This window comes from Cervus canadensis, chromosome 12, assembly GCF_019320065.1.
Source record: "Cervus canadensis isolate Bull #8, Minnesota chromosome 12, ASM1932006v1, whole genome shotgun sequence".
NCBI lineage: Eukaryota > Metazoa > Chordata > Mammalia > Artiodactyla > Cervidae > Cervus > Cervus canadensis.
In genome coordinates, this window is record NC_057397.1 from 9,303,366 (window position 1) to 9,366,485 (window position 63,120).

Below are 63,120 nucleotides of genomic sequence, written 5' to 3' on the forward strand. Positions count from 1 at the left end.
ATATCCTTGGATTATGTGAGAGCATTTTGAATGCTTCACCACGAAGTATAGTGTTTGTTTTAGGTTTCTGCTGGGTAACTTATATCAAACTATTGACTTTTTCTGTTCCTAGGGGTCACAGCATTTTTAAAAAATCAATTAGTGAATGTTAATAATCCTGTGATTATCATCCTTTACCCCTTGTTGGCCATCTTTTTCTAAGACTGAATCATTCTTACATTTCTGGAGCAAATTGTACTTGGTCATAACCTGTTATTATTTTAATACAGCCAATTAGTCAGTTTTTGGTTTTTGTTCACAAGTATGTTGGCCTCTAATGTTCCTTTCTTGTACTGTTTTTGTTTTGCTGTAGTATCAGTTATGTGCTTGGCCTATAAAAGGAGTGAGTTGGAAAGAGTGTTCCACGTGCTTGAGACAGACAACAGGTGGTGTGCTTGTTCAGAGACACTGAGGCTTTGGAGTGGAACTTGTGAGTCGCTCCGTGTGTCTCAGGAGACGGGTCCTTGGCTGTGTTTGAGGGGCAAGGTTTGAAGGCTGTCCTCCCTAGCTCCTCCACATGTCTGCTTGGGGCCCATCAAGTCCAGCAGTCCAAAGGGCTGGCAGCTCACAAAGCTTCTGAAAGGCTAGAAAGCCGCCTTCTAGAAAGCTGTTTTCTATCAAAGTGGACCCTCAGATTCTTCATTTTCTTTGTTTTTAAAGCCTACATATAGGTGACAGTTTGGGCATGCATGCGTATCTTGTCACTTTGAAAAAAAATGCTTTTACAGCCCCCCCAGTTTTGCCTCCCTAAAGCACGTGCTCTGAGCTGCAGCAGCACTCACACACCCCTGTCTTCAGCTTCACAGAGAAAATGTGACTGTTTGGGAATGAATTCTTTCATTTTCCTGGCTCCTTCCAACATATAAGCTTTCTGTGCATTCCTGCTCATCCCTCTACTTGCTCACAGAAGTGTTTGCTCTCCTGCCGGGGTTGCAGCCTCTGCTTTGGATCCTGTTCCATTCTGCCTGCACCAGCTGGGCCCCCGTCACCTGTCCTTCACTCAACTGGCTCCCTGCTCTTCACAGATAAAGAGTCCCAAGTCTTTACATTCTTGGTGTGGCATCAGTGTTGACCCGTGATCTGTTTTTTCTAAACAATATCCTCTTAAAACTTCTTCCTTACATAATGACTTCTAGAAAGTGTATCTATCACACTGGTGACAGCATTTTCCCCAATTCACTTGAACTCCTCATCCTGCAATAATGTGATATCTCTCATCATCTAAGCACTGAAAGTGCTCTTCATCAGATCACCAAAGACCCACCAGATCCAAACCTAGGGATTCTCCATGTTCATGGGTCTTGACGTCTCAGTTGTCTTACACTGTGTGTAACCATCCTCCTGGTGAAGAGATGCCAGTGTCCGGTTGCCATGGCAACTTTTGAATAGTTGACCTCTTGCATCTCTTGCCTACCCTAACAAAAGGGATCCTACTTAAAATCCTGTCCTAGGCTGAGAGTGGGGAGTCCTGGGAATGCAGTTCCTGGACGGGGCATGAGCAGGAAAGTGTGAGTGCAACGCCTGTGCTTGGGAAGGGACATGCACACAGCAGGAGCCTAACAGAAACTGGAGGCTGTCAGCTGTGGAGTTGCTGGCCAACACTCGGGGGCCCTTCTGCTTCAGAGGGTCTAGATGTGAGAGACAGCCCTGCTCCCTGCCTGCCCCACAGTACCCCCTCCTGGGGCCATTGAGACTCTTTCTGGAAGGTTCCCAGGATGCCCCAAGCAGCAGTCTCTCTGAGTCAGACCAGGTGGGATGGGCCAGAGTGTGGGAGGGAAGGGGAGGCAGGAGAGCTGCAGATGGGGCTGCACCCACCCTAGCACCCAGTCAAGGCCACAGGAGAGAGAGCATTTGTTTTGTGCAGAACTGCAACTCTGAACTCTTTGGCTGTCTTTACATGGCTGCATCTTAAATGGAAACTGGAAAAAGGCTGCAGTGTCAGCAGCAGTGCTGTTGTCTACCTGCCCAAGTTTCAGATGCTGGACAAATGCACGTGAAAGAATTTGTGAGTCCACACACCTATGACGGTTGGTGGGTGAAATCCATGCTTACTCAACAGAATTTCTTGTCTTCTGTCTCTTGGAGTCTGGAAGCAAGAAGTGAAGGAGAGCAGCCAACGGGGCCTCCCCTGTCAGAAGAGGGCTGTAATCGGGAGGGGGTCCTACTACCCCACACTGAGCAGTATTTCTTTCACTCCAGAGATACCTTATGCCCAATCCTTCTGTCTCCCCTACTGACCCTGGGCCCCCCCAAAGGTCAGAAGTGTCTAAGGACTACTCTTCATGGGTGAGCCTCAGGCCCTGCCCTCCATCAATACCAAGGCCCCCCAAGGTGAAGAGGAGTCAAGAGTGATTGTCAGCAATAAACAGTTACAAGGTTTGATTTCAAAGAGAAACAACATGTAGACAAAATTGCTATGGGGAAGGTTTGGCTTTGCTCTAATTCAACCTGTGAGGTAGGGCCAAATGGACTCATTCTCCCCACCCCATGTCAAGGTCCCTGGGAAATCAGACCACCATTGAGCTAATCGATGGAAAACAAATTTAATGCAACAAGTTCTAACCACCTGCAGCCAGTTGGCTTTGTCACGGCAGCCTGAGGCCCAGGAGCGCAGAGGCCAGTGTCAGGAAAGGCATCAGCCCGGCGCTTCTGCCCCTGCCCCTGCCCCTGCCCTGCCCCGTGCCGGGATTCAAGTAAGCATCTTCTGTGTTTTCTTTGATGACTGGTTTCTGGACGTTGCACAGGTTGGATGTACAGCACGCCAGGAACAGAAAGGGTGTGGGCTTTATGAGCACAAACGACCTGGCCATCCGTGAAAGTGTCTCATACAACCCACAGGTCACTGCACACTGCTTAGAATTAAGGAAGTACCGTGGAAATATTCCTAGGGGGAAATGGGACAGAGAGATGGGGTTCTCATGAATTGAAAGCAGCAACGCCAACACCACTTCTGTCTGAAGTCTGCCCAACCCTGACCCTTCCATCGCCCCTTTCCAGAACCCCACTCAAAGAGGGCACCTGACAGGGAGTTGGGAGCCATCACTGCAAAGGAAGAGGGTCAGGCCTTTGTGTTCAGAGCTGCTTTTGGGGGTGCTTTTGCATGGCATCAGATGCCACCAGCCCTGACCTGTCTGCACATACTGGGCACTTGAGCCTGGCAGTCTCCATTTGGGAATGCATAGGTTCCCTGGGCCTCAACTTCTCAAACACGGTTGCTCAGGCCTTTGTGACCACAGACGAGACATATGGGAGCAAGGGGCACCTGGCCATCCTGGCCACTGCCCAGGACTTGGAGCTGGCCTCTCAAGGAGCCACTCTTGGGGCCTGGGTGTAACCGCTCTGACTATGACCCTGCTGCCGGCACAGCTCAGCACTGGGGGCAGGGCCCGTCTTCTGACTTCACCTCCCATATTTCACTGTGCAATCATCTTTCCACACTAAGTTATCAAGTCCACGTGAGGCTGCAGTGGCCCACATGCTTCCTGGAACATGGAAGCCCCAGAAGTGGCTGATGAATGGAAAGTGAATTCTCCAGGCCAGACAAGGCCACTGTTGGGTCATGCCAGGGCCTTCAAAGTCACCCTCGGGAGAGAGTTCTCATGAGGCCAGAAGTGCTTGGGGAAGTTACAGATGGCAGAGCAGTGGTCTCTAAATGTTTTAAAGCATGCATCCTCTTTTCAGGACATATTTTAAGCCATGATTATGTATATCTTTTGTAAAAGCTATTCTTGGTCAGACATTGAAGTCATTAAGGCTCAACTGCTCACTTAGAAGTGAATGAAAAGAACTCTCCCTTACTTTCTCCCTACACCTCAGTATTTCAGTCTCACTGGCGGTTGATGCGTGCTGCCCTACGTCGGCTCTGCTGTTACTTATGTAAGCTGGGTCTCCTCAGTGGTCTGCTGGCACTCCTGGCTTCACAGGACTTCACTCTTCAAATTTTAAAAAAGGATCATCTTTATGTTAGTTATTCTTTATTGAGGAAAACTCAACAGGCCCTAAGTCCTGAAAGCATTCTACTGGCCTGTGTGTGGTGCCCCGCTGGGACCCAAGACACTTACTCACGGCAGCAGAAATACAGTAGGTAGAGCCCGTGTCACAGTTCTCTGGAGCTTGGCATTCGAGATTGTTCTCCCGCTCACAAACGTGACACCTCAGGGTAGACCCTGAAAGGAGGAATGAAAAGAAGGCAGAATGTGGCAGCTCTCAGATCCCATCACAGCAACACCTGCCATCCTCTCCTTCTGAGTGAGGACAGAGCCCTGGGTCCCTCCCATCTTTCTGGCACCTCACAGCCTGCCCCATCCTGCAAGTTCCTCCTCTCCTTTCTGGGTTTCCCTTGTGTGCCCACTGGATGTGTCTCACAGACCCACACCACACCCACAGCATGAACACAGACGAGCACAGACCCTCACCCCGGAGATATACATACTCACACTGTCATATGGAAACACCCGAGACCCCCCTCCCCGCAACCCCCACTCAGGGACATGCCCACATCACCACACCTCACTGGCATCTCACATTCGACTGCTCTAGAAAAAGAAATTCCATGGCTTTGGAGTCTGTGCCCGTGCACCCTTTCCATTTACCTTCCTGGCCAACCCCACTGCCTCCAGTGCCTGGCTCCACGCTCCTTGGCCTGAGACCCTGTGTCCTGCCTGACCCAGGAGCCGAGGCAGCCCACTATTGGGTCTGTGTCAGGGCAGGACTTGTTCTTGGGGAAGAAGCTGGTCACACTCCAGCAGCTTTCCATTTTCAGAGGTAGTCCCCAGAAGGCTTGAAGATGGCTGGTTCAGGCTTGGCCTCCAGACCAACCATCCCCAGGAAGGCAGGGCCATGGCAGGGAGAGCTGGGTGCTGGGCAATAAAACCAATCATCCCTGCCTGCCCTTGGGGACCCCACATCAAGAGGCTCCCCCACTACATATCCATATCAGCTGACCATCCTCCTAATGCTGTCTTGCCCACTGAATCCTCTGGGCTACAACTGCCTGGACCCACCTGGTGCCAGGGCAGCATCCAGACATGGATGGCCACCCTGTGTCTGTACAGGCATTCCAGACCTCCTCCTCCTCCTCCCAGCCCAGGGGGCTCAGGGCCAGAACTGACCTTGACTTGCCGGCGTGGTGACATTGCTCTCCAGCCGTGGCAGGCCCAAGACCAGAAGAAAAGCAAGGAGGGTTATCATTTCCAGTGATGCCTGGACATGAGGAACAAGCAAGACCACTTGGTCAGACCTGTGGCTCCAGAGTTAGATTTGACCCCTGTTGGTCTAGCACCATTCAGAGCCCTCCCCTCTGGTCACTGGGGCAGACCCTCTCCTCCTCATCCATGGGCCAGGGGCTGGGTATGGTCTCTTGATGCTGGGGGTGGGGCTGTCACCACCACCACCAAGTCCCCTCTGTGCCCAGGGACCCCACCACTCCCTGGAACTCTGCATTCATTCACCCATGCCCCAGCAAACTTGCTCAGCAAGTGTTCCTGCTGCAGCTCCCCCAAGGCAGTACCGGGTTTCCCCCACCCCTGATTTGAACTCCTGTTCTCTTAGGAGACACCATGGGGTACTCTCCCACCCAGTGTCACCGCCCTTCCTCCTCCCTCTTCATCTTCCTCCCCATCCATGGCCAGGTCTTCACTGGTGCAGCCTGACTCCAGGGTACAGGAAGGGTTGGCTACCCCTGCACTGCCCAGCCCAGCCTTACTGCCCAGATGGGTGCTGAGGCTAGCCCTCTCCCTCACAAGGCCTGCCAGCCTTATGCCCTTACGCAGTCATACGCCGTTGCCTTCTGGGCTCCCCATCCCTGCTCCTGCCCCAGGTTCCACACCCCGCCTTCGCCCTGCTATCTGGCAGGTGGGGGGCAACAAGCCTCTGTTGGCGCAGTCAACACCTTTGAGGGAATTCTGGTTTTTTACATGCCATTGCCTGGATGTAGGACAGTGCATTTTCAGAGCCTCTTTCGATGAGCCTTTGTGTTGTTTACAGTGTGTTGTACTAGAAATAAAGCTGCAATTGTCCGTAGTGTTATTTCTTATAAGTGCAGGTCCACTGGAGAGTTTCCCAGAAATAAGACTGACAGTCAAAAGTTTGATGTATTTGCAATGTAGATGCACTTGCCCAAAGTTCATCAGTTTTCTCCACGAGTGCCTGTTCCCATAGTATCATCAAAAAAGGGTACATTCCTATTCATCCTTTGGGTTTTCACCAATCTGGTAGGTAAAAATAGTATCCTGATAATTAACAATCAGAATTAATTATGAGTGACATTCAGTTTTTGCATTCAGATAGATGTCTGCATTCCTTTTTCTATGCTTTCTATTCAAGTCTGTTATCCAAATACACTGTGACCCTAGTCCATTGTCTGCCATAAAAAGTAAAACTGTTTTCCTATTTGATATAGGTCTTGGTATTAATGCCAAGCAGAAGTGGTTATGCCAAGCTTTTCATGGTTAAATAGAGCCAGACCCTAAAGTGATAAGGATGGATTTTTAAATCAGGAGCATTCTATTTCAGTGGGAAAAAGAGTCTTCATGAAGGGAACTCCACTTGAATTTGCACAGGGGTGACTGGGCATTTTAAAGGAAGAGTGAGGGAGTAGGGAGGTGGTGAGCAGGGCTCAGTGGAGTCAGGGAAGTGAAAGTTACAAAAGCAGGAAGGCAGGGTTGGTCCCTGTGAAACCTATCTGGGTTTGCTAACTGGCATGTACCAAAGTTAAGCGCCCACCCTCCATAGAGGCTGAGAAAGGGGCCCATCTTCACAGAACACAGTTCTTCAGGAAGGGGTTTAAGGCCAGGGTTTGGGGCAGGGGGGAGACTTGGATCATCTAGGGATGTGACCTTCAGTTGTTAGAAGGCACTTAGTGTCTGCTCTAGTCTTTACAGACCAAGTTTGAGGCCTAGTGGATAAAGGGCCCAGAGGAGCCTGGCTGGAGTTAGTCAGGAGAGGAACTTTACCACCACCTTTTATTTTATGGTTCTGGATTTTGAAACCAGAACAGTTTCAAAATTCAGAGCCATAGTTCTGCTAGTTAGAGAAATCTTCCCCCACACATCTGATCTCAGAAACTAAGCAGGGTCAGGCCTGGTCAGCACTTGGGTGGGAGAAACCTTCCCTCAAACAAGGTTATAAATTAATTCTCTCATATTTTCTTCTGATAGCTTTACCAGACTTTTTTTTTCTTTGCCTTTTAACATTTGAATCTTTGATCCATTTGGGACTTACCCTTCAGTGTTATGTTTTTTCAGATGATGACTTAAATTATCTCAACATCATTAATCATAATGTCCACCCCGTCTACTGTCAATGTGGCAGCCCTTTCATCATGTATTGGATTCCAGATGCACCTGGTTCTCTTTGTGGGCTGTCTTCTTTCAGTTCCTTTGTCTGTCCGTTCACACACCAGAACTACAGTTTTGGTGACTGGGTCCACAGCGCACCCTTGAAGGTGGTGGAGGCCCTCACCATACCTTTCAGAATTTATTGTTGCTTGATTCTTTTTTGGTTTGTCTCGTTAGGAAGTAGAAAGCCAAATGAGAACCTGTGTTAACTCTAACAACCACAAACACAATGACAGCAAAAAGAGAAAACCAGAAAGCTGAGCTTGCAATGTCACCAGGTAAACACAAATCTGAAGAGTAGCAAGCCCTAAAAAAGTGGAATGATATGCTGTGTTCCCAGATCAGAAGACTTACTATTGCTAAGATGTCAGTTCTCCCTAAATTGATCTGTAGATTTAGCACAATCTCAGGCAAATTTCCCGGAGATATATTTTCAATGTAGAAATAATCAACTGGGATTCTAAAATTTAGGTAGAAGAGTGAAAGACCTAGAGTAGCCAAAATAATTTGGAAATAGAAGAGCCAAGAACTTATACTACTTGATTTTGAGACTTACTAGAAAGCTATGGTAACCAAAGACAGTGTGATGCTGCAGCAAGCTTAGACATACACTCAATAGAATGGAATAAAGAGTCGAGAAGTAGACCTACCCAAGTGTGACTGACTGATTTTAGACAAAGGTGACAAGCAAAAAAATGCAATGAAGAAATGGCCTCTTCTGTGACAAATAATGCTGAGACCTTTGAACAAACATATGCAAAAATGATGCCCCCAAATGCAAAAAAGAAGAACAAAAACATAAACATGACTTTCCCTTTGAAAAGTGAAAAATGAAAGTGTTAGTCACTCAGTTGTGTCCGACTCTTTCTGATCCCCATGGACTGTAGCCTTCCAGGCTTCTCCATGAAATTCTCCAGGCAAGAATACTATAGTGGGTAGTCATTTCCTTCTCCAGGGGTCTTCCTGACTCAGGGATTGAACCCGGGTCTCCTGCATTCCAGGGAGATTCTTTACCATCTGAGCCACAAGGGAAGCCCTGACTTTCCCTTTACCTCATCATACACAAAAATCCATTTCAACAGATTATAGATATAAGTTATAAAACTTATCTAAATACAAAGCTAGATGACTGTTAGAGAAAAGCAGGAACACTGTTTTCAACCTTAGGTTAGTCTAAGAATTTTTCAGTTCAGTTCAATTCCTCGGTTGTGTCCAACTCTTTGCAACTCCATGGACTGCAGCACCTCAGGCCTCCCTGTCCATCACCACCTCCCGGAGTTTACTCAAATTCATGTCCATTGAGTCGGTGATGCCATCCAACCATCTCATCCTTTGTTGTCCCCTTCTCCTCCCATCTTCAATATTTCCCAGCATCAGGGTCTTTTCAAATGAGTCAGTTCTTCGCATCAGGTGGCCAGAGTATTGGAGCTTCAGCATCAGTCCTTCCAGTGAACACTCAGGACTGATTTCCTTTAGGATGGACTGGCTGGATCACCTTGCAGTCCAAGGGACTCTCAAGAGTCTTCTCCAACACCACAGTTCAAAAGCATCGATTCTTCAGCATCCAGTTTTCTTTATAGTCCAACTCTCACATCCCTACATGACTACTGGAAAAACCGTAGCTTTGACTAGATAGACTTTTGTTGGTAAATTAATGTCTCTGCTTTTTAATATGCTGTCCAGGTTGGTCATAACTTTTCTTCCAAGGAGCAAGTGTCTTTTAATTTCATGGCTGCAGTCACCATCTGCAGTGATTTTGGAGGCCCCCCCCCGCCCCCCCGCCAAAAAAAAAAGTCTGTCACTGTTTCTACTGTTTTCCCATCTATTTACCATGAAGTGATGGGACCAGATGCCATGATCATAGTTTTCTGACTGTTGAGTTTTAAGCTAACTTTTTCACTCTCCTCTTTCACTTTCATCAAGAGGCTCTTTAGTTCTTCCTCACTTTCTGCCATAAGGCTGGTGTCATCTGGGTATCTGAGGTTATTGATATTTCTCCCGGAAATCTTGATTCCATCTTATGCTTCATCCAGCCCGGCATTTCATATGATGTACTGTGCATATAAGTTAAATAAGCAGGATGACAATATACAGCCTTGATGTAATCCTTTCCCAATTTGGAGCCAGTATGTTGTTCCATGTCTGGTTCTAACTGTTGCTTCTTGACCTGCATACAGATTTCTCAAGAGGCAGGTCAGGTGGTCCGGTATTCCTACATCTTTAAGAATTTTCCAGAGTTTGTCATGGTCCACACAGTCAAAGGTTTTGGCATAGTCAGTTAAGCAGAAGTAGATATTTTTTCTGGAACTCTCTTGCTTTTTTGATGATCCAACAGATGTTGGATGTTGAATTTTTAGATAAGATGTATAAAGCATGAATCACACGACAAAAACTGCTACAGTTTGTAGGGGAAAGAATGCTGATGTCTGTAGTTAACTTTGAAAGGAATCCAAAAGATAAAGTGAATTAAAGCACTGTTAGACAGATGGATAGATATGTGGGAAAACTAGTAAAATGTTAAGGTGGACAAGGTGGTGGGCTTCCCGGCTGACACAGTGGTAAAAACTGCCTGCCAATGCAGGAGACACAAGAGACGCAGGTTCCACCCTGGCTTGGGAAGATCCCCTGGAGGAGGAAATGACAACATACTCCAGTATTCTTGCCTGAAAAATTCCATGGACAGAGGAGCCTGGCAGGCTGCAGTCCATGGAGTCACAAAGAGCAATGACTGAACAATTAACACTTTCACTTGCTTATACTGAACAGAGTTGCACACAACTGCACGCGCGCGCACACACACACACACACACACACACATCCTTGCACTCACTGTAAACTATTTCAACATTACTGCCTCAGATAATTTATATAAAATGCAAGGGGTTAAAAATGTGCTCTACAGGGAATTCCCTGTTGGTACAGTCGTTAGGACTCCATGCTTTCACTGCCACGGGCCCACATTCAATTCTTCATCAGGTAACTAACATGCAGCCAGCCAGGTGGCATGGCCAAAATTTTTTAATTTTAAATGTGTTCTACATTTTTTTTAGCCCAGATTTAACCCATTATGAGAATGACGGCTTAGTGCAGCAACTATTTGAACAAGAGTCTTAATTCACCTCCTCAGTTAAAAACTGAAGGTCCAGAATTTAACTGCCTAACCCTGGGTGTAGAAATCTAAGGCTTCTGCAGCATATAGGTTAAATGGGCTGGGAGTGATATTTAGAATATTTTAACATTCACAGTCTTACAAGCTACAGTAACTTCTATGGGGGTAGAAAAAGGAATAAGAACATCATTAAATGAATGGGAATTAAAACAGGTGGCCTTTTGCATTGCTTCACTTGTCCCTGATATGGCAAAGACTGTCCAAGAAGAAAAACAGCTCATGGGAGACTTGGTCTATGAGGCCAACTTGGCTAACACCTACTCCAAATTCAGGCAAAAGTTGTATTCTTTGGAAATGGGACTCATCACACATTGAGTTCTCCCACAGAGGTGTTTGAATTTTCCAGCATATGTGAAAAATCGAGTGTGGTGGATCTCAAGAATAATGATATGATTTAGTGAGTAGCTACACTGATAATACCATGTGGATGAGTTCCCTCCAAGGAAAGTGTAATAAGGAACCTTATTTGGTGCCAACTGGAAAGAAATCATCTGAAAGAGTCTCTGGAGATTCCTTAAAAAACTGGAAATAGAACTGCCATATGACCCAGCAATCCCACTCCTGGGTATACACACTGAGGAAACCAGAACTGAAAGAGACACATGTACCCCAATGTTCATCACAGCACTGTTGATAATAGCCAGGACGTGGAAGCAACCTAGATGCCCATCAGCAGACAAATGGATAAGCAAGCTGTGGTACATATACACAATGGAATATTACTCAGCCATTAAAAAGAATACATTTGAATCAGTTGTAATGAGATGGATGAAACTGGAGCCCATTATACAGAGTGAAGTAAGCCAGAAAGATAAACACCAATACAGTATACTAACGCATATATATGGAATTTAGAAAGATGGTAATGATAAGCCTATATGCAAGACAGAGAAAGAGACACAGATGTATAGAACAGACTTTTGGACTCTATGGGAGAAGGCAAGAGTGTAATGATCTGAGAAAACAGCATCAAAACATGTATATTATCAAGTGTGAAACAGATCGCCAGTCCAGGTTGGCTGCATGAGACAAGTGCTCACGGCTGGTGCACTGGGATGACCCAGAGGGATGGGAAGTGGAGGGAGGCAGGAGGGGGGTTCAGGATGGGGAACACATGTAAATCCATGGCTGATTCATGTCAATGTATGGCAACACCACTACAATACTGTAAAGTAATTAGCCTCCAACTAATAAAAATAAAAAATAAAATTAAAAAAACTTAAAAAAAAAAAAAAAAAAAGACTCTCCGGATAAAAGATCTGGGGATTACTCTGGATCCTGGATTATTGTGACACCACTCCTTCCCCCACTTTAGCTCCAGACATTACAAAAGGCTGTAAAAGGCAAAGCTCAGCGGCATTCCATAACGTCATTTTCCTTCTCTTTTGGTACAACTAGCTTGGTGAAGAAAGTGATGACCTGGTTAAATCTCTGTGCTGGTCGTCCACTGATGGTGTTGACTAACAGAAAGATAACAGAATTGTCAGACCTGTGAATTGCTTTTAGCAGAAATACCTGATCCTCCTAGAAGTGTGATTTAAATCAACGTGGAATCTGCAGGTGACAGGTATATGAGTTGGGGAGCCTCGGGACTCAAGGTTGGAGATGCGGGGTGGGGTCCTGGTGGGATGTGGCTTTCAGTGGTGAAGATGCTGTGTGGGTTCCCGAGTCACCCATCCCCAGAAGATGATGATGGATGGCCCAGGTGGTGGTGGAAAGGACACCCACAGGAAGGGCTGCCAGGTAGGTAGGGGAAGCAATGGGACCCCAGTGGAGGGATGCCTGTGGTCAGAACTGACGGATGGTCGCAGTTGAATCTGCCATCCCGGCTTTACGAGGGAGGGGCCAAACCACAGAACGTGCAGACACTGACCTGAGACTTATTCCAAGCCTGAAGCGCTGGGTCCACCACCCTACATCCTCCCTAGAACTTTTGGAATCTTCCAGCCACCTCCCATCTGTTCCCCTATCCAGCTGTACCCTGCCCGCCATCTCCTGCCCAGGTTTTCTAAAACGCCCCCATGTTGTGCCCAGGCTTTTGGAACCTTCCCCAGCCCTGTGTTCTGTGAAGACCTTCGGGAAACTTCCACGTCTGTCTCCCCTCCAACCCTTCAGGGTCGTGCCCAGACCTTCTAGAAACGTCTCCATGCGCCATGTCCGTCCCAGGCCTCCCTAACCTTACCCGAGACCCCATGTCCTGGAGGACCTTTTGGAGCCTTCTTCAGCCCCCCTATTCTGCGAAGACCTTCTGGAATCTTCTGGATACTCGCGTCCTGCCAAGAACTGTGGAAACTTCCCCGCACCCGTGTCCCAGCCAGACTTTGGATTTCCTCTTCCTCTGCCCCGCCACCACATCGCCCCCAACCTTGTCTTGTCTAAACCTTCTGGAAACTTCCAGGACACGAACTCCAGAGGGGCTCCCACAAGAAGCTGCAGGTGAGTGAGGACAAGCCGCTCAGGCTCGGCGCCCACACTCCACCCGGAAGCACTCAGCGGAGCCTCTCCCATCAGGCTTTGCGCGGCTTCCAGAAGGTTTCGCCGCGCTCGCGGGTGGGAGCGCCCCCAGGGGCAGTCTCGTCAGACTGCCCAGCGGAGGGCGACGCCCGAAAGTGTTAGGGAACACGCAGCGGGGAGATGGTTCCAGAAGGTCTGGGCAGGAGCAGGGGTGGCGGGGCAGGTTCATGCCGTGACATACCCCAGCATCACAAGTCTGCCATGACTGACAGTACTAGCGTTCTTTCTCTGTTACAGTGAAACAGAGGGAGAATCACTACTCGAGAGAGAACCAGCAAATCTCCACATTCTTAGTAACTAGTCCTAAACCAGTTACACAGAAGAGAGGCCCCAGCAGAAACTGGGTAACAGTAAGGTCTAAGGAATGTGAGGTTACCACAAGTTAGAAGTGCAGGGAAAGGAGCGGAAAAGGTGCTTAGTGAAAATATATCATGTTACAGGCCATCTAACAGAAGAGGGTGAAAACTTTTTCAGCCTCCATTCAGGAAGTTAGATGAGAATAGCTTACCTACCCAAAGAAATGATGAAGGAAATACAAAGAGGAGAGGAGAAGTGAACAGGAGGTAAACCCAGAAAGCCAAAGTTGGTTATCTGGAGGCATTCAAAGTATCGGCAAAATAGAAGATGAGATCACAAAGAAGAAAAGTAAATTCTCATTTGCAATATCAGAAACGGAAAGGGAAGCATAAATCAGCCGTCACCGACCTTATAAAGAAAATGAGTGGCTGCGATGAGTAGGCTTCCTGTGATAAATGTCACATTCCTGATGAAACGGACTAAAACCTGAAGAACACTGGGAACCAAGGCTGACTCACAATGAGAGTGTAGGCTGAAATAATCAGACTCCTTTTTGAAAGATTAACAATAGAAAGATAACCCAGTCCCAGAAGAGTAAAGATAAATCTACAAATTCAATGAAATTTCGGTCAGAGTCTCAACAGGTGCTGTGTGTATGTGTGTGTGTGTGTGTCTGTTTGTGCATGTGCATGAAATTGATTCCAAATATTCAAATGTTTCAGAAATGGAAAGGGCTAGGAGTAGCCACTCCAGTGTTCTTGCCTGGAGAATCCCAGAGACGGGGGAGCCTGGTGGGCTGACGTCTATGGGGTCACACAGAGTCAGACACGACTGAAGTGACTTAGCAGCAGGAGTAGCCAAGGCAATATACTGGGAGAAGAAAAATGCTGGAGGACTTGAACTCCCAACTGCCAAAATCATTTCTATCTTCTCACTTATTGAGAGAGTATGGTGTGGGCTCAGGGTTGAAAAAGAGACCAGTAGAGGAGAAAGCAAAGGCAGAAAGCACAAGTATCCAGTTACAGGCTTTCTGACGAGGCTACCCCTGCATGGGGAAACGTTCTTGTGTGCTTTGACGAGTGGTGGATAGACGAGATATTATACACAGGTACCACACAAAAGAAGCAGTTCAGGACATTTGTGGATCTCAATGAATCCTCAGAAAGGGAAAAGGAAAATGTACAAAGCTATCCTGGTGTCCGCTGGAAAATTAAGAATATACAAAATTGAAAAAAATATTGCTGGTCACATAAGAAAAAGTGACACATGACATTATGTAAAAACTCACAACATCTGCTGTTCTAATGACAAGACAGTGCAAACCCAGGAGAAAGCGTGTAAACACTTATCTTGTTAACACTGGTATTCAGAATATAGAATGAACTTCTTCCTACCAACTGGTAACCAAAATAGCAGATCGTCCAATAGAAATTTGAGAGAAAGGCATAAAGGCAGTTTACCAGATAAGAAATTTATGAGGGTACTAAATATAAGAGAAGTGGCTGAACACAATTTCTCTAGGTGCAAATGCAACTTGAAACTGCAATATAAACACCCCAACAGGGATGATTAAATATTCAAAGACGACCACACCATGTGTTGGTGAGATTTTGAAGTGTGTGGGCTCCTGAGGAGTACAGATAGGTACAGTCAGTGGAAATGTCTTCCATAGCCTTTGCCAAAGCGGTACTTAAGCATGTCAGAGGCCCAAAATTACCACTCCTAGGCACTCAGCCCCTGAAATGCTCGCATGGCCCCACCTCAAGACAAGGAAAAGCATATTCACTGTAGCACTACTTGGGGGTAGATTACAACCAGAACCAGCCTTAATGTCCACCAATAATGGCCAACAATAAACTGTCTTCATCAGAGCATACAACTGTGAGAGTAAAGAACAGACATGCAACCATACACAAAGATGGGGACTCATTGCACAAACGCCAGTAGAGAAGAGAAGGCAGCAACGAGAGCTCACAAAGCAGGGTTTCGTTGTTAGTGGTTCAAAAGCAGACAGCTCATATACAGGCTCAGGAACCCAGCCCCTTTCTTCTTACAGTTGCCCCGGTCTGCTTCTACTGCCTGAATAGAGGGATGTGGGGAGGAATTTGGGGCTCTCCACCCAGTTCTGTTTCCTGAGATGGATTCTGATAGAGGCTTATGTGCATTTGGTGAAAATCCGTTAAGCTGCCCACATAGTGTTCTGCACTTTGCGAAGAAAGGTGAATTTGAAAGGCCCCTCTGATGAACAGGGGGAAGGGGGAAGCTCTGGGAGGTGACCAAAGCCCAGGGCATTCATCTGCTCCTTGAAAATGGGAATGGTGACACCAACATGCACCTTCTGGGAAAGCTGGCAGGGGACGGTGAGATGACTCGTGACCCCCAAACTATGGATCCCCCAGGCCCAGGGAGGGCTCTAGCTGGGTGCCTGCTGGGTCCCTGGGAGAGTGGGGAGCCCACGACCACGCCCCTGTCTTAGACTTTGCCACCCTTGGACTCATGTTCCTGGAGGAAAGAAGGATGTGGGCCTTGAGAACACACTCCATGAGGGGTGGGGGCTGTGCTTGGGATCTCTCACTTTTCTGACTGAGAAGGGGCTTGCAGGCCACCCTCCCACTCCCTGCCAGTGACCCTGTCTTCTGGGTTCTCTGCTCCTCAGCTGGATCAGCCAGACCAGACAGACAGGGCCTCGGCCACATTACTGCCCTGGCTGCCAGTGTGTCAGTAGAGTCTCTGAAGTGCCCCCCGTGGGACTGCAAGCCCCCATTGGAAGAGATCCTTGTTGGCTCCTCAGAGGGCAGGTGGCAACCAAGCGGAGTAGGTACAGTGGTCCCCAGGGCGCGGAGTGTAGCCAAAGCTTGCTCTAGATCTAGACTGTAGATCGAGCCTCTGTCTGCCACTGGTCTAGTGGCTCAGCTTCCGTGTGCTCACTGCACAGTCCGTCTTCAGTCTCTGGCTGGTAACTGAAGCCCTGCTTCAAGCTGCTGCAGGTCAAGGCCACCTGAGAGCACCACTAGAAGACACACTGACTCCTCACCCCATTTAGAAATGAAACACATGACAACTACAGCCCGAAGTAGAAGTAATAGAATTGAGATGTGCAAAGGGCTCCGTTCGTATCAGCTAGTGTGAACTTCAAGGTGAAAACATGCGCGCGAGAGAAAGGAGGATGGAGATTTTGCATCCAGAAGGGATTTTGAAACTCAGAGTACCTTTCCTAACTGTATTAAGCAAGAAAAGAGTCATTTCTGCTGTTTGCAAATTAAGAACACAATTCCAGATATCAATGCCCTCCCTACTTCGCACCCTCATCATTCCCAGCAGAAAATAGAAACTATTTGGGAAACGTGATAAGAAAAGTATTATAGAACAAAACCAGACCTGGCAGGATAAGAACAAGAAGGTAGAGAAGCATGCAGAAACGCTACAGACCAGGGATCTCATTTTTCAACTCAAAAAACCCGGAAAGTGACAGCAAATTCAACCCAAAACAAAGGGTCTAAAACAGAAACAGCAGAGAATGGAATGGGGATGGATTGCTATGTGTCGGGTGGAGGTTCCTGTAGCCAGGGGTGGGGCTGCTAGATGGACTGGGGAAGCCCAGGGACCCCATAGTGGGGGTGCTTTGGCGTTCAGCTGGCAGAGTTGTGTCAGCAGGATTCTACAACCATGTTCTGGAGAGCACGGTCAAATGCCAGGATCTGTCGACACTGATCTGAGGCCAAGTCTGGGGCTCTAGCCCCCCACCACCCTTGACCTGCCCAACTTTCTAGAACATTCGACACTCCCCGTGTTCTGCCCAGAACTTCGGGGACCGACCCCCCTCCTCAAGCCCCTGACCCACTCCCCCCTACCCCTTCCATCTTCTTGTCCAGAGCATCTATAATATTTCGTCTCCTTTTTCTGCCCAGATCTTCTGGAAGTTTCCCCATGGCAGCCAGATCTTGCCCCATATTCTAGAACCTTCCCAGTTGTGTTTGCTCAGGTTACTGACCTTCCCTGTGGCCTTGGCTTCGGCTTAGACCGTCTGGGACATTTTTCCACCACATCCTTCCACCCCTGCTCCCCCATGTCCTGCCTGGCTTTCTGGAACCTTCTCCAGGGTCTGTGTTCTTTGAAGACCTTCTGGAGCCTTCCTTGAGATGCCTCCTGCCAAGAACTCTGGATCCTTCCTGTAGTCCCATATCCTTCCAGACTTTGGAACTTCTTACCCACACCTCCAACCCCATGTCTTGCCCAGACCTCTTGGAAATTTGCCTGCCCCTGTGTCCTGCCCAGACCTTCTGGACATGCAGGCCTTCACCGAGCCCTAAAACCTAGGCATTAACCTCCACGTCCTCAGCAGACCTGCTTTCCAGTTTTCCTTCACAGTAATCATCGCAGGATCTTTCCACTTTTCAGCTTCTCATCCTATTTGAAACAGTTTTCTTTGGTGCATATGATTGTCTAGTTCAGTCCGGATACAAAGTGTATTACGATGTTGCAAACTTCTGATATGTGTTCTCATTCATTCAGTATTGTCTTGCTAGCTAGTCCTCCTATTTTTGGTCATCCTTCTTACTGTGTGTCCTGCAGTAATTCTGTCCATCATCGTTAGAAATTCAGTTGTGTGATTGTAAGCAAAGGGCCATGTTCTCTCTGTTCATACTTATTGAGCTAAGTATGTGAATGAAAGGTAAACCTTTGTTTATGTCACTCATAAAATTCAATAGGGTGAATGTCCCACTTTCTGAAAATTGGAGTTGATGTATGATACCACTTCAGTTACAGGTGTACGTTATAGTGACTGAAAATTTTTAAATGCATAGTCCGTTCGTGGTTACTGTAAAATATTGGCTCCATCTCCCGTCCTGTACAATATATGTCCCTGTAGCTTACTGTAGACAGAAGAGTCCCCACCTCTATACTGCCCCTCTCCTTCCCTCTCCCCACTGGAAACCACTAGTTTGTTCTCTATATCTGTGAGTTGGTTTCTTTTTTGTTGTAATCACAAGTTTGTTTTATTTTTCAGATTCTGCATATGAGTGACAACAGTATTTGTCTTATTCTGTATGACTTCCTTCTCTAGCACAATGGCCTCCAAGTGCATTCATATTATTGCACATGGAAACATTTCATTCTTCTCTATGGCTGAGTAGTATTTCCCACATAGTTCTGGTGGCTCAGATGGTAAATGCACTCTCCTGCAATGCAAGAGACGTAGATTTGATCCCTAGGTTCGGAAGATGTCCTGGAGAAGGGCATGGTAACTCCAGTATTCTTGCCTGGAGAATTCGCCTGGTGGGCCTCAATCCATGGGGTGGATAAGAGTCGGACGTGACTGAGTGACTAACACTTTCACTTTCTATATATTCATATATAGATTATATATAGCGTATATGTTATACATGTATATATACATATATATTTCTATATGTTCATACATATCCACAAGTGTGCATATATATATATATATATATGTATATATATGGAATTAGACCACATCTTCCTCATCCAATCCTCTGTTGATGGACACTCATGCTGCTGCTATATCTTGGCAGCTGTAAATTATGGTTCTAGCATCTTCCCAAATTAGTGTGTTTACTTTTCTCAGATATGTACCCAGGAGTGGCAATCCTGGCACACTCCTCGTCTTTTTCTGTTGCACACAGACTGTTTCGAACAGCATGGACCTTGCAGATGCTGAGGTCTGTGAGGTCGAGTGCATCAAGAAGGGGGCCCCCGCCTCCTCGAGGAGGTGTTCCGGTCGATCCTGGCTGGGCTCACATTGGAGTTGGCAGTCCACCCCCCTCAGGGGACACCAAAGAGTTCTGATATCTGGGCCAGAGGATCCCGGGGCTCTACCTGCGTGGGCAGGTTGAGGCAGGGGCTGGGCCACTGCTGGGGTTCCCCTTGACTCCCCCAGCCCAGGGAAAGAGGGGAAGGAGCCTGAGAACTTACTGGGGCACAGGCTCTGAGACTGGAGTCGGGATAGTAAGGACCAGGGATGAAGTATGGAGAATTCAGACCCCAGCATGCGGGGGAGGAGAAGGGTTCTGCTTGGAAACAGCAGAACCAGGGCTGTTCAACAACAGCCCAGAACAGTATCAGGGCTCCTGGGCACTGGTCTGGCCCTGGGACGCCCACTGAGCGGTGCTCTTCTCTGCAAGACCCTGGCCTGGCTCCACCGGGGGAGACCATCAGGGCAGAGGCTCCCCTGTCAGGGGCTCTCAGCCCCTTCTGGGGCTGGGCTGGGTCCTCCCCCACAGCTGTGCCTCGGGGCAGACAGCCCGGCTGGCTGGCCCTCAGCACAAGAGGAGGCCTGCGGGGAGGGGCTGCCAGGCCCATGCGGGAGGCAGAGCCCCACCTTCGGCGACGTGGGGATCAGGGGCCCTGAGAGCGCTCTCGGGTCTTCCTCTGTGAGGAGTCATTGCGTGAAGATTCCCCTGGGACCTGCACCCTGCTCCCAAGCTTGGGAGGTCTAGGAGGTACCGAGAGCTCGGCACAAGTTCAGGAGCCTTTGGTGCTAGTGCAGGCGGAGGGCACACAGGCAGGAACAGGTTCAGGAGGCTGGCCAGGGTGTCCTGGGCCGAGGCAGCGGCACCCCAAGGGCAGGCTGGGGCTCCAGGCTGCGTCTCAGCCCGAGGACAGCTCTTACGCCACCTGGGGCTGAGGCCCACCGTGCATCTCGGCTTGATGAGGGACCTTGGCAGTTCTGACTCATGGCCACAGCTGACTATCCCCCAGGAAGTGTCAAGAGAGGGAATGAGTGAAAGTAGAAGGACAAGTAACACTCAGATCTTCAGCCACCCTGAACTAGAAGCCCCACGCGCTCCCTGTCCTACCTCCAGAGGCTGCATGGCGGTGTCTTCAGGGCACCATCCCCAAATCAGGCCTGGGGTTCCTGGGCACCTCTGCAGAGGCCCAAGCATGAGGGCCCAGGGGCCCCGCTGACACAAGGGGGACCTGGGGAGGGGAACCGAAGACCTGCTGTCCATCTCCTGCTTGAAAGCAGGGCCAGAGACAGCAACACTGACCTCCTGGGAGAGCTGCCAGGGCTGGGTGGACGACACGGGGTCTGAAACTATGGACCCCCAAGCAGAGGGAGGGCTCCAGCTGTGTGCCTCCTGGGTCCCTGGGAGGGTGGGGGCCCACGACTAGGCCCCTGTCATAGACTGTCTCCCCCCTGGGGCAGCTCATGTTCCAGGAAGAAAGAAGGATGGGCCCCTGAGCACATGCCCCGTGGGGGCAGGGTCCTCTCACCTTCTGACTGAGGAGGGGCTTGCAGACCACCTTCACCCTCCCTGCCGGTGACCCCGTCTCCTGGGTTCTCTGCTCCTCAGCTGGAGCAGCCTGGCCAGACAGACAGGGCCTCGGCCACAAGTTGCCCTGGCTGCCAGTGAGCCAATGGGGTCTTTGCATCCCCCTAAGGGCCCCCCGTGGGACTGCAAGCCCCCATTGGGAGGGACCCTGGCTGGCTCCTGCCTCCACCCCTGGACCCAGCATCCGGCCCGGGCAAGAGCAGGCAAAACCCAGGGTTGCGGGAAATGAGAGCCCAGCCCTTTCCACTGCTCCCCGTTCTGGTCCTTGTAGAAGAGAGACGAACATGCCCAAGGTCCCCTTTCATCCCTTGTGAAGATAAGGCACCCATCCATCTTTCGCCTGTCCTGCACTGGAGGGGGAGGGGGCCTCTTGCCCCCACCGCTGCCCCTTTGGGTCCCTGTTCCAACCGTGCCCTGCTCCCAAGAGCCACCCGCCAGCAGGCCTGCATCACTGCTGCACCCGGCACCATCCATCTGCGTCCTCCCACTGGAGGCCTTCAGCCTGAGTGCCGCCCTGGGCTTCCAGGTTTGACCCAGAGCCAGTCTGGCCTGTGACGTGATCACATCACCCAGGGCCAGCAGGCCCGGTGAGATAAAAGGAAGGGGCTGAGGGGGCGGGGGGCAGCAGGATGGCGCTGTGGACAAAGGCCAGAGCGTGGATGGTAGGGCCCTGGCTGTCCCTGCGTGGGGCACGCCTACTGGGCACCAGAGCCGCTGCAGCCGCCAAGGCGGTGCTGCCCTTCGAAGCCATGCCCCGGTGTCCTGGCAACAAGTGGATGCGGATGCTGCAGATCTGGAAGGAGCAGGGCTCTGAGAACAGGCACCTGGACATGCATCAGACCTTCCAGGAGCTGGGGCCCATTTTCAGGTAAAGCTGTGCCCACTCACCTCAGTGAGAACACCCTCACGTTCTGTCCCCCCTGGTGGCTGAGTCCCACTGGGCCAGGGCTGTGCCACATCCCACCGCCCGCATCCCGGCGGGGGCACCCGGGACGTGGGGGAGGGGCAGGGGAGGGCTCCTTGGGGCAGGTGTGCGCCTTGGTCTCCGCGGACAGGGACCCCTGGTGAGCAGGAGCCCTGGGCAGTTTGCTGCTGGGAGCACAGAACGCAGACCCAGAGGAGGAGGCTTCAGTGAGACCGCGGGAGGGCCCGCCGGCTCTGAGCCAGCGCCTGGCTCTGTGCAGCGGGGCCCAGGGCAGGACACGGTCCCCCAGCAGGTCGCGGAGCTCTGCCCCACAGGTACGACGTGGGAGGGAGACACATGGTGTTCGTGATGCTGCCCGAGGACGTGGAGAGGCTGCAGCAGGCGGACAGCCGTCACCCCCAGCGGATGCTCCTGGAGCCCTGGCTGGCCTACCGACAGGCTCGCGGGCACAAGTGTGGCGTGTTCTTGCTGTGAGGGCCGGTGGGGGTGCGGAGGGAGGGGCTGGGCGGCCTGCGTGCAGAGAGCACGTGGGACGGGGAAGACCTCAAAGCGAGCCTGCCCGGGGCCCACCTGGGTGGGTGGGGAGAGGGTGCCCACCGGCTCCGGATCGGGCCCGTGCCTGGGCAACCTGTGTGCCCTGGGGCTGGGTAAGGGGACCCTTACCTGGGGGGGACCCTTACCTGGGGACCCTCCCTGCACGGCCAGAAGAGGGAGGGTGGCACCTGCAGAGGCTCAGAGGGGCCTGCCGGCGGGGTGCACGTCTCCCCTCCCGCAGCCCCCCACGGGCACTGGGCCCTGTGTGGGTAATATCAGGAGAGGCACGATTGGATTCTGCCACGAGGGGCAGGGGTTGTGCAGGGAGGGGAGCGGGCGGGCAGCATAGCAGAGGCCTTGCCCACTCTGGAGCGGTGAGAGCAAGCTGGGCCCGCTCCCAGGGGCTCGGCCTCCTTCCTCACAGAAGAAGCCTCCAGGCCCGGAGGGGGCCCGGAGGGGGCCCAGAGGGGAGGTGTGTGTGGCAGCCAGGGCGCCTGCCAGTCTGCAGACACCCCGGCAGCAGGCTCAGCCACAGGCCCCCGTCTCAGGAGGCAGGGAAGCCAGACCAGGGAGCGGGCCGGGTCCAGGGTGTGCAGTGCAGCCGAAGCGTCGTGCCTCTAGACTGAGCCTCCCTCTGCCAGCGTCTCTGTGGGCGTTTTTGAGGGCCAGGCACCCAGGCCCTGAGCAGAGGCGCAGGTTCGTGGTAGAGACACTCCCTGAGCTGGGGATGTGACACAGCCATAAGGTGAGAGAGGGCGAGCCAGGCATGTGCCTGCTCTAGGAAGGCTTCCTGTAGAAGGAGGGCTTTCGCTGAGATTGCAGAAGAGGAGGCCTGGAGGGCAGCAGGCCAGGCCCTGCAAGTGCAGAGCATGACAAAAGGCTGCTTTCCTGATCCTCTCCTGGGTTTCCCTGTTTCTCCAGATTTCTTCTTTCAAGTCTATGGAGGGGTCCCTTTTCCATTATCCGCTTTGAATTTCCCGTGTCTTCCAGTGTGAGGCTCCGTCCGGCTCTTTCTGACAACCTGCCTGGTTATTACTGCCTCAGCAGCCTACTGTGTGATCCTCATGATTCCCACGCCTCTGCGTGTCTTTCACTGTAGCAGTGGTAGTGCCTTTAAGAAGCCCGATGCCAAGAACCGGAACGCCCTCTATGTTCCCTGTGCCGCCGAGGTCTGGTTTGAGGCTGTGTCATCTCTTGCACAGGGGCTGTCGCTTTCCTAGAGCCACTCTGTGTTCATTGCTCAGCCCCGGGTCTCCTCTGGGGCGTGAGTAGTGTAAATCCTAGACCACGCTGAGGGCCTTGTCTCAGTTCTCGGGAGGGAACGGGGATTCGGGGGTTCGTCCTCATTCCACCTGGGAAAGCTCAGCTCACTGCTCACCGCCTGACAGTGCTGAGGGCAGTTTGCAGTGTTAGTGTAGTGTTTTCAAGGTCTCGCCTCCACATGGGGCTCTGTGACAGCCTAGAGAGGAGGGAAAGGGGGGTGGGGTGGGAGGAGGGTCAAGAGGGAGGGAACCATGTGTATCTGTGGCTGATTCATGCTGAGGTCTGGCAGAAGCCAGCACAACAATGGAAAGCAATTATCCTCCAATTAAAAATAAATACATTAAAAACTGGGCTTCCCTGGTGACTCAGAGGTTAAAGCGTCTGCCTCCAATGCGGGAGACCCAGGTTCGATCCCTGGGTTAGGAAGATCCCCTGGAGAAGGAAATGGTAACCCACTCCAGTATTCTTGCCTGGAGAATCCCATGGACAGAGGACCTGGTAGGCTACAGTCCACGGGGTTGCAAAGAGTCGGACACGACTGAGCGACTTCTCTTTTTCTTTTCACATTAAAAACTACATGCAGCTGACAGGCATTTCAAGTTCAGCCTTCTTTTAAAAGCCTGCCTCTCCGCGGGGTTCCAGTTGCAATGTCTAATCTTACTTTTGTCCTGTGCTTCAAGCCTTTCCCCAACTGGGGCCAGCAGACCATCAGGCTCGGTGGCTTGGATCCAAGCCTCCCCTGGAGGCGCTGTATTGGCTTCTGTGCTCCCTCCTCCCTGCTCCTGGTCCTGGGTTGTGTTGCTTCTGGGTCCTGAAGACATCCTGCCCTTTTACAAGCACAGAAATGCACTTTCTACGTGTTCTGGATTGTGTAGAGTTGCTGGAGTCGGGGGATTTTCAGAGTATTAGCTCAGGAACCTTGCTCGAACCCGAGGACCCTCAGTGACTCATTTAAGCAGACAGTTGATGTCTGGAAGCTTTCTGTCTGTGGCTGTCCTGGGGGATGACCGAACATCCCACAACTGTCAAGTCTCCACAAAATGTTCCTCAGCTTTCTTGTGGGAGGAGTTGCCTACCTTGCAAGAGGGGTCTTATGTGCTTGTAGAACCCCGGACACCAGTCGGATTGCAGGCCAGTTTCAAATGACTAAGTATCCCCTTCATTGATCACTTAACACGTGCTTATCAATATCCAAAGGTCCGCTCATCATAAGAGGACAATGACCCCATTCGTAGCGTAGAAAAGAAAATCCACATCCTCCCCACCTCTGTAGACACAGAGGAGCATTTAACCAAATTCAATACCATTGTTGTGCTAAGAGATAAGGCACAAACCAGGAGTGGAACAAGGGCATCTATGGAGAACTCAGGGCTAGCCCCATACTTCATTGTGAAAAACAGGCTATTTTCCTCCTCAGACCAGGAACAGGATGTCTGCTCTCACCACTGCCAGTCAGCCCAGTCCTGGAGGTTCTACCAGAGCACTTTGGCAACTAGAAGTCATCCAGGCTGAAGAGGAAGGACAACTGTCTCTAGGGATGGATCAGATGATCTTGTTTACAGACTATCCTAAGGAAATCACTTCAAAGGATTATTTCTAATAAAGCTGTGCAGCAATATTTCAAGATCCAAGTGCAGGGTATAAAAATCTACTGCATTTCTCTTCACTTGTGATGATGAAGGAAACCCATTCTATTTACAAGAGTGTCAAAAAGAGGGACACACCTAGGAATGAGTTCAGCAACAGATGTTCAAATTTTTCCTGAGAAAACCACAAAGCACCACTGAAGAAATGAAAGATGGCTACCGTTGTAAAGCCTCCTGCATCCATGGATCAGAAGATAGCATATTGCTACCAGGACAATTCTCCTCACATCACTCTCCAGATTTGATGTAATCCCAGTGAAATTTCCGGGCTTCCCTAGCAGCTCAGGGGTAAAGAATCTACCTGCAATGCAGGAGATGCAAGTTAATTCCCTGGTCTGGGAAGATCCCCTAGAGGAGGGCATGGCAACCCACCCCAGCATTCTTGCCTGGAGAATCCCATGGACAGAGGAGCCTGATGGGCTACAGTTCATACGGTCGCAAAGAGTCGGACACGACTGAAACGACTGGGCACGCACGCATGCTCTGAAAATTCCATGTTCTCCTGTGTAGAAAGTGCCAAGTTGATTCTGAGATTCACATGGAATGCAAAGAACCTAGATAGCCAGTGTAATCCTAAAAAAGTACGACAAGGCAGGAGGATTCCCGTGTGCAGATTTCTAAGCTTACTGCAGAGCAAACCTGTTCAAGTCAGGATGGTACTGGCACAAGCACAGACAGACCAATGGACCAGAACTGAGAGTCCAGAAATGAAATGATACATCTGTGGTCACTTGAGTTTCTACAGAGGGGCTAAGGCCATTCAACAGGGAGCATCTGTTTTCGAGGAATGTTGCTGGGACAACTTTCTAGCCACGTGGGGAAAAAAAAAGTTGGACCTTTATCTCACTCAGACAAGAACCAACTCAAATGCCCAGAGACTTAATCATAACAGCTAACAGTGTAAAAGCTTCAGAAGAACACATGAAGCTACTTCTTCATGATCCTGGATTTGGCGAAAGATTCTTAAACATGGCAGCGAGTGCTGTTAAAATGTGAATTTGATGCACTGTTTTATCTCAGTCATTTCAATTCAGGTTGACTTAAAGGAGTAGAAGGAGGAAGAGAGCAAAGATGGTCTGAGTTTCTGTTGCATCAACACCTTTTTCTGATACTGAACTTGGGAGCACAGAGCGTGACAGTAGTCGCCTGGACTTCTGTACCTGCCACTTGAAGGCAGTCAGAAGCTGGCCTTAGGGCCCTCACCCTCCTAAGTAGGCAGCATCTGGAGAAACGTTCTGTCACTCTTAGGAAGCCAGGCGCCACCGTGGGAGACGGCTCGAGTCCTGCAGAAGGTGTCTGACGGCACCACGCAGGGCGATGCACAGTCTCCATGGCAGCTCTGCCTGTCCTCATTCCACTGCATCGCCAAGCACACTCTGGACTTCCGCCGTCCCCACCTGAACACTGGGAGCGTGCAGGCTCGGCTGCCTCAGGGGCATGTGGTCTGAGCGAACCTGGGGCCACTCTTTAGGTGGGCATGTAGACTAGGCCCTGTGACGCTTTTGCTGTTAAAATACTCCGCCTCTGCTTCCTAAAGTGGCAAGAGGTTGTTGACTATGTGTGAAGTGACACCTACTGAGGGGAAGAAAGATCAAACATTAAAACCACAAGGAAATCTCTGAGTCCACAGTACCTGAACGAGTCTGGTGTTTATTTCTCTCTTGCAACAGGTGCTAAATGGGGAACTCATCAACCGGGAGCTCTAGAGGTCAGGGAGAGTAATAGTAAAGGACACAAGAGAGTGTGTTCTTGTGAGTGTGGCTGACAGGAGAGTAAAGGAGAGCTAACTTGTGAGAGATGGGGACATGATCAGCCCCTCCCAAGGGGGCTTCTCAGGTCAGCGTGTTCCTGACTAGAATGGAGACGATGCTCAGGAACAAAGCTGACTGCACCAATTGCGCATTATCTTCTATATCCTCTTCAAGTGTGTATTCTGCTGTGATGTCCCTCTCCAGATTACTAGGTCCTGCTAAATTGCACATGTTCGCACCACAACAATTAACCCAATAAAAACTGTTAAATCTATGAGTCGTCTTTCTTCTGGGGGCTTCTGGAGGCTCTTCGGATCTATACATAAATGTGCAGTTAAATGTGCAGTTCTTGACGACGAGTATGTCCCGAGAATTCAAACCTAAAAAGAAACAGAAATGAAAATCACAGATTTCATGCGTTAAACATCCAAATATCAAAGCACAGCTATGTTAACTAGCTCCATCCCTAAATATTGTTGTTGTTGTGTCATGCAGTCATATCTGACTCTTTTCGACCCCATGAAGGCAGCACGCCAGGCTTCCCTGTCCTTCATTATCTCCTGAAGTTCACTCAAACACAAGTCCACTGACTGATGATGCCATTCAACCATCTCATCCTCTGTATCCCCTTTCTCCTCCTGCCTTCAATCTTTCCAAGCTTCGGGATCTTTTCCAATGAAATCGGTTCTTTGCATCAGGGGGCCAAAGTACTAGAGCTTCAGCTCAGGGTCAGTCTACCAGTGACTATTCAGGGTTGATTTCCTTCAGGACTGACTGGTTTGATCTCCTTGCCATCCAAGGGACTCTCAAGATCGTCTGCAATACCACAGTTCAAAAGCATCAATTTAAAAAAAATAAATTAAAAAAAAAATTTAAAAACCTAGTTATTGAGGTAATACAACTGACATAAAATAAAGAGAACATATATAGTGGGGAAAGAAAGCAAAAATCCCCCAAACGCATCAATTCTTTGGTGCTCAGTGTTCTTTATGGTCCAGATCTCACATCCATACATAACTACTGGAAAAACCATAGCCTTGACTATAAGGACTTTTGTCAGCAAAGTGATGTCTCTGCTTTTTTAACATGCTGTTTTACGTGTGTTTTTTTCCCAACGAGCAAGCATCTTTTAATTTCATGGCTATAGTCACCATTCTCAGCGATTTTTGGATCCCGAGAAAATAAAATCTGTCACTGGTTCCATATCCCCCACATCTATTTGCAATGAAGTGATGGGACTGCAGGCTATAATGACTTCATTTATGAACGTTGAGTTCTAAGCCAGCCTTTTCTCTCTTCTCTTTCACCTTCATCAAGACTCCTTAGTTCCTCTTCACTTCCTGCCATTAGCTGGTCCCATCTGCATATCTGAGGCTGCTGATATTTCTCCTGGCAACGTTGATTCCAGTTTGTGATTCATCCAGCCTGGCAGTTTACAGGATATAATCTTTCAAGAAATTAAATAAGCAGGGTGACAATATACAGCCATGATGTACTCCTTTCCCAGTTTTGAACCAGTTCACTATTAGGTCTGGTTCTACTGCTGCTTCTTGACCAGCATACAGGTTTCTCAGGAGGCAGGTAAAGTGGTCTGGTATTCCCATCTCTTTAAGAATTTTCCACAGTTTGTTGTGATCCACACAGTCAACCGCTTTGGTGTAGTCAGTAAAGCAGATGTAGATGGTTTTCTGAAACTCTCTTGCTTTTTCGATGATCCAACAGATGTTGGCAATTTGATCTCTGGTTCCTCTGCCTTTTCTAAATACACCATGTATATCTGGAAGTTCTGGGCTCCTGTAATGTTGAAGCCTAGCTTGAAGGATTTTCAGCATCAACCTGCTAGCATGTGAAATGAGTGAAATTGTGCAGCAATTTGAACATTCTTTGGTGTTGCCCTTCTTTGGGACTGGAGTGAAAACTGACCTTTTCTAGTCCTGTGGCCACTGCTGAGTTTTCTAAATTTGCTGGCATATTGAGTGTAGCATGTCAACAGCATCATCTTTCAGGATCTGAAATAGCTCAGCTGGAATTCCATCACTTCCACTAGCTTTGCTCGTAGTAATGGTTGCAAAGGCCCACGTGATCACACTCTTGGATGTCTGTCTCTAAGTAAGTGACCATGCCATTGTGGTTATCCGGCTAATTAAGACCTTTTTTGTATCATTCTTCTGTGTATTCTTGATGCCTCTTCTTTGTCTCTTCTGCTTCTGTTAGATCCTTGCCATTTCTGTCCTTTATTGAGCCCATCTTTGCCTGCAATGTTCCCTTGGCATCTCTAGTTTTCTTGAGGAGATCCCTAGTCTCTCCTATTCTATTGTTTTCCTCTATTTCTTTGCATTGTTCACTTAAGAAGGCTTTCTTATCTCTCTTTGCTATTCTCTGGAACTCTGCATTCAGAGGGATCCATCTTTCCCTTTCTCCTGTGTCTTTCACTTCTCTTCTCTGTTATTTGTAAGGCCTCCTCAGACAACCATTTTGCCGTCTTGCATTTGTTTTTCTTGGGGATCGTTTTGGTCACCACCACCTGTACAATGCTATGAACCTCCGTCCACAGTTCTTCAGGGACTCGGTCTTTCAGATCTAATCCCTTGAATCTATTTGTCACTTCCACTGTACAAAGCATTTTATTTAGCTCACACCAGAATGGCCTGGTGGTTTCTCCTAGTTTCTACAATTTCAGTCTGAATTTTCCAATAAGGAGTTCATGATCTGAGCCACAGTCAGCTCTGGGTCTTGTTTGTACTGATGGTATAGAGCTTCTCCAAGTTTCCTTCCTGGTGGCTCAGAGAGTAAAGCATACGCCTGCAATGTGGGAGACACAGGTTCAATCCCTGAGTCAGGAAGATCCCATGGAGAAGGAAATGGCCACTCCAGTACTCTTGCCTAGAAAATTCCACGGATGGAGGAGCCTGGTGAGCTACAGTCCATGGGGACGCAAAGAGTCGGACACGACTGAGCGACTTCACATTCTCCAAGTGTGCCTGCAAAGAATATAATCAATCTGATTTTGGGATTGATCATCTGGTGATGTCCATGTGTGGACTCACCTCTTGTGTTGTTGAAAGAGGCTGTTTGCTATGACCAGTGCATTCTCTTGACAAAACACTGTTAGCCTTTGCCCTGCTTCGTTTTGTACTCCAAGGCCAAAGTTGTCTGTTACTCCACATATCTCCTGACTTCTTACTTTTGCATTCCATTCCCCATGATGAAAAGGACATCGTTTTTTGTGTGTTAGTTCTAGAAGGTCTTGTGGGGCTTCCCAGATGGCACTAGTGGTCAAGAACCTGCCTGCCAATGCAGGCGATGTAAGAGATGTGAGTTTGATCCCTGGGTCAGGAAGATCCCCTAGAGGAAGGTCCGGCAACCCATTTCAGTATTCTTGCCTCAAGAATCCCATGAACACCTCCAACTAATAAAAAAATTAAAAAAAAAAAAAAAAAGAATCCCATGAACAGAGGAGCCTGACAGACTACAGTCCGCAGAATTGCAGAGAGTCAGACACAACTGAAGCAACTAGCACGCACACATGTCAGAAGGTCTTCTAGGTTTTCATAAAACCGTTCCACTTCAGCTTCTTTGGCATTGGTGGCTGGGACATAGACTTGGATTACTGTGATGTTGAATGGTTTGTCTTGGAAACAAACCAAGTTCATTCTGTCACTTTTCAGACTGCCCCCAAGTACTGCATTTCGGACTCAACTTTTGTTGACTATTAGGGCTACTCCATCTCTTCTAAGGGATTCTTGCCAACAGGAGTAGATATAACGGTCATCTGAATTAAATTCTCCCTTTCCCGTCCATTTTAGTTCACTGATTCCTAAAATGTCAGTGTTCACTCTTGCCATCTCCTGTTGGACAACATCCAACTTACCTTGATCCATGGACCTAACCTTCCAGGTTCCTATGCAATAGTGTTCTTTACAGCATCAGACTGTCACCACCAAACATCTACAACTGAGGGTTGTTTCTGCTTTGGCTCAGCCTCTTCATTCTTTCTGGAGATATTTCTCTGCTCTTCCCAGTAGGAGATTGGATACTAACCTAGGCAGTTCATCTTTCAGTATCATATCTTTGCCTTTCCATACTGTTCATGGGGTTCTCAAGGCAAGAATGGTCAAGTGGTCTGCCATTCCATTCTCCAGTGGACCACGTTTTGTCAGAACTCTCCACCATGACCCATCGCCTTGGGTGGCCCTGCACTGCATGGCTCATAGTTTCATTGAGATACACAAGGCTGTGATCCATGTGATCTTTTTGATTAGTTTTCTGTGATTATGGTTTTCATTCTGTCTGGCCTCTGATGGATGGGGATGAGAGGCTTCTGCAAGCTTCCTGATGAGAAGGACTGGCTGTGGGGAAAACCTGGTCTTGCTCTGGTGGGCAGAGCCTTGCTCAGTAAATCTTTAGTCCGATTTTCTGCTGACGGGTGGGGTGGTGCACCCTCACTGTAGTTTGGCCTAAGGCAGCCCAGTCCTGGAGTCTGTAGTGTCTATGATAGGCTGCAGGCTCTATGGCCAGGCTAATGGTGATCTCCTCCAAGAGGATTTATGCCAACAGGCTACACCTCTCAGGACTGCTGCGGCCTGTGCCCCCGACCCCGCAGCAGGCCACTGTCAACCCACGCCTCTGCCAGAGACTCTCAAACATTCACAGGCAAGTCTGCCTTGGTCTCTTGTGCGGTCACAGCTCCTTTCACATGAGTCCTGGTGCACACAAAATTTTATTTGTTCAGTTCAGTTGCTCAGTCATGTTCGACTCTTTGCAACCCCATGGACTGCAGCATGCCACGCTTCCCTGTCCATCACCACCTCCCCGAGTTTACTCAAACTCATGTCCATTGAGTTGGTGATGCTATCCAACCATCTCATTCTTTGTTGTACCCTTCTCCTCCCATCTTCAATATTTCACAGTATCAGGGTCTTTTCCAATGAGTCAGTTCTTCACATCAGGTGGCCAAAGTACTGGAGTTTCAGCTTCAGCATCAGTCCGTCCAATGAATATTCAGGACTGATTTCTTTTAGGATGGACTGGTTTGATCTCCTTGCAGTCCAAGGGACTCTCAAGAGTCTTCTCCAACACCACAGTTCAAAAGCATCAATTCCTCCGTGCTCAACTTTCTTTATAGTCCATACATGACTCATCTCCATACATGACTACTGGAAAAACCATAGCTTTGACTAGATGGACCTTTGTTGGTAAAGTAATGTCTCTCCTTGTTAATATGATGTCTACGTTGGTCACAGCTTTTCTTCCAAGGAGCAAGTGTCTTTTATTTCATGGCTGCAGTCACCATCTGCAGTGATGTTGGAGCCCCCCAAAATAAAGTCTCTCACTGATTCCATTGTTTCCCTGTCTATTTGCCATGAAGTGATGGGACCGGATGCCACGGTCTTAGTCTTCTGAATGTTGAGTTTTAAGCCAGCTTTTTCACTCTCCTCTTTCACTTTCATCAAGAGGCTCTTTAGTTCTTCTTCACCTTCTGCCGTAAGGCTGTGTCTTCTGGGTATCTGAGGTTATTGCTATTTCTCCCGGCAGTGTTGTTTCCAGCTTGTGCTTCCTCCAGCCCAGCGTTTCTCATGATGTACTCTGCATATAAGTTAAATAAGCAGAGTGATAATACACAGCCTTGACATACTCCTTTCCTGATTTGGAATAAGTCTGTCGTTCCATGTCCAGTTCTAACTGTTGCTTCTTGACCTGCATACAGATTTCTCAAGAGGCAGGTCAGGTAGTCTGGTATTCCCATCTCTTTAAGAAGTTTACACAGTTTGCTGTGATCCACACAGTCAAAGGCTTTGGCATAGTCAAGAAAGCAGAAGTAGATGTTTTTCTGAACTCTTTATTTTTTAATGATCCAACAGATGTTGGCAATTTGATCCCTTGTTCCTCTTTATTTATCACAAGGCCTTAAATCCTTTTGAAAAATGTTTACGAATAACATAGTTTTGGCCACATCAGGTCTTAGATGCAGCATGTGGGAGCTTTCCTTGCAGCACCCAGGCTTCTCTCTCAGTGTGGCCCATGGGCTCCAGAGCATGAGGGCTCAGTAGTTGTAGAAGACGGCCTTAATTGCCCTGCCACCTGTGGGATCTCAGTTCCCCATGAGAGAGTCATTTCCTAGGCAGTTTGATAAGATAAGAAGTCTAGGGGTCCCCAAGGAGAGAGGGGTCTGGAATTCTCAAGGAGGAAGAAAGGACAAACTTTTTCTGTTGTTCCTCTGCATTCCTTAGGATTATATAACAATAAAGTATCATGCTTCAGGACAGTCTCTGGATTAAACCTTCTGGCTAATCCTGTTATCTTAAAATGTGAATTATGGGAGTAGGTCTGGTGAGGTCTTTACAAGGATTATGAAACAATACTGTATCCTGCCTGAGGACAGTCTCTGGATTAAACCTTCTGGCTAACCCTGTTCTCTTAAAATGCAAATTATGGGAGTAGGTCGGGTGAGGTCTTTACAACCTCCAGACATTCTTTTGATTCATTGGAGAGTATATAACTCCACTGCTAACACTAGCAAGGGGGTACTCTTTCTGTCCCCTTCTGATGCCTATGCCAGAAGCTTTCTCTGTCTCCTTTATACTTTAATAAGCCTTTATTACACAAAAGCTCTGAGCGATCAAGCCTCGTCTCTGGCCCCGGATTGAATTCTTCTCATCCGGAGGCCAAGAATCTTGGCTTCTTTTCATGGTTCAGCTACAACCTTTCACCAAACCAGGAAGTGAACCCATGTCCCCTGCATTGAAGGAGATTCTCAACACCAGAACACCAGGGAAGTCTCCACTGCCTAAACTTCTTGAGTAAGCAAGAATATTCAAATCCACTAGAATTCTCATTACTCCATGAACACCTTCACCTAGGGATGATTCTCCATCTACACTGCCAACTTATGTAGGCATCTGGCAGCCCTAAGTAATTTTACAGTCCCTTGTCAGGAAGCTATGTAAAGGAGTCGCTCTGTTCATTATTTGTCGTAAGGAATCTAGGGACCCAGAAATGAATGGAGACCAGGAAATACACTTTTGCTGATGTCCCAAAGATCACACAGACCCTCAACCAGAAAGCCCCTATAGTATGGCCTTCAGCTGATGGACCTCTACATCAGCTCTTTCTGTGGTAAGCAGTTTCCTGAGGGACCTAAGGTGCATCCATGTTTTAGGCCTGCTTTGTTGGAAAACCTTGCCAGAGGACCATGCTCTTGTGGGAAACAAGGAACTGCCTAAGCTGCACTGGGGAATCTACCTACTTGACCAGGGATGGCCAAGGAGCGGAGGCCTTGAGTGGCAGCAGTTCTTCCAGCCCTGGAGACACAGCAGGACACCTGAGGACAAAAGGGCCCACGTGGCAGGCTATGTGTCTCTGCAAGAGGCTATTACTGGTTGCCCTTGCCTCGTCCTGGAAACATCTTCTCAGGATCGGAACAGAGAGAGCAAAGAGTGGCCCTGTCCCCTGAAACTGCCTAGGCGGGGTGACTTGTTTATTGGAGTAAGAAGGTAATCTGGTACTTACGCATGGAGACAGTATAACAGCGCCTAATTTCATAAGGACACGTTCTAAGTTCTGGACAATTAAAGGTGTTTTTCACTACACACTCATAGCACTGTACGTTATAGCTCCCTAGAATAAACAGAGAAGAGTCAGACTCCTCCTTTGTTGCCACTCACCGCATCTGCCCAGCAGCCAGCCCCTTCCCTCAGCATCAAGGATTCCCTGAGGATGCACAGCTCAGTCCACAGTGGGCTCTGAGCCGGGGCAGCATGAGCTTCCTGGACTCCAGGATGCCAGGAACACCCAGGAGCTTTCTTCTTCTCAGAGACAGGCTCTCAGGAAAGGTCCCAGTCTCTCAGGGGTGTGAGCCTCTGCTTTGTGGATGGACCCACCTTTTCATGCAGAGCCTGTAGTCATGAGGGGCCACAGGCTCCCTGAGTTCCCTGCACCCACCATGCCTGCCTGTTCCAGTGAGGAAGGGCCACAGCCAGAGACTCCCCCGGGCTCACTCTGCGGCCCCTGAGTCCACTGGTCCTTAGAGGAGCCTTCCTCCATCCTGACCCTCCCCCTGCTCCCGGACACCCTGTGCTCACCAACTGCACAATTGCTAAGATGGAGATCTCAGCTGGCTAAGATGGCAAAAATTCCATTCAGACCCTTAAAATGACCCCAATTAAGTCAGGTCTCATCCTCGTCAAGAAACAGAAGCACTGATACTCACAGGGCTCAACGAAGCCCAGTGGCCATCCCATGAAGAGGAGGAAGGCAAAGAGAAGCATCATCCCTGTGGGGGCTTGAACCTGTAGGTGAGGGAAGCCAGGGCACAAGTCAGCAAGTGTGTGGCTCTTATAGCCACGTCTGGTGTCTCATCTGAACAGCACGAGTCCTGGCCACCCTTCCCACCTTCCGGCACCTCTGGCTCTCGGCTGAGCACGGCTCTGGGCAATGACGGGCTTGCAGCCCTTTCCCACACACAGTGGCTTCGCCCCGCTCAAGCCTTCATGCTAGATGAAGACATGCTCCTGCTCTCCATCAGGCAAGAGCTCGAGGCTCAGATGGTCTGTGGCTGTCTCCAGGTGACCCTCACACTCCGCATGGACCCCCTGATCTCCCTGAGGTGTCCCGACCTCAAGGCTGACCTGTGTGAAGAGCTGGAACATGCTCCATTCGGTAATTCTGACTTGTATGAGCTCTGAGAAAAATGCAGAGGGCAGTGACAAGAGTGCAGGACCTAGTGGAGAAGCAGCCAGGAGCCCAGTGCCTGTGCTAGGAAGCGTGGACCACATGCCATCATGTCTCCCGGGGACTGGGCATCACATGGCCCCACATTACTAAGGGGGAGGCCCTGCGGCTCGTCACCCGACCCACACACCAGCACTTGCTGGAGGGAAAGCCCCTCAGCACCAGGCAGTGCCCACATCTGAAACATTTCCTTGTGGGGACTCATCAGCACCCTTGAAGCTGCCAATGTCTAGGGTCCTTCCAGAAATTCCCTCCCCATCCCCAGGGGCCCCGTCTCCCTTCTCAACCGGGGCATTTGCCCTTTGTGCTCAGGGGCTCCTGTCTGAGGGACATGCCTCGCCTGCTGCTGCCTGTCACCCTGAGGAGACCCAGGGTGGGGGGCAGCCCCTGACAGGTACCTGCCTCGGGACCAGCTGAGGCCCAGGATGGGGGCTGACTGTGCATCAGCCAGCCACACCCCTCGGGTGGGGACCATCAGCGTCCTGACCCTCGGCCCCTGGCTCTCGTCACGTGTCCTCTCTCAGGGATGGCTGGGCCTCAACCTGCTTATGGCCAAAGGTCCTCCCACTCGAGGTGAACTCGGGCCGAAGCACCGGGTGCAGGGGACCAAGACCGAGGAGGGGGTCAGAGCCAGCGTCCTGCAGGGGCTGCTGATCTGCCCAGCCAGTCAGCCTCCCACGTGGTACCACCCTCTCCATGTCCAGACCCCTTCCCACCCGGTGCTGTCTGCTCTTCTTACATCTGTCCCTTCCCTCAGGCCACCCGTGCTCCCACTGCCAGTCTCAAGAGCAACTCAGACCCAGAACCACCCCAAGTGCTCCCGAAGAGCAGCCTCAGATAGAGAAACCGAGGAGACTGTCCCATCCACCATCTCATCAGGCCAGCGAGGGAGAGAACAAGACGGTGGAGGAGTAGGTGGCCATGGAGTACATCTCTCTCCACGGATACATCAGGAATACACCTTTAGACACAGAAATGCGTCCAGAACACCAGCTGAGAGCAGACAGGAGCGCCAGACCAGTGGAACAGAATATACAAAGCCACGGAAAACTCAGTAGGACAAAGGAACTAGAGGGATAAACAGGACTAAGAGCAGGACTGGACCGGCCCTCAGCCAGTGGGGAAACTGAAGCAGGGGTCTGATCCCAACACTGGGGCAATGTCTGAGTCAGAGCAGAAACATTTAAGGTTGAGAGTGAAACAGCTGATCTGTGGCCGCCGAAATGAAATGAGAACCAGACAGTCCTTTCCACAGCCATACATACTCCTGACACAGACACAGGTCCCCTGGAAGGCACGTCGGCTGGGAGCTGGAGCTTAGGGATTGTGGAGCAACCCCAGGGCGAGGGCTACTGTTGACTGTGCAAGGCACAGCGAGGGGATGTGAGGGGGGAGATTGTGGTGGGAAGTGCCTGTGGAAGAAAGCCAGGCAGCCATGGAAGCAAGGCAATACTGCTGAGTCACGTGTAGTGGATGAAGCCATCACCATAGCCTCTCTCTCTCCACGCACCAGCACGGGCAGCTGAACAATAGAGAGACTGGCCCATCAAATGCCTGACGCACTGAACCACAGAGTAGGACCCCACCCAGGGTGCCTCTCTACGTACCTAATCTGCCGATCTACAGAGTAGGACCCCTGCCACGCGGGCCCTTCTATGTGCCTGATGCACCTAATAACAGAGATGGACCCCAGGCAAGGGAGCCCTCTAAGTGCCTGAATGGGCAGAGCTACAGAGAAAGACTGGCCAAAGAGGCCTTCTGATCACCAGCTACAAAAAGACTCTGATATGGCCATAACTGCTGCAGCAGAGGCAGTCCATGTCCCTGCACACTTGGCGCTTCCAGGGTCATCTCAAGCCAAGCAGCTGTGCCACCCTCACGGTTAACTGTCATTGGGGCAGAGCTGCCGCAGGCACAAAAAGTCTTGCGTCTACGCACATAGGAGCACTGCGGTAGTGTCCAACTCTTTGCCATCCTGTAGACTGTGGCCTGCCAGGCTTCTCCGTCAGGGAAGAGGGTTCTCTGGGCAAGAATACTGGAGCATATGGACTAATACTTCTTGCCATACCCTTCCAGGGCACTATATTTTCTGCTGCCCTAGCCGACAACTCCCCTGAGTACCTGGTGCTGCCAGAAGCCCTGTGACCCAAGCAGTTGCACCACCTCCGCACCTGGCCCTCACAGGGGCAAACCCAAGTCCTCCAGGGCAGCCTCAGGAGCAAACCCCAATGGACAACCAACATGCAGAGGTGGAAATAAAACCACAATTGAAACCCAGGGGCAGTGTGGCAAAGGAAGAAGACCCAAAACCTTCCCACCAGCCTTACAAGCTGCAGATTAAACCCACAGGACCAACGAGGCAGACTCTGTGTCTATGGTATGTATAAAAGGACACTGAGAGCTCCCACAAGTTAAAATGCACTAGTTCTGATAGCTATGGACATTGAAGAGAAGAACACACGGGAGTAGGACCAGGTTAGAATATGAGATGCCCCCACAGCAGGTCCAGAGACCAGCAAAGTGTTGGAGGGCATCCTAGGGAGGTGAGGTGGACTGTGACTCCCAGTGAGGGAAAGGACTCTGACAGCAGTGACTCAAGAAAAACATTTATGATTCTTATATTTTGACTTCTTCTGTAGATTCTTTTGGGTTTTTCCTCTTTTTTTCTTTTCCTCCCCGCCGACCCCTCCCCCCCCCATTATAGTTGTTGATTGTGTTGGCACCATATCTAATTTACCTGTTGAGATTTTTTCAAAAAAACCTCTGCTTCCACATTGGGCTTTTGCAATTCTGTGTTTTCCACTTTTCTACTTTTTACCTCTTTTTTTTTAATTTTAATGTTTTAAACCTATTATTATTTTTTCTTCATTTATTCCTTCACTTTTCCTACTGTTCTTTTTCCCCTTGCACTTCATCTCTCATGTATCTGAATCTTCTTCATCTACCTCTGCTTACCTTTACACATCTATTTTTTCTTTCTTTCCTTTCGTCTCAACATATTTGCTAGCTTTATTTTCATAGCTTTATTCCCAAATTGGCACCTTGCTTTAGTTTTGCTTTCCAGATTGTGCTTTAGTTAATTTTGTTCTGGTAGATATAATTTTTGGTTTCCTTTGTTCACAAGGTCAATCTATTGTACTTTATATTTGTTGGACTGTTTTGATTTTATTTACGGGTATATGTGTATACTCAGTCACATCTTTATTCTTGTTATAAATCTCTGCCTCTATGTTGGGCTTTTGCAGTTCTGTGGAGATTTCCTTTTTCCTTTCTTCTGTGATTTTTTTCTTTTCTCCTTTTTATAATTTTAAATTTTAATTTTTTAAAATCTACCATAAATTTTCTATATGTATTCCTTTCATTGACTTCCCTACTATTCTGTTCCCCTTGAAGTTAATCTTTAATGTATATAAATCTTCTTCATCCACTTCTATTTAACTTTGCACAGCTATTCTTTCTTTCTTTCCTTTCCTCTCAACATATTTGTTAGTTTTATTTCCATTGCTTTATTCCCCACTTGGCACCTTGCTTTGGTGTTGTTTTTCAGTTCGTGCTTTCATTAGTTTTGTTCTTAACTGGTTAATATAATTTTTTATTTCCTTTGTTTGCCGGTTCAATCTACTGTACTTTATTCTTGTTGGACTATTTTGACTTTTCTCAAGGGTGTATATGTATATGTGTACATTCCATTATTTTAATCCTTATTTGCCTGACTTTGTAACCCAAAACCCCATTTGTCTGGGCTTCAGCTTTGGTTTCTTGTTTTGGGATATTTGTTTTAATCTCACTGAGTGCCATAACAAACCGCTTGGGAATCGTTCTTCCTGATCAGAGATCAAGCCCTGAGCCTTTGGAGTGGGAGCATTGACTCCAAGACCCTAGACTACCAGAGAACTAACCCTAGGGAGTATCAGATAGTGAGAAGTCACACAAAGGAAACCACTTGAATACAAGACCCAGCATCACCCAACCACCAGTGGCACCCTGAACAGGACGTCTCATCTAAACAACAAACAAAAGAAAAATACAAACTCAATCATCAGCACACAGGATTACCAACTCACTCAGCCTTGCACATCAGAGGTAAAACAAACAAACAAAAACTCAGCACAAATCTCACGCTAATAAAGGCTTACACAAAACACTGGACCAACCTTAGGAGGGCAGAAGACAAAAGGAAGAAAGAATTCAACCTTGAAGCCTGGGAAAAGGAGACCTCCAACAAAATAAGTCTAAAAAACCTAATGAAAAGGCAGAGAAATACTACACAAATGAAAGAACAAACTAGAAACACAGAAGTCCAAATAAATGAAGAAGAAACAGGCAAGCTACCTGAAAAAGAACACCAAATAATGATAGTAAAGATGATCAAAAACCTTGAAGACACAATGGAGAAAATGCAAGATTCAATCAACAAAGACCTAGAAGAATTAAAGAATAGACATAGAGAGACAAACAACACAATTACTGAAATTAAAAATACTCTAGAAGGAATCAAGAGCAGAATATCTGAAGCAGGAGAATGAATCCGTGAGCTGGAAGATAAAATGGTGGAAATAACTTCTGAACAGCCGAATAAAGTAAAAAGAAGGAAAACAACTGAAGACAGTCTCAGAGACCTCTGAAACAGTATCCAACTCACCAACATTCGAATTATAGGGGTCCCAGAAGAAGAAGAGAAAAAGAAAGAGTATGACAAAAGTTTGGAAGAGATTATAGTTGAAAATTTTCCCGACAAGGAAAACGAAATAGTCAATCAAGTCCAAGAGGCACAGAGTCCCATACAGGATAAACCCAAGGAGAAACAGGCCAAGACACATCCTAATCAAACTAACAAAGACTAAACACAAACAAAGAATAGTAAACGCAGCAAGGGAGAGGCAACAAGTAACATACAAGGGAAACCCCATATGCTTAACAGCTGATCTTTCAGCAGAAACTCTGCAGGCCAGAAGGGAAGGGCAGGATCTACTTAAAGTACTGAAAGGAAAAAAATCTACGACCAAGATTACTGAACCCAGCAAGGATCTCATTTCTTAAGAGAATTCAGTACCACCAAACCAGCTTTACAACACACATTAAAGGGACTTATATAGCCAAGAAATGCAAGAGAAGAAAGAAGACCTACAAAGCCCCAAACAATTAAGGAAATGGCAATAGGAACACATATATCAATAATTACTTTAAATGTAAATGGACTAAAAGATACAGACTGGCTGAATGGGTACAAAAACAAAACCCACATATATGCGGTCTACAACAAACCCACTTCAGACCTAAAGACACATATAGACTGAAAGTGAGAGGATGGAAAACTATATTCCATGCAAATGGGAAGCAAAAAAAGCTGGAGTAGCAATCCTCATATCAGACAAAATAGACATTAAAATAAAGAAGATTACAAGAGATAAGGAAGGACACTACATAATGATCATGGGCTCATCAGAGAAGGGAAAAAAAAATAAAAGGAATCCAGATAGGGAAAAAAGAAGTAAAGCTCTCACTGTCTGCATATGACATAATACTGTACATAGAAAACCCTAAAGATAGTATCAGAAAATTACTAGAACTAATCAGTGAATTTCGTAAAGTTGCAGGATACAAAATCAGTACACAGAAATCACTTGCATTTCTATATACTACCAATGAAAAACTCAGAAAGAGAAATTAAGGAATCAATCCATTCACCACTGCAACAAAAAGAATTAAGTATCTCGGAATAAACTTACCTAAGGAGACCAAAAACTCTATACTGAAAATTATGACACTGATGACAGAAATCAAAGATGACATAAACAGATGGAGAGATAGTCCATGTTCCCAGGGGAGAAGAATCAATGTTGTGAAAATGACTGTACTGAGAAACACAAACTACACATTCAATGTGATCCCTACCAAATTACCAATGGCACTTTTTCACAGAACTAGAACAAAAAATGTCACCATTCATATGGGAACACAAAAGACCCCGAGTTGCAAAAGCAGTCTTGAGAAAGAAGAATGGAGCTGGAGGAATCAATCTTCCCGACTTCAGATTATACTACAAAGCCACAGTCATCAAGACAGTACGGTACTGGCACAAAAACAGAAATATAGACCAATGGAACAAGCTAGAAAGCCCAGAAAATAAACCCAGGCACCTATGGGTACCTTATTTTTTGACAAAGGAGGCAAGAAAATAGAATGAGGCCCCAACAGCCTCTTCAATAAATGGTGCTGGGAAAACTGGACAGCTACATGTAAAAGAATGAAATTAGCACACTTCCTAACACCATACACAAAAATGAACTCAAAATGGATTAAAGGCCTAAATGGAAGACCAGAAACTATAAAACTCTTAGAGGAAAACATAGGCACAACACTCGATGACATAAGCCAAAGCAAGATCCTCTATGACCCACCTTCTAGAGTAACAGATATAAAAACAAAAGTAAACAAGTGGAACCTGAGTAAACTTAAAACCTTTTGCACAGCAAAGGATACTATAAGCAAGGTGAAAAGACAACCCTCAGAATGGAAAGAAAATAACAGCAAATGAAACAAGTGGAAAAGGATTCATTTCCAAAATATACAAGCAGCCCATACAACTCAATACCAGAAAAACAACAACCCAAGCAAAGAGTAGGAAAAAGACCTAAACAGACATTTCTCCAAAGACGACGTACAGATGGCGAACAAACACATGAAAAGATGCTCAACATCTCACATTATTAGAGAAATGCAAATCAAAACTACCTTGAGAGATCACCCCACACCACTCAGAATGGCCATCATCAAAAAGTCGACAAACAATAAATGCTGGAGAGGGTGTGGAGAAAAGGGAACGCTCTTGCACTGTTGGGGGAATGTAAACTGATACAGCCACTATGAAAGACGGCATGGAGATTCTTTACAAAACTACGAATGAAGCCACTATATGACCCAGCAATCCCACCCCTAGGCGTGAACCCTGAGGAAACCAAAATTGAAAGAGACACATGGACCCATTGTTCACTGCAGCACTATTTACAATAGCTAGACATGGAAGCAACCTAGATGTCCCTCGACAGATGAATGGATAAAGGAGTTGTGGTACATATACACAATGGAATATTATCCAGCCATTAAAAGGAACACACCGCAGTCAGTTCTCATGAGGTGGATGAACCTAGAACCTATTATACAGAGTGAAGTGAGTCAGAAAGAGAAAGATAAATATCGTGTCCTAACACACATACATGGAATCTAGAGAAATGGTACTGAAGACTTTTTACAGGGCAGCAATGGAGAAACAGACATAGAGAATAATAGGCTTATGGACATCGGGAGAGAAGAGGGTGAGATGTACGGAAAGGGTAACATGGAAACTTACATCACCATACGTAAAAAAGACAGCCACCGGGAACTTGGTCTATGGCTCAGGAAACTCAAACAGGGCCTCTGTATCAACCTAGAGGGGTGCAATGGGGAGGGAGACGGGAGGGAGGTTCAAAAGGGAGGGAATCTATGTATACCGATGGCTGATTCATGTTGAGGTTTGACAGAAAACAACGAAATTCTGTAAAGCAATTATCCTTTAATAAAACAAAATTAAAAAAAAAAAAAAAAAGACAAGACACACCAGGGCTTCCCTGGTGGCTTACGGAGTAAACGGTCCACCTGCCTATGCAGCAGACACCGGATGAATCCCACGTCCAGGAGGATCCCACATACCGCAGAACAGCTAAGTCTGTGTGTGCCACAATTACTGAACCTGTGCTCTAGAGACCAGGAGCGGCAACTACTGAACTCCGCCAGACCAAGAGCCCGTGCTCTGTAAGAAGAGATGCCACTGTAATGGGAAGCTCATGCACCACAACTAGACAGTAGCCCCCCTTGATCCAACTAGAGAGACGTCCACACAGGAACTAAGACCCTGTACAGTCAAAAATAAATAAAAACATAACAGTGAGAAAAATGAGAATGAAAATCCTAGGAATAAACGTACCTAAGGAGACAAAAGACCTCTACTTCGAAAACTGTAAGACCCTGATGGAAGAAATCAAAGATGACACAAACAGAGGGAAAGATATGACCATGTTCTTGCTTTGGAGGAATCAATATTGTCAAATTCACTCTCATACCCAGGACCATCTACGTACCCAATACACTCCCTAGAAAATTACTAATGGTATTTCTCAGAGAACTAGAACAAAAAATGTTTGAAATCTGCATGGAACTACAAAAGTTCTGGAACAGCCAAATCAATCTTCAGAAAGAATAGTGGAGCTGGAGGAATCATACTCCCAGACTTCCCACACTCCCAAACTGTGGCCATACTTCAAAACTACAGTCCTCACAGGGAGTAAGGCACTGACAGAGAAAGAGAAATACAGATCAGTGGAAAAGGATAAAAATCCCGAAATAAAGCCATGCACCTATGGTAAATTAATGTACAGTGAAAGAGGCAAGAATATAAAATGGAGAAAAGACAGTCTCTTCCTAAGCACTGCTGGGCAAACGGGACAGTTACATGTAAAAGAATGGAGTTAGAACATTCTCTCATACTGTCTACACAAATAAGTATATTCATGACCTAAATGTATTCATGACCTAGATATGAGGCCAGACTTGATAAGACTTCCAGAAGAAAACATAGGCAGGACACTTTTGACGTCAAGCACAGCGATACCTTGTGGATCTGTCTACTACAGAAATGGAAATAAAAACAAAATTAAACAAACCAGGCCCCATTAAACTTAAAAGCTTTCGCGCGGCAACTGAAGCCATAAACAAAATGAAAAGACAATCTAGAGAATGGGAGAAAACATTCGCAAACAATGAGACAGACAAGGGGTTAATTTCCAAAATGTACAAACAGAATCAACATCACAATATGGATATTAAAAAATGAAAAATGGGCTGAAGACCCACATAGGTATTTACCAAAAAAAATAAAATAAAATAAAGGTGGCCAAAAGGCACATGAAAGATGTTCAACATCACTAATTATTAGAGAAATGGAAACCAAAACTCTACTGAAGAAATATCACGAGACACTCGTCAGAAGGGCCATCATACAAAAATCTCCAAAGAATACATGCTGGGGAGGGTGTGGAGAAAATGGAAGCCTCCTACACTGTTGATGGGAATGTAAACTGATGCAGCCACTCGGGAGAACAGAATGGAGGTTCCTTAAAATATGAAAATCACACCTGCATATCATCCTGCAATCCCCCTTCTGGGCATAGATCTGGGACAACCCATAAGTCAAAGAGACACATGTACCCTAATGTTCACTGCTGCACTATTTACAACAGCTAAGACACGGAAGCAGCCTGAATGTCCACTGACAAAGGAAGAGGTGAAAAAGATGATGCAATATTACTCAGCCAATAAAAGAACTAAATAATGCCATCTTCAGCAATAGAGGTGGATGGAACTAGAGATGATCATGAGGCCTCCTGGGTGGCTCAGCGGAAAAGAATCCACCTGCCAATGCAGGAGACGTGTGTTTGGGCCCTGAGTCAGGAAGATCCCCCGGAGAAGGAAATGACAACCCACTTCAGCATTCTTGCCTGGGAAATTCCATGAACAGAGGAGCCTGGTGGGCCACAGTCCACGGGATTGCAAAGAGTCACACTTGCCAGTTCACTGAGCACGCACCCAGCTTGCTTACAGGCTTCCTGGCAGTCTTCCCAGGTCACTACGGAAGGTCACTTCCTGACAAGCACAGGAACCTCAGGATGGTCTGGGACCCACGAGAAAGGACAAATTCACCCAAACCTTAGGTACGGCACACGATGTCTGATGGCAATTATCTGATCTGGCTCCTCAGCCTCGAGCAAGCTTTAGAAGTCCAATCAGTCACTCATCATGAAAAGTTCCAGCAAACAGTGTTTTGAATTCTACACGGTCAACCTCTATTCTTGTTGCACTCATCGGAATGATCAAGCCAAGCTGACTGCAACTAGACGAACTGGCAAACGCGGTCTCACTATGGTTGTCTCCAATAGAAATGGGGGTGACCGAGGAGAGAGAATATTATGTTTTGGTAATACAGCTGAATGAATATCAGGTTCTACTGCTGCTGTCTACCTTTTATGTTATGTTTCTGAACTGTAAACTGGACTAAACCCTGAATTCTTCTAGTCCCATTCCTCAAAATTTGGCTACATCCTTCCAAACTAACATTTCCTGTTTCCCTCCCACCCTCTTGACTTGTGGTCATTAAGAACTAAAACTGCCCTGTTTTGAATGCCATGCAATACAGGTGGACAACTCTGTCTACACTTCTCAGAAATTACCACAGCTCATGTATAGACAGTCATGGTGCCTGTTGCCATGTGGGCCACTCAGGACCAGCACTCAAGACCATCAAACTGCAAACCAGGAAAATCTGTCAATTTGCCACCACCTGCCCTCAAGGTAAATGCTTCAAATCCAATATAAGAGCTCTGCTATACTGGCCGCCCTCAACACTCAGAAACTGGTTTATCATTGGCTTCCATCATTCACCATTACTTCCTTTTGTTTCCATGGCAATGCCTCATCAAGTACCCACCCGGCTTCTCCCACAATGAAGGGCTAACTTGGGATGCCAGCTGCATCACTGCATCCTAAAATGAGACACAATTACTTACAATTACTTAACTGACCTCTGTTCAAGACTAAGAGTGTAATTCAATGAAAAATGGGGAGACCTACCACCTCAGCTTTACTGTGTGAACATTCCAGGCAAGGTGACGAGGACACTAAGAAGGCTCAAGGCAGGCCTTCACAAAATACACAAACTCTGCATAATGATTACTTTGGTTTAATATGACTTAAGAAATACCCAGTACAAGAGGACACGCTCTGACCCTACTTTGTTCCCCTCAAAGCAAGAGGCAAAACTCCCAGGGAAGGTATGCCACCTACCTTAGGAGGATGGAGAGCATCCTTATCATCAACGACAGGAAGATATTGAGACTGAGTGGGGGCATAAACAAACTTTGTTACTTCTTCATTAATGTGGTACACCAAGGAGAAATCCTACTCTTATAAATTCTTCTCAAAGAATTAATTCTTTATCTAAAAGGCTACATAAACAGCCTCCCGTGGTCACTTCTTAAGTCCTACCGCTGTGGGGCCTCCACACCTACAAAATGAAATTGGTTTTCCTTCTGTTAATATCACGGCTGACATCGACTTGATTACACCAGGCAAATGAACCTAGAAGGCATTACAACCTCCACTAAGAGAAAGAAATGAACAGAAACACAGAATATCTGAAAATGAAAACTCACGGAATGAGATGACAGCTAACCAGATGCTAGAAAACAGAGCAATAGGAAATGTGAAGAAAGGTTTACACAAAATATCCAAACTGATACTCAGAGAAACAAAAACAAAGGAATGAACAGAAGTGCCAAAGGGGGACTCATGGGTCAGAGTCCCACACCTAGCCTCCATGTAACCAGATTCCTTGAAGGAGAGGACAAAGAGACAGCGCCAATCTCTGAAGAAATAATGCCAGACACGACAATTTCCCAAGACGACTTGGGCCATCAGCCCACAACCCAAAAAGTTCAGTGTGGCAGGTCAACAGGAAATCTCACACAAGGAAGATCAATCTGAGACGGACCACAGCTGAACTGTGGAGCACGATTCTTAGTCAGGGACAATCTGAACGTGAGTCAGAGGAAACCCAGGCAGTACCTTCGGGCAGCAACCACCTCAGCCATGTCTGGTCTTTCCACAAAAAGCCAGGAGAAACTTCTGTTCCTCAGGGACAATCACTTCCAAATGCTGTAGGGTGAAGACACTGTGCACCAGGACCTCTACTCTAATGAAGGGAAATGATACGTCAGAAATGAAGGTAAAATGAATATGCTTCAACACAAGAAGAGTTTCCCTGTCTACTTACCAGCAGGTCCCACTACAAGACACCTTAACTGCACATCCCAGTTAGAAACAAAACACATGAAACTAGAGCCCGAAGCAGAGAGTGTAATAGAACTGAGATGTGGAAACGCCTCCATTAAAATCAGGCAGAGTGAACTTGCAGGCAAAAAAGGTAACAGGAAAAAAAGACCCTAAGAGATGAAGGAGGACGGCGATTTCATGTCCATAAGGGACCCTGAACCTCAATCAAGAATACCATTCCTAACTACAGGAATATTAAGCAACATAGGAGTCACCTCCCCCGTCTGCAAATTAAAAACACAGTTCCAAAGTAATAATGCCCTCCCTCATTCCCACCCGCTTCACTCCCCGTAGAAAACAGAACCTATTTTGGGCACCACGATAATAAAAATATTACAAAACAAAACCAGACCTAAACAGCCTCAAGACCCGGCAGGAAAAGTAGGGAGACAAGCATACATTAGCGATGCGGAAATGCTGCAGACCCGGGGTCCCATATTCCATCTCAAAAGCCAAGCAAGTGACAGCCAATTCAACCCGAAACGAAGGACCTGACAGCAAAACGGGCCGAGAATGGAAAGGGAGGGAGTGCTACGTGTCAGGAGGAGGCTCCTCTACCCAGGGCCGAGGCTGCTAGATGGATTGGGGCACCCCATGGGCGCCGGGTGCTTTGGGGTTCCGTGGTGTGAGTGGCACCAGCAGGATCCCGCAACCTTGTTCTAGGGGCCAGGGGCCAGGGCCAAATCCCAGAATCTGCCGACATTGATCTCACGCCGACTCCGGGCCTGTGGCACAGCCCCCACCTCCCGTTCGTTGCACACCCTTCCAGAACCTTCAACACTCCCCGTGTCCCGCCCAGAGCTTCGGAGACCTAGCTCCTCCACAAGCCCCTGACTTCACGCTCCACCCGTCGTCTTGTTCTGTGCTACAACTGTCGTGTGCTGCTAGAGACGTCTCCGCGCTCCATGTCCTTCCCAGGCGTCCCCAACGTTCCCAGGGGGGATCCCATGTACCGGCAGACCTCTGGAGCCTTCAGTCCCCGTGCTCTGCGAAGACCTTCTGGAATCTTCCCTGATCCTCGCGTCCTGCCAAGAACCGTGGAACTTCCCCGCCCCCGTGTCCCAGCCAGACCGTGGAATTTCCTTTCCACTTCCTCCCGACCCCACCCTTGTCTTGTCCAAACCTTCTGGCACCTTTCTGGACACGACCTCCAGGGGTTCCACAGGCTATAGGTAGTGCAACTGCCGCCGGCGTGTGAGGACAGGCCGCTCAGGCTCGGCGCCCACACTCCACCCGGAAGCACTCAGCGGCCTCCCCATCAGGCTTTGCGCGGCTTCCAGAAGGTTTCGCCGCGCTCGCGGGTGGGAGCGCCTTCAGGGGCAGTCTAGTCAGACTGCCTGGCAGAGGGCGACGCCCGAAAGTGTTAGGGAACACGCAGCGGGGAGACGGTTCCAGAAGGTCTGGGCAGGAGCAGGGGGTGGCGGGGCGTGGCGGGGCAGGTTCATGCCGTGACATACCCCGGCATCACAAGTCTTCCATGACTGACAGTACTAGCGTTCCTGCTCTGTTACAGTGAAACGGAGGGAGAATCACTACTCGAGAGAGAACCAGCAAATCTCCACATTCTTAGTAACTAGTCCTAAACCAGTTACACAGAAGAGAGGCCCCAGCAGAAACTGGGTAACAGTAAGGTCTAAGGAATGTGAGGTTACCACAAGTTAGAAGTGCAGGGAAAGGAGTGGAAAAGGTGCTTAGTGAAAATATATTACGTTACAGGCATCTAGCAGAAGAACAGGGTGAAAATTTTCTCAGCCTCCATTCAGGAAGTTAGGTCAGACTAGCTTACCTACCCAAAGACATGATGAAGGAAATACAAAGAGGAGAGGAAAAGTGAACAGGAGGTAAACCCAGAAAGCCAAAGTTGGTTATCTGGAGGCATTCAAAGTATTGGCGAAACAGAAGAGGCAACAAAGAAAAATACTCATTCCCAATATCAGAAACAGAAAGGGAAGTGTAAATCAGCCATCATCAACCTTATAAAGAAAATGAGTGGCTGCGATGAGTAGGCTTCCTGTGATAAATATCACATTCCTGATGAAATGGACTAAAACCTGAAGAACACTGGGAACCAAAGCTGACTCACAATGAGAGTGTAGGCTGAAATAATCAGACTCCTTTTTGAAAGATTAGGTACCATGTCTTCTGTTGAAGACTTGAAAACTAGAAAGATAACCAAGCAGATGAATGCTAATTCCCAATAGAGTATGGATTAACCTACAAATTCATTGAAATTGAGTCATTCTGAGTCTCAGCAGGGTGTGTGTGTGTTTCTGTGTGTGTGTGTGTGTGTGTGTGTGTGTGTGTGTGTTTATCCATGATGTACAGGTGGGAGGGGGAAGCTCTGGGAGGTGACCAAAGCCCAGGGCATTCATCTGCTCCTTGAAAATGGGAATGGTGGCTTTTTCGCAACGGGTTTGCCGCCAGGACACAGGTGTCGTGAAAACCACCGTTAAACCTAAGCCAAAATGGGAAAAGAGAAGACCCACATCAACATCGTTGTCATTGGGCACGTAGATTCAGGGAAGTCTACCACGACTGGCCATCTGATCTACAAATGTGGCGGGATCGACAAGAGAACAGTTGAGAAGTTCGAGAAGGAGGCTGCCGAGATGGGAAAGGGCTCCTTCAAATATGCCTGGGTCTTGGACAAACTGAAAGCTGAACGTGAGCGTGGTATCACCATTGATATCTCCCTGTGGAAATTTGAGACCAGCAAGTACTATGTTACTATCATTGATGCCCCAGGACACAGAGACTTCATAAAAAACATGATTACAGGCACATCCCAGGCTGACTGTGCTGTCCTGATTGTTGCTGCTGGTGTTGGTGAATTTGAAGCCGGTATCTCCAAGAATGGGCAGACCCGTGAGCATGCCCTTCTGGCTTACACTCTGGGTGTGAAACAACTAATTGTTGGAGTTAACAAAATGGATTCCACTGAGCCACCCTACAGCCAGAAGAGATACGAGGAAATTGTTAAGGAAGTCAGCACCTACATTAAGAAAATTGGCTACAACCCCGACACAGTAGCATTTGTGCCAATTTCTGGCTGGAATGGTGACAACATGCTGGAGCCAAGTGCTAACATGCCATGGTTCAAGGGATGGAAAGTCACCCGTAAGGACAGCAACGCCAGTGGAACCACCCTGCTTGAAGCTCTGGATTGCATCCTGCCACCAACTCGCCCAACTGACAAACCCTTGCGTTTGCCTCTCCAGGATGTCTACAAAATTGGTGGTATTGGTACTGTCCCTGTGGGTCGTGTGGAGACTGGTGTTCTCAAACCTGGCATGGTGGTCACCTTTGCTCCAGTCAATGTAACAACTGAAGTGAAGTCTGTAGAAATGCACCATGAAGCATTGAGTGAAGCCCTTCCTGGGGACAATGTGGGCTTCAATGTCAAGAACGTGTCTGTCAAAGATGTCCGTCGTGGCAATGTGGCTGGTGACAGCAAAAATGATCCACCCATGGAAGCTGCTGGCTTCACAGCTCAGGTGATTATTTTGAACCATCCAGGCCAAATCAGTGCTGGATATGCACCTGTGCTGGATTGTCACACAGCTCACATCGCTTGCAAGTTTGCTGAGCTGAAGGAGAAGATTGATCGTCGTTCTGGGAAAAAGCTGGAAGATGGCCCTAAATTCTTGAAATCTGGTGACGCTGCCATTGTTGATATGGTTCCTGGCAAGCCCATGTGCGTCGAGAGCTTCTCTGATTATCCTCCCCTGGGCCGTTTTGCTGTGCGTGACATGAGACAGACAGTCGCTGTGGGTGTCATCAAGGCAGTGGACAAGAAGGCAGCTGGAGCTGGCAAGGTCACCAAGTCTGCCCAGAAAGCTCAGAAGGCTAAATGAATATTATCCCCAACACCTGCCACCCCAGTCTTAATCAGTGGTGGAAGAACGGTCTCAGAACTGTTTGTCTCAATTGGCCATTTAAGTTTGATAGTAAAAGACTGGTTAATGATAACAATGCATCGTAAAACCTTCAGAAGGAAAGGAGAATGTTTTTGTGGACCATATGTTTTGTGTGTGGCAGTTTAAGTTATTAGTTTTTAAAATCAGTACTTTTTAATGAAAACAACTTGACCAAAAATCTGTCACAGAATTTGAGACCCATTAAAAAAAGTTTAATGAGGAAAAAAAAAAAAAAATGGGAATGGTGACACCAACATGCACCTTCTGGGAAAGCTGGCAGGGGACGGTGAGATGACTCGTGACCCCCAAACTATGGATCCCCCAGGCCCAGGGAGGGCTCTAGCTGGGTGCCTGCTGGGTCCCTGGGAGAGTGGGGAGCCCACGACCACGCCCCTGTCTTAGACTTTGCCACCCTTGGACTCATGTTCCTGGAGGAAAGAAGGATGTGGGCCTTGAGAACACACTCCATGAGGGGTGGGGGCTGTGCTTGGGATCTCTCACTTTTCTGACTGAGAAGGGGCTTGCAGGCCACCCTCCCACTCCCTGCCAGTGACCCTGTCTTCTGGGTTCTCTGCTCCTCAGCTGGATCAGCCAGACCAGACAGACAGGGCCTCGGCCACATTACTGCCCTGGTTGCCAGTGTGTCAGTAGAGTCTCTGAAGTGCCCCCCGTGGGACTGCAAGCCCCCATTGGAAGAGATCCTTGTTGGCTCCTCAGAGGGCAGGTGGCAACCAAGCGGAGTAGGTACAGTGGTCCCCAGGGCGCGGAGTGTAGCCAAAGCTTGCTCTAGATCTAGACTGTAGATCGAGCCTCTGTCTGCCACTGGTCTAGTGGCTCAGCTTCCGTGTGCTCACTGCACAGTCCGTCTTCAGTCTCTGGCTGGTAACTGAAGCCCTGCTTCAAGCTGCTGCAGGTCAAGGCCACCTGAGAGCACCACTAGAAGACACACTGACTCCTCACCCCATTTAGAAATGAAACACATGACAACTACAGCCCGAAGTAGAAGTAATAGAACTGAGATGTGCAAAGGGCTCCGTTCGTATCAGCTAGTGTGAACTTCAAGGTGAAAACATGCGCGCGAGAGAAAGGAGGATGGAGATTTTGCATCCAGAAGGGATTTTGAAACTCAGAGTACCTTTCCTAACTGTATTAAGCAAGAAAAGAGTCATTTCTGCTGTTTGCAAATTAAGAACACAATTCCAGATATCAATGCCCTCCCTACTTCGCACCCTCATCATTCCCAGCAGAAAATAGAAACTATTTGGGAAACGTGATAAGAAAAGTATTATAGAACAAAACCAGACCTGGCAGGATAAGAACAAGAAGGTAGAGAAGCATGCAGAAACGCTACAGACCAGGGATCTCATTTTTCAACTCAAAAAACCCGGAAAGTGACAGCAAATTCAACCCAAAACAAAGGGTCTAAAACAGAAACAGCAGAGAATGGAATGGGGATGGATTGCTATGTGTCGGGTGGAGGTTCCTGTAGCCAGGGGTGGGGCTGCTAGATGGACTGGGGAAGCCCAGGGACCCCATAGTGGGGGTGCTTTGGCGTTCAGCTGGCAGAGTTGTGTCAGCAGGATTCTACAACCTTGTTCTGGAGAGCACGGTCAAATGCCAGGATCTGTCGACACTGATCTGAGGCCTAGTCTGGGGCTCTAGCCCCCCACCACCCTTGACCTGCCCAACTTTCTAGAACATTCGACACTCCCCGTGTTCTGCCCAGAACTTCGGGGACTGACCCCCCTCCTCAAGCCCCTGACCCACTCCCCCCTACCCCTTCCATCTTCTTGTCCAGAGCATCTATAATATTTCGTCTCCTTTTTCTGCCCAGATCTTCTGGAAGTTTCCCCATGGCAGCCAGATCTTGCCCCATATTCTAGAACCTTCCCAGTTGTGTTTGCTCAGGTTACTGACCTTCCCTGTGGCCTTGGCTTCGGCTTAGACCGTCTGGGACATTTTTCCACCACATCCTTCCACCCCTGCTCCCCCATGTCCTGCCTGGCTTTCTGGAACCTTCTCCAGGGTCTGTGTTCTTTGAAGACCTTCTGGAGCCTTCCTTGAGATGCCTCCTGCCAAGAACTCTGGATCCTTCCTGTAGTCCCATATCCTTCCAGACTTTGGAACTTCTTACCCACACCTCCAACCCCATGTCTTGCCCAGACCTCTTGGAAATTTGCCTGCCCCTGTGTCCTGCCCAGACCTTCTGGACATGCAGGCCTTCACCGAGCCCTAAAACCTAGGCATTAACCTCCACGTCCTCAGCAGACCTGCTTTCCAGTTTTCCTTCACAGTAATCATCGCAGGATCTTTCCACTTTTCAGCTTCTCATCCTATTTGAAACAGTTTTCTTTGGTGCATATGATTGTCTAGTTCAGTCCGGATACAAAGTGTATTACGATGTTGCAAACTTCTGATATGTGTTCTCATTCATTCAGTATTGTCTTGCTAGCTAGTCCTTCTATTTTTGGTCATCCTTCTTACTGTGTGTCCTGCAGTAATTCTGTCCATCATCGTTAGAAATTCAGTTGTGTGATTGTAAGCAAAGGGCCATGTTCTCTCTGTTCATACTTATTGAGCTAAGTATGTGAATGAAAGGTAAACCTTTGTTTATGTCACTCATAAAATTCAATAGGGTGAATGTCCCACTTTCTGAAAATTGGAGTTGATGTATGATACCACTTCAGTTACAGGTGTACGTTATAGTGACTGAAAATTTTTAAATGCATAGTCCGTTCGTGGTTACTGTAAAATATTGGCTCCATCTCCCGTCCTGTACAATATATGTCCCTGTAGCTTACTGTAGACAGAAGAGTCCCCACCTCTATACTGCCCCTCTCCTTCCCTCTCCCCACTGGAAACCACTAGTTTGTTCTCTATATCTGTGAGTTGGTTTCTTTTTTGTTGTAATCACAAGTTTGTTTTATTTTTCAGATTCTGCATATGAGTGACAACAGTATTTGTCTTATTCTGTATGACTTCCTTCTCTAGCACAATGGCCTCCAAGTGCATTCACATTATTGCACATGGAAACATTTCATTCTTCTCTATGGCTGAGTAGTATTTCCCACATAGTTCTGGTGGCTCAGATGGTAAATGCACTGTCCTGCAATGCAAGAGACCTAGATTTGATCCCTAGGTTCGGAAGATGTCCTGGAGAAGGGCATGGTAACTCCAGTATTCTTGCCTGGAGAATTCGCCTGGTGGGCCTCAATCCATGGGGTGGATAAGAGTCGGACGTGACTGAGTGACTAACACTTTCACTTTCTATATATTCATATATAGATTATATATAGCGTATATGTTATACATGTATATATACATATATATTTCTATATGTTCATACATATCCACAAGTGTGCATATATATATATATATATATATATATATATATATGTATATATATGGAATTAGACCACATCTTCCTTATCCAATCCTCTGTTGATGGACACTCATGCTGCTGCTATATCTTGGCAGCTGTAAATTATGGTTCTAGCATCTTCCCAAATTAGTGTGTTTACTTTTCTCAGATATGTACCCAGGAGTGGCAATCCTGGCACACTCCTCGTCTTTTTCTGTTGCACACAGACTGTTTCGAACAGCATGGACCTTGCAGATGCTGAGGTCTGTGAGGTCGAGTGCATCAAGAAGGGGGCCCCCGCCTCCTCGAGGAGGTGTTCCGGTCGATCCTGGCTGGGCTCACATTGGAGTTGGCAGTCCACCCCCCTCAGGGGACACCAAAGAGTTCTGATATCTGGGCCAGAGGATCCCGGGGCTCTACCTGCGTGGGCAGGTTGAGGCAGGGGCTGGGCCACTGCTGGGGTTCCCCTTGACTCCCCCAGCCCAGGGAAAGAGGGGAAGGAGCCTGAGAACTTACTGGGGCACAGGCTCTGAGACTGGAGTCGGGATAGTAAGGACCAGGGATGAAGTATGGAGAATTCAGACCCCAGCATGCGGGGGAGGAGAAGGGTTCTGCTTGGAAACAGCAGAACCAGGGCTGTTCAACAACAGCCCAGAACAGTATCAGGGCTCCTGGGCACTGGTCTGGCCCTGGGACGCCCACTGAGCGGTGCTCTTCTCTGCAAGACCCTGGCCTGGCTCCACCGGGGGAGACCATCAGGGCAGAGGCTCCCCTGTCAGGGGCTCTCAGCCCCTTCTGGGGCTGGGCTGGGTCCTCCCCCACAGCTGTGCCTCGGGGCAGACAGCCCGGCTGGCTGGCCCTCAGCACAAGAGGAGGCCTGCGGGGAGGGGCTGCCAGGCCCATGCGGGAGGCAGAGCCCCACCTTCGGCGACGTGGGGATCAGGGGCCCTGAGAGCGCTCTCGGGTCTTCCTCTGTGAGGAGTCATTGCGTGAAGATTCCCCTGGGACCTGCACCCTGCTCTCAAGCTTGGGAGGTCTAGGAGGTACCGAGAGCTCGGCACAAGTTCAGGAGCCTTTGGTGCTAGTGCAGGCGGAGGGCACACAGGCAGGAACAGGTTCAGGAGGCTGGCCAGGGTGTCCTGGGCCGAGGCAGCGGCACCCCAAGGGCAGGCTGGGGCTCCAGGCTGCGTCTCAGCCCGAGGACAGCTCTTACGCCACCTGGGGCTGAGGCCCACCGTGCATCTCGGCTTGATGAGGGACCTTGGCAGTTCTGACTCATGGCCACAGCTGACTATCCCCCAGGAAGTGTCAAGAGAGGGAATGAGTGAAAGTAGAAGGACAAGTAACACTCAGATCTTCAGCCACCCTGAACTAGAAGCCCCACGCGCTCCCTGTCCTACCTCCAGAGGCTGCACGGCGGTGTCTTCAGGGCACCATCCCCAAATCAGACCTGGGGTTCCTGGGCACCTCTGCAGAGGCCCAAGCATGAGGGCCCTGGGGCCCCGCTGACACAAGGGGGACCTGGGGAGGGGAACCGAAGACCTGCTGTCCATCTCCTGCTTGAAAGCAGGGCCAGAGACAGCAACACTGACCTCCTGGGAGAGCTGCCAGGGCTGGGTGGACGACACGGGGTCTGAAACTATGGACCCCCAAGCAGAGGGAGGGCTCCAGCTGTGTGCCTCCTGGGTCCCTGGGAGGGTGGGGGCCCACGACTAGGCCCCTGTCATAGACTTTCTTCCCCCTGGGGCAGCTCATGTTCCAGGAAGAAAGAAGGATGGGTCCCTGAGCACATGCCCCGTGGGGGCAGGGTCCTCTCACCTTCTGACTGAGGAGGGGCTTGCAGGCCACCTTCGCCCTCCCTGCCGGTGACCCCGTCTCCTGGGTTCTCTGCTCCTCAGCTGGAGCAGCCTGGCCAGACAGACAGGGCCTCGGCCACAAACTGCCCTGGCTGCCAGTGAGCCAGTGGGGTCTTTGCATCCCCCTAAGGGCCCCCCGTGGGACTGCAAGCCCCCATTGGGAGGGACCCTGGCTGGCTCCTGCCTCCACCCCTGGACCCAGCATCCGGCCCGGGCAAGAGCAGGCAAAACCCAGGGTTGCGGGAAATGAGAGCCCAGCCCTTTCCACTACTCCCTGTTCTGGTCCTTGTAGAAGAGAGACGAACATGCCCAAGGTCCCCTTTCATCCCTTGTGAAGATAAGGCACCCATCCATCTTTCGCCTGTCCTGCACTGGAGGGGGAGGGGGCCTCTTGCCCCTACCGCTGCCCCTTTGGGTCCCTGTTCCAACCGTGCCCTGCTCCCAAGAGCCACCCGCCAGCAGGCCTGCGTCACTGCCGCACTCGGCACCATCCACCTCTGTCCCCCCACTGGAGGCCTTTAGCCTGAGTGCTGCCCTGGGCTTCCTAGTCTGGGCCAGAGCCAGTCTGGCCTGTGACGTGATCAGGTCGCCAGGGCCAGCAGACCCGGTGAGATAAAAGGAAGGGGCTGAGGGGGCGGGGGGCAGCAGGATGGCGCTGTGGACAAAGGCCAGAGCGTGGATGGTAGGGCCCTGGCTGTCCCTGCGTGGGGCACGCCTACTGGGCACCAGAGCCGCTGCAGCCGCCAAGGCGGTGCTGCCCTTCGAATCCATGCCCCGGTGTCCTGGCAACAAGTGGATGCGGATGCTGCAGATCTGGAAGGAGCAGGGCTCTGAGAACATGCACCTGGACATGCATCAGACCTTCCAGGAGCTGGGGCCCATTTTCAGGTAAAGCTGTGCCCACTCACCTCAGTGAGAACACCCTCACGTTCTGTCCCCCCTGGTGGCTGAGTCCCACTGGGCCAGGGCTGTGCCACATCCCACCGCCCACATCCCGGCGGGGGCACCCGGGACGTGGGGAAGGGGCAGGGGAGGGCTCCTTGGGGCAGGTGTGTGCCTCAGCTGCCGCAGACGGGGGGCCCCTGGTGAGCAGGAGCCCTGGGCGGTTCGCTGCTGGGATCACAGAACGCAGACTCCAGAGGAGGGGAGGCTTCAGTGAGACTGCGGGAGGGCCCGCTGGCTCTGAGCCAGCGCCTGGCTCTGTGCAGCGGGGCCCAGGGCAGGACACGGTCCCCCAGCAGGTCGCGGAGCTCTGCCCCACAGGTACGACGTGGGAGGGAGACACATGGTGTTCGTGATGCTGCCCGAGGACGTGGAGAGGCTGCAGCAGGCGGACAGCCGTCACCCCCAGCGGATGCTCCTGGAGCCCTGGCTGGCCTACCGACAGGCTCGCGGGCACAAGTGTGGCGTGTTCTTGCTGTGAGGGCCGGTGGGGGTGCGGAGGGAGGGGCTGGGCGGCCTGCGTGCAGAGAGCATGTGGGACGGGGAAGACCTCAAAGCGAGCCTGCCCGGGGCCCACCTGGGTGGGTGGGGAGAGGGTGCCCACCGGCTCTGGATCGGGCCCGTGCCTGGGCAACCTGTGTGCCCTGGAGCTGGGTAAGGGGACCCTTACCTGGGGGGGACCCTTACCTGGGGACCCTCCCTGCACGGACAGAAGAGGGAGGGTGGCGCCTGCAGAGGCTCAGAGGGGCCTGCCGGCGGGGTGCACGTCTCCCCTCCCGCAGCCCCCCACGGGCACTGGGCCCTGTGTGGGGAATACCAGGAGAGGCACGATTGGATTCTGCCACGAGGGGCAGGGGTTGTGCGGGGAGGGGAGCGGGCGGGCAGCATAGCAGAGGCCTTGCCCACTCTGGAGCGGTGAGAGCAAGCTGGGCCCGCTCCCAGGGGCTCGGCCTCCTTCCTCACAGAAGAAGCCTCCAGGCCCGGAGGGGGCCCGGAGGGGGCCCAGAGGGGAGGTGTGTGTGGCAGCCAGGGCGCCTGCCAGTCTGCAGACACCCCGGCAGCAGGCTCAGCCACAGGCCCCCGTCTCAGGAGGCAGGGAAGCCAGACCAGGGAGCGGGCCGGGTCCAGGGTGTGCAGTGCAGCCGAAGCGTCGTGCCTCTAGACTGAGCCTCCCTCTGCCAGCGTCTCTGTGGGCGTTTTTGAGGGCCAGGCACCCAGGCCCTGAGCAGAGGCGCAGGTTCGTGGTAGAGACACTCCCTGAGCTGGGGATGTGACACAGCCGTAAGGTGAGAGAGGGCGAGCCAGGCATGTGCCTGCTCTAGGAAGGCTTCCTGTAGAAGGAGGGCTTTCGCTGAGATTGCAGAAGAGGAGGCCTGGAGGGCAGCAGGCCAGGCCCTGCAAGTGCGGAGCATGACAAAAGGCTGCTTTCCTGATCCTCTCCTGGGTTTCCCTGTTTCTCCAGATTTCTTCTTTCAAGTCTATGGAGGGGTCCCTTTTCCATTATCCGCTTTGAATTTCCCGTGTCTTCCAGTGTGAGGCTCCGTCCGGCTCTTTCTGACAACCTGCCTGGTTATTACTGCCTCAGCAGCCTACTGTGTGATCCTCATGATTCCCACGCCTCTGCGTGTCTTTCACTGTAGCAGTGGTAGTGCCTTTAAGAAGCCCGATGCCAAGAACCGGAACGCCCTCTATGTTCCCTGTGCCGCCGAGGTCTGGTTTGAGGCTGTGTCATCTCTTGCACAGGGGCTGTCGCTTTCCTAGAGCCACTCTGTGTTCATTGCTCAGCCCCGGGTCTCCTCTGGGGCGTGAGTAGTGTAAATCCTAGACCACACTGAGGGCCTTGTCTCAGTTCTCGGGAGGGAACGGGGATTCGGGGGTTCGTCCTCATTCCACCTGGGAAAGCTCAGCTCACTGCTCACCGCCTGACAGTGCTGAGGGCAGTTTGCAGTGTTAGTGTAGTGTTTTCAAGGTCTCGCCTCCACATGGGGCTCTGTGACAGCCTAGAGAGGAGGGAAAGGGGGGTGGGGTGGGAGGAGGGTCAAGAGGGAGGGAACCATGTGTATCTGTGGCTGATTCATGCTGAGGTCTGGCAGAAGCCAGCACAACAATGGAAAGCAATTATCCTCCAATTAAAAATAAATACATTAAAAACTGGGCTTCCCTGGTGACTCAGAGGTTAAAGCGTCTGCCTCCAATGCGGGAGACCCAGGTTCGATCCCTGGGTTAGGAAGATCCCCTGGAGAAGGAAATGGTAACCCACTCCAGTATTCTTGCCTGGAGAATCCCATGGACAGAGGACCTGGTAGGCTACAGTCCACGGGGTTGCAAAGAGTCGGACACGACTGAGCGACTTCTCTTTTTCTTTTCACATTAAAAACTACATGCAGCTGACAGGCATTTCAAGTTCAGCCTTCTTTTAAAAGCCTGCCTCTCCGCGGGGTTCCAGTTGCAATGTCTAATCTTACTTTTGTCCTGTGCTTCAAGCCTTTCCCCAACTGGGGCCAGCAGACCATCAGGCTCAGTGGCTTGGATCCAAGCCTCCCCTGGAGGCGCTGTACTGGCTTCTGTGCTCCCTCCTCCCTGCTCCTGGTCCTGGGTTGTGTTGCTTCTGGGTCCTGAAGACATCCTGCCCTTTTACAAGCACAGAAATGCACTTTCTACCTGTTCTGGATTGTGTAGAGTTGCTGGAGTCGGGGGATTTTCAGAGTATTAGCTCAGGAACCTTGCTCGAACCCGAGGACCCTCAGTGACTCATTTAAGCAGACAGTTGATGTCTGGAAGCTTTCTGTCTGTGGCTGTCCTGGGGGATGACCGAACATCCCACAACTGTCAAGTCTCCACAAAATGTTCCTCAGCTTTCTTGCGGGAGGAGTTGCCTACCTTGCAAGAGGGGTCTTATGTGCTTGTAGAACCCCGGACACCAGTCGGATTGCAGGCCAGTTTCAAATGACTAAGTATCCCCTTTCATTGATCACTTAACACGTGCTTATCAATATCCAAAGGTCCGCTCATCATAAGAGGACAATGACCCCATTCGTAGCGTAGAAAAGAAAATCCACATCCTCCCCACCTCTGTAGACACAGAGGAGCATTTAACCAAATTCAATACCATTGTTGTGCTAAGAGATAAGGCACAAACCAGGAGTGGAACAAGGGCATCTATGGAGAACTCAGGGCTAGCCCCATACTTCATTGTGAAAAACAGGCTATTTTCCTCCTCAGACCAGGAACAGGATGTCTGCTCTCACCACTGCCAGTCAGCCCAGTCCTGGCGGTTCTACCAGAGCACTTTGGCAACTAGAAGTCATCCAGGCTGAAGAGGAAGGACAACTGTCTCTAGGGATGGATCAGATGATCTTGTTTACAGACTATCCTAAGGAAATCACTTCAAAGGATTATTTCTAATAAAGCTGTGCAGCAATATTTCAAGATCCAAGTGCAGGGTATAAAAATCTACTGCATTTCTCTTCACTTGTGATGATGAAGGAAACCCATTCTATTTACAAGAGTGTCAAAAAGAGGGACACACCTAGGAATGAGTTCAGCAACAGATGTTCAAATTTTTCCTGAGAAAACCACAAAGCACCACTGAAGAAATGAAAGATGGCTACCGTTGTAAAGCCTCCTGCATCCATGGATCAGAAGATAGCATATTGCTACCAGGACAATTCTCCTCACATCACTCTCCAGATTTGATGTAATCCCAGTGAAATTTCCGGGCTTCCCTAGCAGCTCAGGGGTAAAGAATCTACCTGCAATGCAGGAGATGCAAGTTAATTCCCTGGTCTGGGAAGATCCCCTAGAGGAGGGCATGGCAACCCACCCCAGCATTCTTGCCTGGAGAATCCCATGGACAGAGGAGCCTGATGGGCTACAGTTCATACGGTCTCAAAGAGTCGGACACGACTGAAACGACTGGGCACGCACGCATGCTCTGAAAATTCCATGTTCTCCTGTGTAGAAAGTGCCAAGTTGATTCTGAGATTCACATGGAATGCAAAGAACCTAGATAGCCAGTGTAATCCTAAAAAAGTACGACAAGGCAGGAGGATTCCCGTGTGCAGATTTCTAAGCTTACTGCAGAGCAAACCTGTTCAAGTCAGGATGGTACTGGCACAAGCACAGACAGACCAATGGACCAGAACTGAGAGTCCAGAAATGAAATGATACATCTGTGGTCACTTGAGTTTCTACAGAGGGGCTAAGGCCATTCAACAGGGAGCATCTGTTTTCGAGGAATGTTGCTGGGACAACTTTCTAGCCACGTGGGGAAAAAAAGAGTTGGACCTTTATCTCACTCAGACAAGAACCAACTCAAATGCCCAGAGACTTAATCGTAACAGCTAACAGTGTAAAAGCTTCAGAAGAATACCTGAAGCTACTTCTTCATGATCCTGGATTTGGCGAAAGATTCTTAAACGTGGCAGCGAGTGCTGTTAAAATGTGAATTTGATGCACTGTTTTATCTCAGTCATTTCAATTCAGGTTGACTTAAAGGAGTAGAAGGAGGAAGAGAGCAAAGATGGTCTGAGTTTCTGTTGCATCAACACCTTTTTCTGATACTGAACTTGGGAGCACAGAGCGTGACAGTAGTCGCCTGGACTTCTGTACCTGCCACTTGAAGGCAGTCAGAAGCTGGCCTTAGGGCCCTCACCCTCCTAAGTAGGCAGCATCTGGAGAAACGTTCTGTCACTCTTAGGAAGCCAGGCGCCACCGTGGGAGACGGCTCGAGTCCTGCAGAAGGTGTCTGACGGCACCACGCAGGGCGATGCACAGTCTCCATGGCAGCTCTGCCTGTCCTCATTCCACTGCATCGCCAAGCACACTCTGGACTTCCGCCGTCCCCACCTGAACACTGGGAGCGTGCAGGCTCGGCTGCCTCAGGGGCATGTGGTCTGAGCGAACCTGGGGCCACTCTTTAGGCGGGCATGTAGACTAGGCCCTGTGACGCTTTTGCTGTTAAAATACTCCGCCTCTGCTTCCTAAAGTGGCAAGAGGTTGTTGACTATGTGTGAAGTGACACCTACTGAGGGGAAGAAAGATCAAACATTAAAACCACAAGGAAATCTCTGAGTCCACAGTACCTGAACGAGTCTGGTGTTTATTTCTCTCTTGCAACAGGTGCTAAATGGGGAACTCATCAACCGGGAGCTCTAGAGGTCAGGGAGAGTAATAGTAAAGGACACAAGAGAGTGTGTTCTTGTGAGTGTGGCTGACAGGAGAGTAAAGGAGAGCTAACTTGTGAGAGATGGGGAGATGATCAGCCCCTCCCAAGGGGGCTTCTCAGGTCAGCGTGTTCCTGACTAGAATGGAGACGATGCTCAGGAACAAAGCTGACTGCACCAATTGCGCATTATCTTCTATATCCTCTTCAAGTGTGTATTCTGCTGTGATGTCCCTCTCCAGATTACTAGGTCCTGCTAAATTGCACATGTTCGCACCACAACAATTAACCCAATAAAAACTGTTAAATCTATGAGTCGTCTTTCTTCTGGGGGCTTCTGGAGGCTCTTCGGATCTATACATAAATGTGCAGTTAAATGTGCAGTTCTTGACGACGAGTATGTCCCGAGAATTCAAACCTAAAAAGAAACAGAAATGAAAATCACAGATTTC

General features: G+C 49.1%; 3 protein-coding genes across 11 annotated transcripts; 2 read left to right on the forward strand and 1 right to left on the reverse strand.

Annotated features, from left to right (window-relative positions):
- Positions 1-26,632: 26,632 nt before the first annotated feature.
- LOC122451166 (glycosyl-phosphatidylinositol-anchored molecule-like protein) lies at positions 26,633-48,831 on the reverse strand. 9 transcript variants are annotated; one of them, XM_043483756.1, is made up of 6 exons: positions 48,552-48,831; positions 47,162-47,283; positions 35,401-35,453; positions 34,983-35,061; positions 34,283-34,390; positions 26,633-27,153 (listed from the first exon to the last, which is right to left on the reverse strand). In XM_043483756.1, exons 3-6 carry the CDS (start codon positions 35,419-35,421, stop codon positions 26,855-26,857), a joined length of 507 nt encoding a protein of 168 aa, XP_043339691.1. In that variant the 5' UTR covers positions 35,422-35,453; positions 47,162-47,283; positions 48,552-48,831; the 3' UTR covers positions 26,633-26,854. The 9 variants fall into 9 exon arrangements, with proteins under 9 accessions (XP_043339691.1, XP_043339689.1, XP_043339690.1 ...); XM_043483754.1 differs by having other exon boundaries at positions 47,162-47,288; XM_043483755.1 differs by lacking the exon at positions 48,552-48,831 and adding an exon at positions 48,382-48,418 and having other exon boundaries at positions 47,162-47,288.
- Positions 48,832-49,822: 991 nt separating this feature from the next.
- On the forward strand, positions 49,823-51,565 carry LOC122450881 (elongation factor 1-alpha 1-like). Its single transcript, XM_043483235.1, has one exon. It carries the CDS (start codon positions 49,894-49,896, stop codon positions 51,280-51,282), a length of 1,389 nt encoding a protein of 462 aa, XP_043339170.1. The 5' UTR covers positions 49,823-49,893; the 3' UTR covers positions 51,283-51,565.
- A 5,646-nt stretch (positions 51,566-57,211) lies between these two features.
- LOC122451502 lies at positions 57,212-59,265 on the forward strand. The gene is made up of 4 exons (XM_043484484.1): positions 57,212-57,450; positions 57,804-57,991; positions 58,287-58,419; positions 59,145-59,265. Exons 1-4 carry the CDS (start codon positions 57,212-57,214, stop codon positions 59,263-59,265), a joined length of 681 nt encoding a protein of 226 aa, XP_043340419.1.
- The last annotated feature ends 3,855 nt before the right edge of the window (positions 59,266-63,120 follow it).

Bases quoted from the DNA above. Each gene is read 5' to 3' on its own strand.
- LOC122451502 (XM_043484484.1), top strand. From the start codon at position 57,212: ATGGCGCTGTGGACAAAGGCCAGAGCGTGGATGGTAGGGCCCTGGCTG. The intron at 57,451-57,803 runs GTAAAGCTGTGC...GTCCCCCAGCAG, and splicing joins GAGCTGGGGCCCATTTTCAG to GTCGCGGAGCTCTGCCCCAC. The intron at 58,420-59,144 runs GTGAGAGCAAGC...CTTTCACTGTAG, and splicing joins GCCTTGCCCACTCTGGAGCG to CAGTGGTAGTGCCTTTAAGA.
- LOC122450881 (XM_043483235.1), top strand. From the start codon at position 49,894: ATGGGAAAAGAGAAGACCCACATCAACATCGTTGTCATTGGGCACGTA.
- LOC122451166 (XM_043483753.1), bottom strand. From the start codon at position 35,421: ATGTTCCAGCTCTTCACACAG. The intron at 34,391-34,982 runs GTGAGTATCAGT...TGTTTATTCTAG, and splicing joins ACTGGGCTTCGTTGAGCCCT to GGAGCTATAACGTACAGTGC. The intron at 27,154-34,282 runs GTAAGTACCAGA...GTTTCTTTTTAG, and splicing joins CTGTTATACTGTCTCCATGC to GTTTGAATTCTCGGGACATA.